At 40.3% G+C, this 62,073-nt stretch overlaps 7 protein-coding genes across 11 annotated transcripts in view; 4 read left to right on the top strand and 3 right to left on the bottom strand.

Moving 5' to 3' along the window:
• The first annotated feature begins 3,757 nt into the window (after positions 1 to 3,757).
• On the top strand, positions 3,758 to 7,741 carry syt18b (synaptotagmin XVIIIb). Of its 2 annotated transcripts, XR_002062923.2 has the most exons (4): positions 3,758 to 4,239; positions 4,711 to 5,731; positions 6,903 to 7,063; positions 7,194 to 7,741. XR_002062923.2 is itself a non-coding variant. In XM_005450893.4 (2 exons), the coding sequence occupies exons 1-2, from the start codon at positions 4,095 to 4,097 to the stop codon at positions 5,718 to 5,720; spliced, it is 1,155 nt and encodes a 384-aa protein (XP_005450950.1). In that variant the 5' UTR covers positions 3,758 to 4,094; the 3' UTR covers positions 5,721 to 6,041. The 2 variants fall into 2 exon arrangements, 1 of the variants encoding a protein (XP_005450950.1); XM_005450893.4 differs by lacking the exons at positions 6,903 to 7,063; positions 7,194 to 7,741 and having other exon boundaries at positions 4,711 to 6,041.
• Positions 7,742 to 7,840: 99 nt separating this feature from the next.
• LOC102079613 (girdin) lies at positions 7,841 to 16,913 on the bottom strand. Of its 2 annotated transcripts, none has more exons than XM_013270508.3 (25): positions 16,159 to 16,913; positions 15,949 to 16,084; positions 15,496 to 15,692; positions 15,342 to 15,406; positions 15,010 to 15,259; positions 14,742 to 14,837; positions 14,551 to 14,659; positions 14,292 to 14,417; positions 13,414 to 13,539; positions 12,994 to 13,098; positions 12,793 to 12,900; positions 12,482 to 12,699; positions 12,120 to 12,369; positions 11,443 to 11,542; positions 11,301 to 11,340; positions 11,137 to 11,194; positions 10,950 to 11,023; positions 10,772 to 10,856; positions 10,608 to 10,683; positions 10,464 to 10,531; positions 10,288 to 10,386; positions 9,685 to 9,789; positions 9,452 to 9,610; positions 8,783 to 8,843; positions 7,841 to 8,476 (listed from the first exon to the last, which is right to left on the bottom strand). In XM_013270508.3, the coding sequence occupies exons 6-25, from the start codon at positions 14,777 to 14,779 to the stop codon at positions 8,289 to 8,291; spliced, it is 2,193 nt and encodes a 730-aa protein (XP_013125962.2). In that variant the 5' UTR covers positions 14,780 to 14,837; positions 15,010 to 15,259; positions 15,342 to 15,406; positions 15,496 to 15,692; positions 15,949 to 16,084; positions 16,159 to 16,913; the 3' UTR covers positions 7,841 to 8,288. The 2 variants fall into 2 exon arrangements, with proteins under 2 accessions (XP_013125962.2, XP_013125958.2); XM_013270504.3 differs by having other exon boundaries at positions 15,496 to 15,635.
• Positions 16,914 to 17,344: 431 nt separating this feature from the next.
• On the top strand, positions 17,345 to 23,210 carry edc3 (enhancer of mRNA decapping 3 homolog (S. cerevisiae)). Its single transcript, XM_003443968.5, has 7 exons — positions 17,345 to 17,512; positions 17,743 to 17,908; positions 18,001 to 18,227; positions 18,317 to 18,655; positions 18,741 to 18,894; positions 19,385 to 19,602; positions 19,728 to 23,210. The coding sequence occupies exons 2-7, from the start codon at positions 17,745 to 17,747 to the stop codon at positions 20,060 to 20,062; spliced, it is 1,437 nt and encodes a 478-aa protein (XP_003444016.1). The 5' UTR covers positions 17,345 to 17,512; positions 17,743 to 17,744; the 3' UTR covers positions 20,063 to 23,210.
• A 133-nt stretch (positions 23,211 to 23,343) lies between these two features.
• On the top strand, positions 23,344 to 38,658 carry LOC100697411 (tyrosine-protein kinase CSK). The gene is made up of 13 exons (XM_003443872.5): positions 23,344 to 23,845; positions 31,922 to 32,025; positions 32,118 to 32,231; positions 32,326 to 32,438; positions 34,505 to 34,724; positions 35,516 to 35,609; positions 35,758 to 35,823; positions 36,249 to 36,348; positions 36,433 to 36,523; positions 36,605 to 36,678; positions 37,137 to 37,332; positions 37,444 to 37,530; positions 37,648 to 38,658. Exons 2-13 carry the CDS (start codon positions 32,011 to 32,013, stop codon positions 37,831 to 37,833), a joined length of 1,356 nt encoding a protein of 451 aa, XP_003443920.1. The 5' UTR covers positions 23,344 to 23,845; positions 31,922 to 32,010; the 3' UTR covers positions 37,834 to 38,658.
• Positions 38,659 to 39,278: 620 nt separating this feature from the next.
• mapda (N6-Methyl-AMP deaminase) lies at positions 39,279 to 45,308 on the top strand. The gene is made up of 10 exons (XM_003443873.5): positions 39,279 to 39,443; positions 39,583 to 39,713; positions 39,912 to 39,972; positions 40,062 to 40,149; positions 42,096 to 42,177; positions 42,282 to 42,408; positions 43,131 to 43,211; positions 43,335 to 43,473; positions 44,111 to 44,211; positions 44,959 to 45,308. Exons 1-10 carry the CDS (start codon positions 39,402 to 39,404, stop codon positions 45,148 to 45,150), a joined length of 1,044 nt encoding a protein of 347 aa, XP_003443921.1. The 5' UTR covers positions 39,279 to 39,401; the 3' UTR covers positions 45,151 to 45,308.
• On the bottom strand, positions 45,270 to 56,941 carry nat10 (N-acetyltransferase 10). Of its 2 annotated transcripts, none has more exons than XM_003443969.5 (29): positions 56,785 to 56,941; positions 56,442 to 56,568; positions 56,213 to 56,304; positions 55,927 to 56,098; positions 55,129 to 55,251; positions 54,960 to 55,021; positions 54,739 to 54,853; positions 54,155 to 54,262; positions 53,883 to 54,016; positions 53,692 to 53,785; positions 53,508 to 53,606; positions 53,277 to 53,413; positions 52,222 to 52,346; positions 51,984 to 52,134; positions 51,549 to 51,645; positions 51,299 to 51,415; positions 49,761 to 49,862; positions 49,591 to 49,665; positions 48,356 to 48,472; positions 48,132 to 48,265; positions 47,999 to 48,047; positions 47,808 to 47,904; positions 47,614 to 47,721; positions 47,356 to 47,528; positions 47,139 to 47,258; positions 46,917 to 47,015; positions 45,931 to 46,004; positions 45,773 to 45,853; positions 45,270 to 45,685 (listed from the first exon to the last, which is right to left on the bottom strand). In XM_003443969.5, the coding sequence occupies exons 2-29, from the start codon at positions 56,553 to 56,555 to the stop codon at positions 45,547 to 45,549; spliced, it is 3,108 nt and encodes a 1,035-aa protein (XP_003444017.1). In that variant the 5' UTR covers positions 56,556 to 56,568; positions 56,785 to 56,941; the 3' UTR covers positions 45,270 to 45,546. The 2 variants fall into 2 exon arrangements, with proteins under 2 accessions (XP_003444017.1, XP_013126034.1); XM_013270580.3 differs by having other exon boundaries at positions 56,442 to 56,584; positions 56,785 to 56,940.
• Positions 56,942 to 59,189: 2,248 nt separating this feature from the next.
• caprin1b (cell cycle associated protein 1b) overlaps positions 59,190 to 62,073 on the bottom strand; it is a 9,928-nt gene continuing 7,044 nt past the window's right edge. Inside the window, exons 11-18 of one of the 2 annotated variants that reach the window (XM_003443970.5) lie at positions 61,964 to 62,072; positions 61,819 to 61,880; positions 61,649 to 61,741; positions 61,347 to 61,490; positions 60,533 to 60,686; positions 60,166 to 60,345; positions 59,869 to 59,975; positions 59,190 to 59,772 (exon numbers count right to left, since the gene is read on the bottom strand). In XM_003443970.5, the coding sequence (XP_003444018.1) occupies positions 59,686 to 59,772; positions 59,869 to 59,975; positions 60,166 to 60,345; positions 60,533 to 60,686; positions 61,347 to 61,490; positions 61,649 to 61,741; positions 61,819 to 61,880; positions 61,964 to 62,072 (936 nt within the window). In that variant the 3' untranslated portion in view covers positions 59,190 to 59,685. The remainder of the gene's footprint in view (positions 59,773 to 59,868; positions 59,976 to 60,165; positions 60,346 to 60,532; positions 60,687 to 61,346; positions 61,491 to 61,648; positions 61,742 to 61,818; positions 61,881 to 61,963; position 62,073) is intronic. The other variant, XM_005450895.4, reaches the window with a different exon arrangement.

The raw sequence follows: 62,073 nt of genomic DNA, 5'->3' as shown, positions 1-62,073 counted from the left end.
TGCACAACAGGCAGCTAATCCGTCTCTCTAAAAGCTCTTAAAATCTGCAGCACACTACCTGCTCAGCAGCACACAGCAGAGATGCGATTGTGAGTAGCCGATGAGAACGGTGGAGCAATTACCAGCTTAAGAGCGGGACATATCCTCGATGGAAGCCAAAAACACAAACACAAACTAAAAATAATGTTGCTTTGTAATTGTTGGACATGCAAATAATCTGTCTGCTAACAGCTTCACTATATCAACTTCATATTAATAATATAAATAAAACTTAATATTGCTCATTGTACACACCTAAATGGTGAGTTGTTATTGTTTAGTGGGAACACATTTGTAGACTTAGTTATTATTCTATAGCTTTACATGATTCAAAATTCAAAATAATCCATATTTATCTTATCCAGATTGTCATAGCACCCCTCCCCTTGAAGGCCAATGTTCCTCTTAAGTTAGGTTGGGACCCTTATATGGGAGGTGGGTGGGACTTCTGTGCTCACAGACAGAGCCGTGTGCCTGACTTGGCCATATTACAGATGTCCCTTCCTCCCTCTGCCTCCTGACATCTGACCCACGTTAAACTCATGGACTGAACATACACACACCCACAACCACCTACACACACACAATGGACAACCGTACCCTCAAACACACACTAATAACATGGACTGAACCACCACTCACAACCACTAGCACTTTATATAGCCTCTGTAGAAATTATCCACATACCTCACTTATCTTAACTGCACTACTGTATAGTTCTGTGTAAATAATCATTCTGTACATACAATAATTTTTAATTCTACAACTGTTTATAACTTGTATAGTTCACATTTCTGTATAGCTGTATATCTCATATTTCTGTATAGTTTTTTTATTTCATATTTATATCCTGTTCATAGCCTGTACATAGCTTGTACTCACTACAGCCTGTACATACTTATAGTTATAGAATATTCATAACATACTTCATACCGTGTACATTATAACATACCATAATAGACCCATTTCTGTAATATACTTACATATCTATATTATTGCTAATATATATTGTAATATATCTATATCACGGCTAAAGCACTTCTGGATGGATGCAAACTGCATTTCGTTGCCCTGTACCTGTGCATGTGCAATGACAATAAAGTTGAATTCTATTCTATTCTATTCTATCATATGGAATGAGCATGAGGATCCAACTTTGTAACAGATATCACAGTAAATGGGTAAATGGAAAAATAGGCTTACTGTAAATTAGTGTAGTGTAGTGTCTCTGTTGAAGAAATGTAGTGTGAGTAGGTAAACTTTTTATTCATCTTTTACATTTAAAAAAAATTGTCTTACACTCTGGTTTTTAATTTGTACAAACTACAACAGCACTGATATTGAAGTAGTACATTTATGTATTTTCACTGAATTCCATGTTACACTTTTACTTTGATACAGATCAGACAAAAACACCCTTTATCCCATATCATGAGCTATTTAATTTATTAAATTAACATATTAATTTAACTTCATATAACAATATAACACCAAATTACAACAACAGCTGTCTCAAGGCACCTTATACTAAAGATGCTACAGTATTCTGGAAAAAAACAACAACAATCAAGTGTCCTTCTATGACCCCTTGTTATAGGGTCTTTACTGTAAAATTTAAAACGCCTTGAGACAGCTGTTGTTGTAATTTTGTGGTATATAAATAGAACTGAATTGAATGAGCAAGCATTTTGATGTGGTTGGAAAGAAAAATTCTCTTTTACTAAGAAGAAACCTCAAGTAGAACCAGGCTCAGGGAGGGGCAGCCTGCAGATGGCAAGCATATAATCAGTTTACAAATTATGCTGGAAAGATATATAATGTAACCGCTGCACACTCTCCCACTTACCAGAATTTGTTATTCAGTTTCAGTCTGTGTGACCTTTGTCAGGTACAAAGGAGCAGTGTTCATGCACATTTGCACAGATATACAAACTGAATAAGATTCAGCCAGTTAGGGATTCCTCATCTCACATGTGCATACTATCAATCAGGTAATGAGTCCACTCGAAACATCCATGCCATCATCAGAAAGCCAAACAACATTTAACATCACCAGCTGATCTGAAAAAAAGACTCTTGTATGTTAAAATCGGCGAAGAATAAGTTCTTGATTGGCCAGATGGGGGTAGTATTTCCTCGCCTACACATGACACACATACACTAATCCATGTTCAGGGGTGTTGTGCAGAAGCAAACATGCACATCTTTCAGTGTGCCAAGCTGTTTCTGATGTCTTTAACTTGGAACCTGAACTGTGTAGCAGAGGGGAAAAAACAAATTTAAGCATAAATTTAATTACTTTTTTCAGTCCCTACAGTTTGGCTTCTGTCATAGAAACATAAAAAAAACCCTTTTTTTTTTTTTTTTTTGCCTGCCCTGTCCCGTTTGGCTCTTTTGCCATCAGAATTATTGTCTAAAGGCGAAGACAGATGCCCAACAGATTTACTTTACCAGCCTTGCCGTAATGGTCCATTTGATTCACCTTTTATTGTTTATTTTATTTTCACTTGCTGAATATGGAACAGACTTGACTGGAGGAAAGAAAGGGCAGAAAGAAAGAGGGAAAGAAAAACAGCTGAGAAGAGGGAGGGGGAAAAGGGCAAAAAACCAAAAACCAACAGAATGAGCAGACAAAAAATACATATATCGATCACCTGGATCACCTGTTGAGAAAGAAAAAAGAAAACAAGCAGAAGAAAAGGAGAGTAATAGAATAAACAACATCACAATGATCTATGGGAATATGACAGTAAATACTAAATATTAAACATTATTGTGCAGCACGTAAGATCGACAGCGCACAGTGTGCTTTGAGGTAGGAGCCAAAAAGGGTGTAGTTTGTGTGTGTGATCACCCGTGTGTACACCTGTGAGCATGGACGCGCTTGTTTTTTTTAAAAGGTTCCTTCATGTAATGATCTGGTAGAGGGTGTGGGGGGCCACTGCCCCGTTCTCCAGGGCATGAAGCAGGTATGGAGGAGATCAAAACTCCACACATCCAGAGGCCCCAGAACACAAGAGACCAAGGAAGACCAGCAGAGGGGCAGCCGCGCCACTATCCCAGAAAGAGCTGAGGAGAGTCCCAGATGAGGGGTCACTCAGCAGCCGCGGAGCAGAAGCCAGGGGGGTTGCAGTGACGTGCCCGTGAGGGCAGCCAGCTGTGCCTGAGTGACCGAGCCCCAGGCCGAGAGGCCAAGGGCACCCCACCCCTGAAGTGGCCCGAGCGAGCCCCAGGCTCCAGGCCCCGATAAGCAGCCACCAAGGAGTGAGCCGGTGTGTGCCTGGGCGCCCATCCCCGCGCCTGGGCGCCCATCCCTACATCTACAGTTTGGCTTCTGTCATAGAAACATAAAAAAAGAAAAACCTTCTAAGCTTACTGTTATGTGTAAAAATCTACACATCACATTGTGAATATGGAAAAGAACAGAGTGAGCTTTAATCGCTTAACTCTGTAGCAGACCTGTCATGACAGTAATGGGAAAAAAAACAAAATTCATGGGTCAAAGGAGCACAGTGGTGGTGTGTGTGTGTGTGTGTGTGTGTGTTGGGGGGAGGGTTACAGGATTTACTGTTAGGATAGTTATGCTATAGTGAAAATGCTGGATTTATATCTGGAACACTGTAGAGGAAAGATGCTGCGGAGGTATTATGACGACTCTCTCCGCCCACAGTCCCCACCCACCAGGCAGGAATAATAGTGTGTAAGTCACTTTGCAAATGAGGTTATCACTATCCTGGGATGCAGGCTGGAATGCAGAGTTTGGACAGAAGGACGATTTTCTGACTCCCAACCGAGAAATAGACCTACAGGTGGGGAGAAGAAACTTTAAATTAAACCAATGAGCATTTTTTTTTTTTTTTAATTAACAGTAATGTTTTTACGAAGGCAAGTGGAAATGCTTTTGTGCCTTTTTTTCCTTTACTTGATAGTCTAAAATAACGTTGTCTGGCTAAAAATCTAAATGTGTTTTCATCAGTCGAGCAAAAGATCTTCTTTACTTGGACATTTGGGCTTCTGCTTGTGGATTTCTTAAAGTAGGCTCTACTGCTGGCACCATGCCTTATCATGATGAGGAGTACCCCGGTCAGCCTCTGTGGCAGTCTGTGCTGCTTTTCTGCTGCAAGGGCATGATCGAGGGCATCATGGTCATTCTGTTCTTCTGGCTTCTGGTTCAGGTCCTGTTCACCAAACAGTTAGAAGGTACGGTATCCGAGCCCAAAACAATAACCACATCGCCACATGCTATTACCATATACATGCTGATGAAAGATGGACCAGGGAGCAAACCTAGAATAACATCAAATGTTTCTTTCCACTGTTTGTGTTTTTGATACATTTTGTGTTGCGAAATCTCTTTGATAATTACATCATTTTTACTCATTTAGAAACCTACTTTAGTGATGCATATCTCCACAAATTAAGGGCTGTAAACTTGGCTACCCATTTGTTCCAATCATATTAGGAATGGCATATTTATTAATATATTGTTCAGTTTTTAAGTGTATATTTTAAGAAAGCTCTGACAAAATGAGAACCAGTCATTTAGTAATATGCTAATATTTTCCAGCACATGGGCCCAAATACTATGTTAACTGCATTATGTAATCCCAGAGTTGACTGAGATGAATTACCTCTGCCACCTGACCTTATTATCCTTTGTTGCTTCTACAGTTCATCTCCAGATTCTTCTTCTGGTCGGGCTGATCACCTTTTGTCTGTGTTTGGTCCTGGGATGCCTTCTGTGCTTGTGGAAAAGTAAAATTTGTCGAGTGAAAGAGAAAGCTCCTGCGACATCAGCACCGGCTCCTGCTGAACCTGTGTCCTTTGCTCAGACCACACCTCCTCCCTCAGCAGCAGGAACAGCATCAGCATCCAAGCAGCAGTTTGAGGAGCTGGATGAAGAAGTGCTGGAGTACCCTTCCACTTTCAGCAGCGCTGCTACTTCAGAGGGCGAATTTAGCTGTCTGGCATTTTCAAATCAAACTTCCAGTGAACAAAAGGAGCCTCCAAAGTCTTATTTTTCCCTGCGCCGCCTCAGCACGCCTCTGCTCTCATCACCCCTTTATAAACCATTAGACCAGAGTCATAGCTCGCTGCCTTCCTTTCCCAAACTGGGACTACTGGCCAAAACATGTAAGGCCCTGCAGCGACGCTGCACTGTGACCGGGGAACACATATCTTATAATGAGCACACTAGACTCACCAGACCCAGTGCTGACTCTCCTTCTACAAAAGAAAAACCTATCCCATTGGCCCCACTAAGCTATGGCTCCAGTGCAAGCTGCCAACATCCAATATCACCAAAACCCTGCCTCCACTTCACTATGGCCTTCTCTCCAGAGCAGCAAACCCTGACAGTCACTGTCCTCAACTTCAGTGGCACGCCTCACAGGCTGGAAGATGTGTCTGTGCAGGGCAGCCTGCCGCCTCTCTGCCCCTTTCCTATGCAAGCTGCTGTGCAGAGCAGCTCCAGCTCTGAAGCCCACAGCCTGGTGCTAATTTTCAAGGTGAGCTCTGTGGAGGAGCTCCAAAGGTGTGTACTGAAGGTAGCTGTGAATGCACGAGAACCAGCGAGCCCCAGACGCAGTTCTCTGGGTGAACTGGAAGCCAAGTGTGCAGGAAGAGACTGGACACCACAGACGCCACTTCACTTAACAAAAGAACTCAATCGAAGCAAGTAGAAAATAAAAAGGTAGTGAAGGTTATACATCTGTGAGTAGTTTAAATGTCCGTACTTGGAGGTAAAGCAACTTGAATGATTGATTAGGAACCTTTTGGGTACAAATTTATCACTACACCCACTTTGGCCACAATTTTAGACCTCTGAACTTAAATCCTGGAACAATAACAAGATGGAAGAAAATGTAATAGTTTCCAGATTTTTTCTGTAGTTTTATTTATTCATTGCTTTGTATGACAGAGCTAAATGTTCAAGCTGCAATTCCTGCCGATTAAGAATGCCCTCTTTGCTCTTTGAACTTTTGCCCTTTGACTGCAGAGTCTGACCTCTCAGGATGCACTGATGTGGAAGGGGCTTAGCTGTCCTCCACAGATCTGCATTTTGCTTCATTATCAGACTCTGTCGCACTGTGTTAAAGCCACGGTCCTCAGAGCTGATAATCTAGACAGCCTTGTTTCTACTTCAATGGCAGCAGGTAAAACCAGAGTTTGGTGTCACTTAAACTCAACAAAATGTGTATGTGATTTCAGAATGCTATAAGGGCATAATAGACAGATGTATTATCTAAGCGTGCGTGGGTAGAACTAACTTTTTTCTTTCAGGGGCAGAGGTAAAGTAATTCCCTATGTTTGCTTTTAATGTTTAAGGGATTAAATGATGTCTTACAGGACCAGAATGCATCAGGAGATCATCCCTTTTTTAATGACATTGTGGTTTAATCCTTCACTATTCACAATCCTCAGGAAACATTCCAATCTCCACTGGTACTCTTATCTGTCAGGTCTAATCTTTGCATTAGTCTGTCAACGCATTATTTATTTATTTTTCCATAGCATGCAAGCTCATCCTGTATATAGATCCAAGTGATTTCATGATATCAGTTTCCTGCACAATATGTCACATAAGCCTGACTCAGATAATCTCTTTATTTTATCTCAGAACCTGAAAGTACTTGTTCGTGAATAATTAGAGGCACTATAGGGAATGAACGTATATACTGTATATGCAAAGTTAAATGTGGTGCAAGTGCAGTGTAAATTCCAGCTAAAAATCTATATTAAAAAATGTATTTCACTCTTTTTGAACAATTTTACCCTATGCTTTATTTAAGATCTAAATCCTCTAAAAATCTGTTAGTACTTAATGAAAGCTATACTCATTGTGTTTGTGTATATGCATATAGACTACCAGGTGGTGATCAATCTGCACCACGAGGGAGTTTTGATGAGCAGCAGAGAGACTAAAGCAGGGTCCTGTACTGTGTGGAACACTTCTTTCCTGTTTGACCTGCCTCCAGGAGACATCAGTCACCTGCCCCTCATGCTTGAATTCATAATAACCCAGGTAAAGACTTCCACAGAGAGAATTTTCATTTCATCATTAATCATCATATACCACAGTATTAATAGTTCTATTTTTCCTGCATAATAAATGCAACATAATTCAGCGTCCCCTCTCTTGTCTAATGTGGCAGAATGCAGTCCTTTCAGAAGCCAGAGTTGTTGGCCGAGTCTTCGTTGGAGCAGAGGCTGCAGATGCAGGACGTGCTCATTGGAGAGACATGTGCAGCCGGCATGTGGAGCAGGCACGATGGCGCACTAGTCAACCCGAAACTGCAATAGAATAAGGCTGTTTGACGAGCAATGGAGCGGATTTACTGTTGAGCTCTTTGGGCAACAAAAATGGAAGTGCGTATGGATAGAGTCAACCTGTGATCTCGTTCACCACAGGGTTCACTGCTGTCTACATTCAAGATGATACACACCCTCCGAATCTGGCAGCTTACTTGGACCTCAAAGATTTCCATCCATGGCATACCAGTGGAGCACACTGCTGCTGTTTCAGGTCCTACACCACCCGACTGTCAAATGGAGACTTTAGGAGGTGTTATTAACTCATCAGTTCTGACAGATGTTTGAAAGGAATGATGAGCTTGGGGCCAAACTCTGTGTCCTGGAGTTGTCTGACTGAATTGTTGTTTAGGTATATGAAATGCCTGTGTTCAGTAAAACTCTGAGAAATCAGTTCTTTAAACATGGCCTTATTTCAGCATATCAGTCACTACATTCTTCTATGCAAGTGTACAAAGTTGCTTTTAGTGTACGTTTCTGCAAAGCAAAGCCCAGAATAAACTTTTTAATTGTGCAGTCTTGTATCCATTTGGTTTCTATACCCAAAACATTTTAACTGAACACTACGGTCTTTACAATACAGATGTATTTGGTCCATGTCACTAAAAATCTTTCTGCCATCTGGCATGATGTGTGAGTACATATTCACCGTCATTTCACAGTTCTTTAAATATTTCTTTTAAGTATCTTTCTGGATGTAAAAATAATATTAATGATGATGATGAATCATCTCATGTCATATAAATAAAAACACACACAGATTTGCCTAAAGAATCCTGGAGGGATTTTATCAGCTAAAAATGCTAAAATTATTGCTGTTGTGGTTCCGCTTAATGATTTTCTGTAACAACGATACAATAAAATATTACAATTTGAATGGAACAATCATTTTCTGTGAAGTGACAGGAATAAAGCTGGCTGGAGTCTTCACAAATACGTCATTTAACCTCTCCCTCCTCTTCATCAGGGCTACAGATGTGTACAAGCTCAGCCAGGAATACTCCATCAGGATAGAGGGGAAGTGTCCTCTTCCACTCTGGGCCATATTCATCTGAATACTGAGAAGACTTATCTGAGAGCTTTTGGGGGGGGCTACGGTCCCAGATTGACCTCTTCGACTTTAAGGCTTGATAAAACGAAAAGAAAGAGAAAATCAAATTTCCAAACTTGAAATCCAACAAACAGACTAGAAATACAGAATAAAGAACGCAAACATAGAATCAGAAGGTGAATTCATTTAAACTAGAGACTTCTCCACCAATGACTATTTTTAGTGTCTGTTTAAAAAAAAAACTCTGTGTAATTATTCATGGAAATTTGTGGACATATCCCTGTTTGGGATAAATACATCCGAAGGAAGACTTGAAACACAACACAGCCATGCAGACACATTTCTACACTACTCATTACACTGATCCTAGCACAGCTTCACCTTGCAGCAGGCTGTCATTTTTTGCCTTCAGACTGTTGATTTCTGCGGTCATAGCTGAGATCTGATGAAGAGAGAAACAGTTTCAGACCTCTGACTTCATGTTTCCTCTTGCAGGGGTGCACTGGCCATATTAATGCACTATTTTATTATTTTAATAATTTTTCTAAAAAAATGTTCAGAAAAGTAGGTCAAAGATCTTCACATGGAAACACACTGTAACTCATTCCTATCTTTTCATGGTTGACTTCACTGTCTTTCTACTGAATGGTTAACTCCTTTGCTTCATATCCAATTATTTACCAAGTACAAGGAGTCATATTTGAGATTATGGCGGAAATGTTTTTTTCCATGTACCATTTAAGCAGCTATGCAGTCAGAATGACAGCACTTCTCATGCGCTGGATGCTCTTTGATTAAAGTAGAAGCTGGGATTAGTGCTCTCTGCACATATGCGTGTGTATATGTAATGAAAGTGAGGGCGGTTCAGAATTTCACAGTATAATCTGCGTGCCACGATAATGCCACTAATTATATTAAGTCGAATCAGTTGCAGATGATATATATCCCAGTAATATATATATATATATGTTCTTTTTATTCTTTTAATTTGATTTTATAAATTTTTGAACTTTGTAATGCTTTCTGCAGTTGAACATTAAGTTTAATAACCTGCTGTTTCTGATCAAGGAGGTTTTCATCATGGGTCTCCTCTCCTGCCTCTCCCTCCTCCTCCTCCTCTGCAGGAGAGCTGTTAATCTCCTCCTCATCCTCCTCAAACACTGGCATCAAACCCGACGTTTGTTGCCAGTTTCTCCTGTCCACTGCAGCCTGAGAGAAAATCACAAACACTTTTTGGCCAGGATCATTGTGTTTTTCAGCTTTAAATGGCTGAGGCTTCTTACCCTAATAAGTTTAACTGTGGGTGTCCAGTCTTGAGGTGAAGAAGCTCCATTGCTGTTACCCTCCTGGGCCTCCTTTCCCTCTCGTTCTTTAAATAAACTCTTTAACTACAGATGTAATAGAAAATAGCAGTTACTCAGGCTTGTTGTAACCTACCGCGGGTGTAAAACAAAACTGGCCACACTATGAACTCCCTGAATGCTGGGACTCACAACAGACCAGTGCTATCAACATGCTAACATGCTAACACTACAAACTACAAACTTGTACAAACTTTGTAAAGCTTTGTTTAATGTTTTAACCTGCCGGCCATCATTATGTAGCTGAAGCTGCAGGGAATACTGTTGTTGTTTAATAAATTAAGTACTTGACATATTAAGCATATTAGCATCTGATTCAAAATTTATTGGGACGTTTCACTGACAACCACAAGTCCAAATTTGTTGCAGGCTTTATCCTGAAGTTCTGTGGAAAATCCTGAGGCTCCCCTACCAATTCATATCAATTAGATTGTATTTCAGTAAAAAGTTAATAAGTAGACTGATTAACAATGCCACTCTGGAGCCATAGTGCTAACCCGGATCAGGACCAGGATCATACACTACCTGCTCAGTGACCAGTCTCCTTTGCTGCTCTGTGTCTACATTAAGCGTACAGATCGTTTTGCCCCTTTGGCCTTGGACAGAAGGTTTCCCATCTTCAACCTGCGGGCAAGATTAGCCTCATTTGTTACATTTACAAAGAGAGGTGGCTTTTAATACATTCCATTTATGGACTTGACCTCAGAAAACTGCCTCCGGGTTTGAAGCTTCGAGCTTGGGAGGACTTGGTTCACCTTCCCTGGAATCTCTAAAAACATCAGGAAGTCGTTTCAGAACTCAGCAAGGAAAATCAGTGCATTGAATCCTGGCAGGCTGGCTCATACCCTCTGAGTCACGAGTGAAGATGTCTGTTAGAAGGCTTCCCTGAGCTTGGCCATCTTTGGGAACCTTTTTCATGAGCTAAGGGGAGGAGATAAGAACATACCCTTTGGGTTATGAGTGGTTAAATGTGTTGATTTATAGTATGATCAGGTTGTAGTGACACTACCTTGAGCTCCAGGGCAGAAATCTTGATTTTAGCCTCATTTTTTTCCATCTCTCTCAGCCTTTCTAGAGTCTTTAAAGCATGTTCTCTAAGATAGTGCACATGGTCATCTGTTACACAGTCATTTTTTAGAGTCTACAACAATATGTCACACATCAGTTTAAGAAGGAAGAAAGCCTACTTTTCACTCAGTTCTTTCTCTCTGTCTGCAAGTTTTTGCTTCAGTCTTTGAACCTCGCTGCTTTGGATGCTGACCTGTACGTAAACCACAAAAGACAAAAGACAACATCATCTTCTCGTCACAGATCCCCTCACCTTCCATTAAGGTGTCGAAAATGCACATAAGTGAGGCAGGAATATTTTGTTACCTGAAGGGATTTGTTTGGGTGGCTCTCGGAGTCCCATAACAAAGAGGATTCTGATAAGCTGATAAAAAAAAAAAAACAATTATGATGAAGCTCACAAAATTTCATTCCAAGCACTTTCCTGACATTGTGTTTTGAAAATGGAAATCTAATCAAAATCTACTTACCATGTCTCTGTCCCTTTGTCTGGAGTCTGGCCCCCTTCACCTGCAAATACAACGCCCCCTTGTGTCAGAGAATTCAATGACTCTTCTGTATTCTTGTCTGGAATATTTTCACTTGGCACAGATTACTCAGAAGTGAGCTCACCTTTACCTTTGTCCTTATCTCTGTGAAGACGTGCCTGGCTCTTGCTCCTTTCCAGCTCCAGCTTTTCAAGCTCATCCCTGAGCAGCGAGTCACATCCTCCCTGAATGTTACAGGTGTTCAGTTATATCATCTACAGCTACAGGTTTCTATTCAGAGGCACGCTGCCCTCTTTCTGTTGCTTCAGATTTAGATCTTTTTTCTCTAACTGGAAAAATATTATCAAAATGTTTGATGTTTGTTATACATGGCAATTCCTTTTTTAGCCTCAGCAGCTAAAATCCAGTATTTTATTTTAAACACTTGGATAAATGCACTGATTGAAAATGATCTCCCTTCACAAAAATAGTGCATTTTCTTTACTTATACTTCACTTGGATGTTCCACTGCACAGAATTAAGTGTGTTCTGACATCAGAAGGCGGTGTTTACACTCATCTGCCCAAGAGGAAAACTTTCTTTGCACTTATTCTAGACATGTGTGCTTGTGAGACATGACATATTAGCCTGGAAGTTAGTCATGGTCCAGGAACTTATCCAAGTGCCTATGAAAAATATCAAGGTCTCATACACTGGGAAAAGACTTAGTACACTAGGAGTGTCTGAAAATGATTATTTGGGAGAAGCAGTATATGAGATATACTTGATGTCTTTAAGAGCATGGTAAAAGGATGTTCTTACTTTATTTCTTGAGTTCTTCTTTAACTCCTCTAACTCCTCTTGTGTAGACTGCAGGGTCAAAGCCACCTTTTGCCATTTCTCTGTCCAATGTGAGGCCACAGCCTTTAGTTCCTCGATGGTCTGGACCTTTACCACATCTTGTTTGCGATACTCTTCCTCCCGCTTCTCCCTCTCAAACACCTCACCCTCCAAACGCAGACACTGATTCCTCAGTTTCTGGTTTTCTGATTCCAAGACTTCCACAGATTCCCTGAAGAAATAGTTTGAAGTTTATGTAAAGAGAATTGTACTGCACTGCATAGTCAATAACAAATAAAGAAGCATCTTCTCATATTGAATAATGTGTCTGATCTCCATCTTACCTGTGCTCACAGCACTTTTCCTGCATTTCTTCTAATCTGCCTTTAATTTCACTCTGCAGTTCCTCTTTTTCTCTGATCAGCTGAGAGCACCGCGCCTCCAGATCTGTGACCTGTTTGGTGTTTACGATTTTCTCATCTGTTAGCTCCTGTAGCTCATGGTGTGATATCTCCAGCCTCTTCTTGATCATTTCAAGCTCTCCTCTTATTTTTTCATTTTCCTGATGCAATTACAGGAAGGCAATACTTCAATTAAGAACCCTCCTCCCAACTAAAATGTATTAAAAGAGTAGCTCCTTAAAGGCTTTTCCAACCTCTCTGAGAGCCTTTGATTCTTCCTTCACCACAACATCTTTCTGCTCCTGTTTGTTGTGAGTCTGCATCTCCAGGACTTGAACCCTCTGGAGAAGATTTGTCTTCTCCTATAACGCACCCGAAAACCAAGTTGTAGTTATAAATCACAGTGCTTTGATCTATGCTGTGGATTACACTCACATCACAGTTGAAAACAATACCTGTATCAGGTGATCTTTGTCACACAGAGCCTCAGTCAGTTTGGCCTTTATTTCTTTTATATTGTCCTCCAACTTTAACACTTGAGTTGATAAGATGGCCTTTTCCTGAACAAAATTAGGAAGATAATGTTTTAAATTAATTTTGATCATCTGTGTTGTAAAAACTGGACTTATGGGACTTTGATTGAGCATTGACGGAAGTTAAAAAACAACAATTTGGTAACATCATGAAACATTTGTCATTTAAAATGGATCACATCTCTTTTCTCCGGAGGACAAACTGTACAATGTTAACTGTTCAAAAATGCTTTTGTTTATTGTCAGTTTTGTTCAGTTAATAATAAGTTAATAGGTGAATAAAGGCCAGCTTCTGGCTTATCAGTGTGGATGTGCAATGAAATACTGAATTCTGGCAACAACCAGGCATGCTTGGCTGATCTTGTTGTTGGCTTCGCTCAGCTCTTTCTGCAGTTCAGAATGATCCTGTGCAGTGTGGCTGAGCTTCTTGTCCGTCTCCTCTATTTGACTCAACAGCGTCCTCTGCATCTGGGTGTGCACAGAAACAGAGCGCACACTGAAGAGATGAAAATAGCAACACCACTGATGCATGACACACTTTGATGTCACTTATACAAAACTATCTGCGATAACACAAAACCATCAACCGCTGATGATTCTTATGGAAGGTATTTTCACACAGCACACTCATCTAAATATGACGGTGCAAACAAAGAACCTCCTTTACAGCAGCGAACTCCCCCGACAGGACAGTGTTAGTGCCACACCACAAAAACAAGTCAGAACAAGTTCATGTTCACTTAATGTAACAGAAAAGGGCCCGATGCACACAGCGTGGCCAGACAAGCGAACTTTTTCTGATTGTGCAGCTTTCCAGATACCTTGTTGCAGTGCAGCACAGCTCACTCTGTTCCGGCATCCTACTCAATTAGCAGAGGCCTCCCCTGATACCACACCCTGAACCCATTGCTCCAACCCATTCCTCCACCCTGAACCCATTGCTCCAACCATCCCCTGCAGCTGAGCCACAGACCACACCCTGCCACGCCTGGCTTCCAATCTTCCCCAATACCCATTGAAAGAAGCCCATCCAACAGAGGATGGACCGCACAATCCACAAGACCCAAAGGATCCCTTGCCAGTTTCTTGGAATCAAACCCCAAGAAAAACCCACAAAAGTTCCACACAGTCAGATATGATTTGGTGAAACAGAAGGGAGCGTAACAATATATGACATTTGATTGCCGCATTGTGTTAAATTGTAATATTTTTAAATTCACCTCAATAGACGCTTGAAGCTGTTGGAGTGCCTTGTTACGCTCTTCTTCTAGTGTCTTTGCCTTAGTCTCAGCCTCTTTCAGAGCCTCTCTCCACTCCAGCATCTCTGTGCCAACTTTCTGCTTCTCCTGGATTAAAACCATTTGTTAGAAAAAGTGACATTTAGCAAAAGGGAACAAGGAGTAGCAACTTGTTTAGCGTGAATCTTTTATAATAATCCAATGGCTTAAACATCAGTCTGTTAAAGCCTTCTTGACTCACTGGTAATGTTCTGTTGAACGAGCCTGGAGCTCTCTCAGTTGATTGATCGATGCTTCCTCTGTCCAGAGCAGACCTCATTTGTAACAAATCCTTCTCCAGATTTAAGACCCTTGTAAGCAAATATCATGTGAGAAATTTTTTCTTAAATTCTTAAATACTTTTTTTCTAGGACAATCTTTTCCTGGACTTACTTTTCACAGAGTTCTCTGCATTGTCTGCTTTTTTTCATTTTCAGGTGATACAGCAGCCTTCTTCTCGCCCTCGAGGCCCTTCATCATTTGTGGTAGCTGCTATGGGACACATTATTACATGGTGAGAGGATGCTGTGTGCAAGACAAACCAAATACTTACCCAGAGTAGCAATCAATCCAAAATAGCTAAGGAGAATGAAAAATTAAACACACTCAAAACAAATAAGGCATATTATGTATTTAGTCTTAGACATTTCAATCAACTTGCCCTGCCAGGCAGCTGTGCAATAGCTGCGTTGTAGCTCAACGTGTCTCTGGTCTTCAGCCAGTCCAGTTGAGACTCAAGTCGCTCGTGAGCCTCCTGCAGCCAGTGCACTACTTCTGTTTGTCTGAAGCTACTTCCATCCCGGGCAGCCCTTAACTCAGCCCCTAATGATCGTGTGGGACTCTCAGGCCCCAGATGGGACAATGATTGCCACCTCCTTAGACCTGGGTCATTTTGCCTGGAGCCACCAGCACTGCTCGATGTTCAGAAACACATAAATTAGCCATATACCAACCTCACTGAAAACTCATGTCTCTATATAATATTCCCCCAACCTTGTGCTGACTTTGGACAGAAAGCCTGATCCTGATACAGATGCCATACCACACCATGCTGATGTCTAAAAAGAGGGGGGGAAAGCATTTTCTTCTAAATAATTACCGTTTGATTATTCAAGTTCAGAAATATAAAATGATATCTTGATCTTACCTGGCCTGTAAAGCGAGATTTGGTGTCCCACATATTCAGGTCTGCGGGAGAAAATGGACTTGAACCCCTAAACATCCTGTAGCGTCTTCCTATCCAAGTTAATGCTCCTCTCTGTTTGGGAGATGTTACACTCCACACGTCTGCCCACGTGTTGAAGATAGATTTTCACACAAAGATGGCAGCTCAACCTGTTGTGGCTATTCATAGATCATGTGTCTTGATATTTGCATTGCTTATTTCATGATCATCATCTGGTTTTAGCACTTCAGGGTTGTTACAGTGTGTCTATGAAATTTAGATAACTCAGTGGTCTTCATGTGTTTTTCACACCAGTCTCCATATCTAAATGCATGTATGCCATTTCATCAACTGTATCATGAGTGATAAGAACAGATGTGCATGCTGAAATTTAGACTGACTTCTGCAGATGCACTAAATGACACTTTCTCTTACCTTGATGCAGAAACCCTCTCCTGTGCACTGAGGATGCCCATCTCATTTCATGTAGTATCACGCAGCTTTGATAACACCTTTTTCAGCATACAGCCTTTTAGCGCGTGTATCCATGACAGCCTCTGTACACAGGACTCTGTTGGGTGAGTGTATCACGGTTAACACTCCTGGGATAGCCTCTGCATGAGCTCACTTTGCCTGCTGACTTACTTGTTTGTTGACACGAGTTGTCAGGAGCATCTCCCAAACGACCAGCTTTTCCTTGATTAATTATGCGTAACAGTAAATGATTGACTGTGATTGCTCTAAGCACAAAAGAGAAAACAATGCTTGATATGATTGGGGGTTTTTTTCTTCAGGGAGCAACATGATGGATAATCTTTGGGCAGTTCCATAAATCAGTGTGAAATATTGCACACGAGTGGCAAAATCCAAATTTGTTTCTCTGCGTTAGCAAGTCAGACCATTATTCAGAAGCACTGCTCTGTTAATGAAAATTTTTCCACCAGCAACAAATATTTAATGACTCAATATTCTACTAACCAAATCTATTTGAATTAGCGATTTGCCATTTGCAAGTAGGTACTAGAACCCATGCTGAGATGGGATCACACCAGCTGAGACACTAATCACACCGTTTCTGACTCATGAGAAGTCAGACGTCATGACATCTGCATTTTGTACAAAGAAGTACTCGGTACAGGTTTGTTTAAAATTATGACCTTCATTTTCTCAGCTACACATTTTTTAAATTGCAGTTCTTCCATCAATACTACGACAGTTATGGGAACAAAATACACAAATTGATAAAAATGTATATACGTCTTTGTTTGCTTGTTTTAAAATATTTGTTTCAACTGAAAATCTAGAAGTGAGGTTATACTGAGGTTTATGTGGAAGCTTTGTTTCTGCCACTAAGAAAAAAAATAAATAAAAATGTCAAATGTCGACTTATTTGTTAAAATTGTGTATCTCAAAATTTTGACTTATGTTGAAGTCATTTCTGAGAAAGTCTGAATTTTTAGATACTATAGTCGAAATTTCAAGTTTAGTATCTTAGTTAATGATACTAAACTGAAATTTGGACGTATAGAAGACATGTTTCTATTTTTTTCAGTGCCTGAAACAAGTTCCCATAATATCCATAAGATGTAGCCACTAAAGGAAATTTGTTTTTGCCATCTGTAAGTCAAAACTACGCTGTTACGCTATAGTTACATGAAATAACTGGAAATTTCGAGATACTAAGTATGTCAACAATTCGAGATAATAACCAGAGATTTTGAGATAATGAGTTGAAATTTCGACTTAGCTCTGCTTGACACTTCTTTTTTGGCGAAAACAAGCTTCACCACAGATTTCCAGCTGTCTGGTAAAAGGCTCTTATTTCGAAAAGGTACCTCTTCCGGAAACAGGAAGTGGTATAAACCGTGAAAGCTTGCTCCATTCAAAAAGCTAAAAAGCTAATAGTTGAAGAAGAAACATTTTTCTTATGAGCACTTAATATTGCAGTTTATTGAGTTGTATTGTTCAGGGGGCTCTTCATCACCGTAACTCCAAAAAGGTAAACAATTTTTTTTTTTCAAGGCGATATTCCCTTCATATAAACTTAGCTAAGGTTGATAGCAGGCCGTGGCTAAGCTAGTCACGACTCTCTAGTAAAACCGAACGACTAGTATTTCTGATGTCCTGGTCACAAAGTTAGCTAACAGGATGATTCCTGTCTCTAGAAATCTTCTCTGACAAGAAATGCGATATAAATATTATTTTCTTTTTTGATAACACGTGCTGCAGAAATGGCCGCGGATTGGTTGGGTAGTTTGGTGTCAATTAACTGTGGACCAACGCTGGGAGTCTACCAGGGAGAAGTATCATCTGTGGACCAGTCCAGCCAAACCATCTCCTTAAGACAGCCTTTCCACAATGGAGTCAAGTGTCCCGTGCCAGAGGTCACATTCAGGTAAGTCTATGCTACTAAATGTTAGCTCATTGTCAACTTTTTAGCTCATCGTTTTGTTATTTAACGTCATTCTGACTCTTATTTTTTTCCAGTGCCATTGACATAAAAGACCTAAAGATTTTAGATTTTAGAAATGACAATAGTCGGACTACCTCTGCTGCACCTGCAAAGGTAACCAGCGCACCGGTTGCAGTCCCAAAGGCTGACCCTAGATCTGTGGAGAAACTGAACTCTCCACAGCACTGCTCTAAAAGTTATGGAGAGCGTCATCTGGATATACCTGGCCAGCCTAAAGGATTTCGTCGAAGACATAACTCCTGTAAGTGCAATGCTGTTAAATTCACTAAAAATGAGTTAAAATGTACATCTGTGGCAAAGTGGTTAACTATATATTTATCATCCCCTCAGGGTCAGCCAGTAATCGAGGGGTAAATCAAGTGACGCCGAAGAAGAATGGGGTGAAGAATGGCCAGATGAAGCAGAGAGATGATGAGTGTTTTGGCGACGGCGTAGATGATTTCCTGGACACAGACTTTGATTTTGAAGGAAACCTGGCTCTTTTTGACAAAGCAGCAGTTTTCTCGGAGATTGACATATCAGAGCGTCGTAATGGTGCGAGGTCACGCGGTACACCTCAAGAGCAGACTCCTACTCGGTACCGGCATGATGAGAACATCCTGGAGGCCAAACCTGTTGTGTACAGACAGATTACTGTACCGCAGCCTGGGGCCAAAGAATACTGCACCGGCAAGTGTTTTATATTGAAATGAATGAAGTGGCAATGCAGGTAAATAAATTTAAGCCTTATTGATGTTTGCTTTACTTTCCACAGACTCTGGACTTGTTGTACCGAGTATAACCTACGAACTGCACAAGCGTCTGTTGTCTGTTGCTGAGCGCCATGGTCTGTCACTGGAGAGGAGACTGGAAATGACTGGAGTGTGTGCCAGTCAGATGGCACTTACATTACTAGGGGGGCCAAACAGGTAAGCAATTATCTAAAATGTGCCTTTGTTGGTACTGGCAACATTTAGGAAATCATACTAATATATGGGGGTTCTAAATATCACATTATAGTTTGCATCCACATATGTCACATTTGACCTCTGAGGTCACTATTCAAAATGTGTGATGTTTTAAAGAAAGTATTGCTAAAAATCATCAGTTATATCAAGTATATTAAAAGTTTCAGTTTCACTTTGTTCTTCTTAAATATACTTTAAGAAGTGTATAGTGCAGTGAAAACAGCTGTAAAAACCCCAAAATGAATATATACAAAATTCAATACTATTCCCTCCAAAGTAAATACTCCTGTGAGCTGCTTTGGTGGAGGTTTGTGTTCTCAGAGTACTTCTTTTTTTCTAAGTTTCTCTCGTTTCTATTTATTTCATATTTGTCGCATCAACACTAATTAACCTAGTCATTTTGTTTTTCTAAAGTACAAAATAAAACCTTTGCTATGCCTGCTTCTTCCAGATTCACCCCGAAAAATTTGCACCAGCATCCCACAGTGGCACTGCTGTGTGGTCCTCATGTTCAGGGAGCTCAGGGCATCAGCTGCGGTCGCCACCTGGCCAATCATGAAGTGGAGGTCATCCTGTTTCTGCCAAACTTTGTTAAAATGCATGACGCTGTGACTAGCGAGGTCACCCTCTTCAACAAAACTGGTGGCAAACAGGTGTCCAGTATCAAAGGTAGGTTTGTTTTGTGGCTTTATTGATCTCTCTCCCTCCAAATACTGTTAGCTTCATTAAAAAAAAAGCGTACAGTTGGTTGCTGAATACCTTGACATGTTTCTTTTTTCTCTGTGACTCCACAGACCTCCCTGACACCCCTGTGGATCTAATCATTAACTGTCTGGACTGTCATGAGAACACATTCCTGATGGATCAACCTTGGTACTGGGCGGCTGCAGACTGGGCGAATCAGAACAGAGCACCAGTGCTAAGCTTAGATCCCCCTGCTAGTGGCCAGGGGCAGGCAGTTGAAGCCAAATGGTCCCTCTCACTTTGCCTCCCACTCCCCTTAGCTGAAGGGGCTGGCAGGGTTTACCTGTGTGACATAGGAATTCCTCGCCAGGTGTTCCAGGAAGTGGGGATCAAATACCATTCTCCCTTTGGCTGCAAATTTGTCATCCCCTTGCACTCGGCGTAACGGGTCAGATGGTCAACATCTCACGTCATGTTGACAGATTAAATCTTTTACCTTCCATGACCATTTGGGTTTTGGCGCCTTATATTCCAGAGTTAGATCTGTTTTTCCAGTTTATCTGTGAAATTTCTAACTTGGCGTGTGCAAACAGATCTTTTTCCTCATACTGAAGGACCAGTGGTGATGCATCTTACAATAGCGTAGTAGGATTAAGTGCATATAGATAGAGATAGGGGGAAAAAATGTAAGCATTTCTGAAAAAAACAGACTTTTGGAGGGTATAGCAAGCAATTTAGTAAGATTGCTAATAAGTCATGTTAATTCATAATGATAACCAAAGTGTCAAAGAATGCAACATTAGAGCCGTTTCAAAGAGGTAATACAGAAGAACAGTGCTGTTTTCTTCAACTTTTTATGTTAAAGTTTCTCATGCTGTTAGTTCAAACATAAATATGGTGTCATGCACACCATATCTGCAATATGCACACAGCACTTGTGGCAAAGATCATTGTCAGCGTTGTCTCAAACAAAGTCTAACCACATTTAGTTCTCCGTGCTGTAGTCATGAAGAACACGGCCTCTGGTTGTCTTTGTGTATGTGCTGCAGAGAAGAGCGTCTCCTCTAGCCCTCACACATACTCAGAGCTCCTGGTTCTGGATTGTGAAAATCTAAACGTGTACTATAGGGAAGAAAATGGCTTCATCGTATTGTACAATACATGCAGTGTCAGTGGCATAAAATGTTACATCATGTTTTTGCTGTTTAGGGCTATCTTTTTTGAGCTCTCAAAAGGCATGAGACGTGCAGTCATAATCCTCTTCACACTTGTCTGTTATAATGACTGCATGCATTCAGACTTGTGCCATGTTGAAAGTATGATATGTAAATGTTAGTCTGTTTTAGATTGCTGCAGGGACTTTTATCAGTATGTGACTGGTGTGCTTGTTCAGACATGAAGTTGACACATTAAGATGCTGACAGCTTAATGCCTGTAAAGGACTTTAATGTTCAGATTTAAAGTGAGTAGGACAATCACTGACTTAAAACAGGAAAGTTCTGAAAGTCATGGCAATCCAACTTTCTTTCAAAACACTCCAGTGATTAGACGCAGATCCATCTCGGTGTACACGCATGAACAGTTTTCACACGTATTGGGATCTGACGGTTTACAGTTGAGCTTACACTGGTCTTTCCATTGCTGTCTGCAGTACTTTGCCACATTCTGTCGCTGTTATGTAATGCTTTGGTGGGAATTAAGCTTGTAATATTTGTCCTAAATATAACAATGTGTTCAAATACAAGGGCAGCAGATTACAACATTTTTTTTTTTTTTGTCTGCGGCAAATTATATTGTAATGATAAGGGCTCTGGAAACAAGACATGGGATGTAAAATAGATGCAGTCTTACCTTTTCATGATAATTTAAGGGGAAATATGTTTATTAAACTTTGGTACAGTTATCGGGTGAAGGGCTTTACTGTTCTTTGAAAGGCCCAAAGTTCTATTTGTACAACTCATGCAAAATCTTTATTGCCTCATCAAATGCCAACTAGAGTTTAGATTTGTTAAATATATTTTTCATAGAGTGTCTGTTGTCTTTCAGCCATTACTGTATTATGGTAAAAATATTCTGTAGACTGCAGACTAAGTACTGATACCATATTCTCTCACAGTGAACAATCAAGTCTGCTAATTCTTGGCGATGTTGGGTTGCTGTTGCCTGTTTAGCTTAGTAGCACAGATTCGATTCAAAAGCCAACTTTGCTTTACACAATCAAAAATGGTGCAGACTTGATTATGTCAAAGCGATTGCACAACTTGGGCAAGTTTTTACAGTATCTGTTTCATATGCAGAAGTTAATAGAAGTCTGTCAAAGCGGGGCCCAAAGTGACACAATTATAAGTGACACTTTGGCTAAAAATAAGTCAAACCATACAAGTTGGGAGTGATATTTTTTTAACAAATATTACTTTCTGTGTGGTGGGATTCAAATGCATTTCAATTCATTTGTGCTGATGCAGCGTCCTGCACTTGAATACTTTCTAGGAACCAATAAAATTGGCTTAAAAAAAAACAACTCCAGGATTGAGCAATTGTGGAAATCACAAAATATTCTTGATTCTTCTGTTCACGCTTTTATTTCAGGACATTAACCTGATAATTAACAATACACTAAATCACAAACTGTGAAGTTCAAGTGCAGCTGCTTTTTTGTTTTGTTTTTTTTTCTTTGATGCCTTGATGGAGGCATGTCTCCTCAGATCTTTCAAGCAATGAATGTAACCATTTGCTGCTTGTGAAATACCACATTGATTTGAAATGTGTCCAGAAGTGTGTTACGTTGAGGTTACCAATCTGTGTCGAATCTGCATAGCTGTTCTCTAACATGCCCTTATTTGGAGTTGGATTGTGTATTCTTTGACGTTGGTGTAAGAAAGGCTAAATGTAAGCAGTCCACACCATCTGAGGATTTTTTTTTCAAAGTCATTGAAATTGTTTCTTTTGTGTAAATGAATCTTCAGACAGACTTCATGTACCGATTTGCCGAAAGTTACTTTCATACTTAAGGATTTTGTCCTTTCGCCAACATTCCTCTAGCTCCATGTGTTATGTCACATCTGTTGAGACAAGTCTGGCTTGGAAACGTCATCAGCCAGCTTTGCTGAATGTGAATAAAATGAGTTTAGTTCATCTTTGGCCACCAGGGGGCAGTAAATCAAAATTTTATGGTGGTTCCCTTTTGTTCTGCTGTAATAACAACTTTGTGTACTTAACACTATTTTCTCATCAACGGCAACAAAGTATTGTTTATCAATAAAATGTGAACAGTCGAAGAACTTGGATCAGTCTGACTTTTTACAGGAAATATGTTTGTGCAAGTTTTTTTTGTTTGTTTGTTTATTTTCTTATTACAGCAGATGGGGATTCCCCCCGCACCCCCATTTTTCTTTTGTTTTTAATCATTTATATGTCTTAAATGTTAAGAGCAGACAAGCATATTAACTCGAGAAATATATAGACACGTAACTTTGCAACACAGGATTTGTTTTTTTTTTGGTGAGTGCCCTGTGAAGCCTCATGTGCAAAATGCTGCTCAGTCTTAATATGTCACATCTGCAGGTTGAACCAATTAAATGAACACAACTGCACCCGCGCTGTCCCTGTATCTTTGTTTCTTGTTATTATTGCCTCATCGATGATCAAATTCCTTTACCGAATTGACTGAAACATCCTGTACGAGCTTATTTTTAGCTGTCCGCAATGCGCATGCGCAAAATCAAGGTGGGGCCAAAAAGAAAACTTGAATGTGACGGGAAAAAGGAGTAGCGCAGAGCGAACTTGACTCAAATTAAGTTTAATCCTTTTTAATTACTCACCGCGATTTTACTGAGTAATATTTATCGCCGTGGCGGGAGTTTTTATTTCTCCCTCTAAACGGAAGGGCGCCACAAAAAAGGCGATACATCCGTGGAAGTTTACTTTGTTTTGCTGCCTTTTTTCATTTATAGGTCTGTTTTGTAAATGGTCTTGACTGGAGACTCATCAGAACCGCTGTCTATTGTTTTTTTTTTAGTCGAGTTTCGTTTGGTGCCGTTCAAGTTTTCTGATCACCTGAGACAGTTTTCACTTCTTCCTCATCAGGACTGGATGTGTTTTGCGCTTCAGCATCGACTGTCGGTTATTTATTGCGTGAATGGCAAACTGTGCTCTCCCGTAGGAGGAAAAACAAACGAGCGGAATCACCTGTAAGTGCTTCAAATCGACTGCTTTTACCTGCAAACAGGTAAGATTTCAAGTTTGAGACAGAGCTGCCTTTAAATTTTAAAATGTGCTGTTTGTTTTAAAGTAGATGCAGTGACTGACAGCTCTGACGGAGATAAATGTTAGGATGTCGAGTGGGCATGGATAGTTTATTCAAACATCACAGTGAAGAAGTCTTTTTTAAGTGAGTTGATTATAGACGTGGCCCTACTAACATCCTCCTTCAAACTTCTACCACTTCCTCTGACTTCCTGGGGTGAAGAAGAAGCTGCAGCACGCAGCTGTCCACATTGCTGTGTTATAACATGTTGGGTGACTAGTAATAATCTGCTTTCTCGAGCTGGAGAGCAGCATTCATTCCCACTGTCACGGACTTTGGGATCTTTGACAGCTTTTTGAAGCTTTGTTAACTCTGGGCGCACTCTCACGTGCACGTGCATGCTACAAGTTGCAGAGCGGCGTTGTTAAATGTTCGTCGGGTAGACTGCACCCCTCAGAAAATGTCAAAAAGCGATTAATGCACGTCAGAAAACAACATTTCCGCTATCAGAGATCTAGCTGAGCAGAGCATCTCTCGGCTGTTTTTTTCTGGGTGATGCCCTTTTCGCTGAAACGGGACTTCCCTCGTTTTTCGGACAAAGTGTGAAGTGTGCGCTGGTGCAGCAACGGATCTCCTGACCAGCAAAGATTCTTCTTTTAGAGTACGATAAACTGTAAAGAAAGATTAAGCTGTTGAAACAGGATGGAGAGAAGTTCGTAAAACCGCAGCAAAGCTTTGCTGCTGCACTATAATGTGTCACGCCTGGCTGCATGAGCAGCAGCAGCCTTGCACTGCACTTCACTCTGCGCTGTGCACACAGCACCCATAAAACAGCCTGCATGTGATCGCGCCACAGCGAGGAAAGGTCCATCCGCTGTTCAGGCACGGCAGTTTCGACTTATATGGTGTTTTTGATGCTGTGTTTCCTTGGTGAAGTCAACATGACCAAACGTTTTCCAGCGTGAAGAGGTTTGGTACGTCATGCGAACTTTGGATGGCAATAAAATGCAAAGTTCACTAGAATGGCTGGCCGGCCAAAATGCAGGGGATTGCCCCTGATTAACAATCGCTTATCCTTCTTCCTGCTGCGCTGAAAACAACCTTGTTTCTCAGTTTAGCTTTTGTGTTTGTTTATGATAAACTGGGTACTATTTTAAGTTCATACCTAGTTTTTAATCCCCCCTCCTAAAGCGTCACAGGAAAAACTGTGAGCTATTAAAAGTGATACAATGATAGTCTGTGTTTCAGGTCCAACCACTGGACTAACACTTCCTCTCTCAGATCCTACAGACGTTTGTTTCAGTCAGCTGTGCCAAAGCACCACAGGCCAGCTGCTGCCCCTGAAGGCAGAGGTGACTTCCTTCTCAGGAACATCTGCTGGCTGTTGTTATAGACCCCCACCAGCCTTCTCTTCGTGCACATTACTGTTCACTTGATGTGTCTGTCTGTGTGCCAGCCAGGTGGAAGCTCAGTGGATGTTGACAAAAGTCAAGTGTTTATTTCTCTCTCTGCTGCCCTGCTGCTGTTACAGTGTTGCTAACAGGACAGTAGTATCAAAGCAACTGAAGAGCATCATGAGGCTGGAGGGCTGGCCCTCTGCTGCACTTAGAGAAAGGATGGGAGCCTTTAGTGACACTGACACAGTTCCCAGCAGTAAAAGAATCAATCAGATGATTTACTGAGATGAACCACTAGGTTAATGTTAACAACACATTTTTACAATCCTGCAAAATCTTAAGAATTAAACGCTGTATGATGTATCATTGTGGCATCAACAGGCTGTTAATGCTTTAAATAATTTCAATTTGAGCGGTGCTTTTCTACACTTTACATATAAGCCATGTTCATGTGTTTTTAATACTTTTTCCTACAGTGCATTTTCTATTATTACAGGGGGTTCAGGATCCATTCCATTTATACACGAAGACCCACTCTACCTGAGCCACAGTCTCATTTTATGATCTCATGGTCTTCGATGTGTGACTAAAAGAAGAGGGAGTCATTTCTGATAGCTTTGGGGAATGAACAATTAGCTAATCCAGCCTCCCACCGTGCACAATCGACATTTTCACCTCGGTTATTGTCTGTGAGTAAATGAGGGAGTGGCAGATTTTAGGTCAAAGAAGATGTTTTTACATTCTTGTCCTGTCTTGCTCTGTGCAGTCAGGCTGCCGCTGATTAGTTCAGTAAAGACTGCAACTGACTTGCACAAGAAGGCACAAAGACAAGTGCAGATCAATGGTTTGATTTGGACAACAGGATTGTTTTAAACTGCAAGAACATGCGATATTATACCATGTAAGAGCTATATGAGCTTATTTTGCAGTTATACAGTCCAACACTATTTATTAGTCACTCTTTATGATTAAACTAATCGATTGTGGTTTCCTTTTACTTTTAGGAATTAATGTTGTCCATCGCCTCCCTTCATTCAACTCATATCTGTGTATGTGCACAATTATGAGATTTATGTCTATAATTAATGTCGAGCAGTAAACACAAAACGGAACAGTGAACAAAATTTAAAGATCCAAGTCACATCGCTGCCCTTAAAGCTGCTCAGTGGACGCATTGATGATGATGATGTTGGACCTAATGAGACTGGGGTCAGCAGAAACTTGACTCACTCACAATGAGATCCTTTGCTGCTTCCTGAAAAAAAGCAAGCTGTGGCTTCATGCAGTGCTCTGTGGAAATGGCAGTGGGAGTCTGTGGCAGAATGAGCTCTGTCCCATTCACTCAGCTGCTGGTGGCCTGCTGCTGGGAAGCATTCAGTGTCCCAGAAGAGATTAATATAAAAAAAGGAAAAAAAAGCTGCTGACCCCGTTGATAGATACTTCTTTTGACGAGACTCTTTACAAAGGGTTTCCCTCACACATATTCTGTTGCGGTCCACAACTTCTGATGGTTTTCAGAGCATCGTCAGCATAATGGCCTGCTTCAAGGTAAAACTCAGATTGAGATGATTGTACTTTTGATGTGTTTCAATCACAAAAGAACCTTGTGGTTCTGGAAATGCTGATTTGGAGTCCACCATTTAAGTCTGTAGTGAAAAAAACTACTTTTAACAGCGCCCAAATATTCAGTGTTTAGGAATAACTGATACATATGAAGACGATGCATTAAAAATTTGGGGGGAAAATACTTTGACCCTTACAGGGTTCGTACGGGTGCTTGAAATCCTTGAAAATGCTTGAATTCTAATGTCGTCTTTTCAAGGTTTGAAAAGTGCTTGAATTTCAGATGTGGTGCTTAAAAGTGCTTGAAAATGTAACTGTATTTCATTCACAATAAATAGCTATCTGATTGAATTGTTTTCTTATCAGATAGAGAAATAAAATGAGACGCAAAAGCAAAATTTCCCCGCCTGGGCTACCTTGCGTCTGTTTCAATATGTGACCCCGCCCCTCCCTCGGACAGTCAGTTTCAGTTTTCAGTTTTATTTGTCATATGCAAGTTAGCACAGGGTCAACATCGCAATGAAATGTGTTTGACGAGCAGCGGTCTCTCAGCAGCATGATACAGTAGGAAAAAATATAATAAAATATAATATAATAAAATAAAATAACAAATAGAAAAATAGTAAAGAACAAAATATTAGAGAGACATGGTAAAAGAGAAAAGATGACTAAATATATATGTATCTATAAATATAAATATATGTACACTAGTGATTAAATAAGAAAATCTTGAAAAGAAATATGACGGGAGGGCAGATGGGATATTGCACAGGAATGAGCAGCAGAAAATTACAGTATTGCACTTTTTAAATATAAATATCAATAACAATAAAGTGAAGTGACCAGTGCAGATCGGGGATGAGTGCGCTAACATACCTGTAGGTTGCTGTTTTAATGAGTGTTTGATGGAAAACAACAATGGCGGAGTTTGCGTTCTCCAGTCGCATGATAGGTGAGTGCTAGTAAATAATTTTCCAGTACGCATACGTTACACATGCTATTTTTTTAAATTATGGTTATTATTTTGCTAGCTATCAAACTCGCTGGAGAAATGATTGAAATGCATTGAGTGTGATGCAGTATGGCAGCGCTATTACGGAATATGCTGTGAACTTAGCAGTAATATGAGTTAATTTACTCAAGTGAAAGCTTTAAACATTAGCCCGATACATAACTAGCTAACTTAAGGCTTTCTGATTAACCCTCTGGGGTCGACGGACCCAGAGTCTCCATTTCAACTTTGGTCGAACGTGGGGACTTCAAGCTATATACCAGTTTTTAAATTGTGTTGATAGGTCACGTAAAACCGATGGTTTTTTTGGGGGGGGGGGGGGGGGGCGGGGTTCTGAATAAAACAGTGGCGTTTACTCCGGGAAGAAACGGTAAAACCGGCGTTTTTTATGGAGAGCGCTAGCAAACGCCCTTTGCTTGTGAGTGAAAAAAGAAAAAACACTCCTTCCCTATTGGTGGAAGAATGTACCATGTCGACGAATCAAAAAATGATACGGCAATATGTGGTATTTGGTTGTTGGGAAGAGAGAGAGAGCGAGTGAGCGAAAAAGAGAGAGAGTTTTGATACGTGAGAGATTTGTGATGTTTATCATGTTTGGAGTCTCAAGTTAGTGTGTTTTCTTGTGTAGTTAGTGTGTAGTGTAGTCGTTTTGTTTTGTGTGTCAGTTCTACTAGTGAACATCACAGTTGCTGCAACTGTGTGCTGGAAAAGCTTAAAAAGGGACCTTGAAAGTGCTTAAAAAGTGCTTGAATTTGACCCTGAAAAAAGCGTACGAACCCTGCCCTTAGCGATAACATTCCAGCTACTTTCATCTCTTGTATGGTGTCTATCTGCCTTTAATCTGGTCTTCAACACTTAAAATGCAGTACAGTCAGCCTGAGATCAAGTGATCATCCTGGCCAATCAATCCTTTAGATAATCTGGTTTTATATTTAGGATCGTTACCTTGCTTGATGATGAAAAGTGGAAAAAATGTCCACCTCTTTCTGAACCCATGCAATTTGCATCCTGATTTGGAAGAGATAAAGTTATTTTTATGTTGCTCCGAATTAGCAGGTCCAATATTGGATTTAAAATCAAATGTGCTGAAGCACAGAGCCAAAATATGAAAAGTCTGTAACTGTCCACATACACTTGGTTTGGACTGTGTGTCATCAAGTGTTTGATGCATTGTCATAAAAGTTTATTCCAACATTCACAGCCTACAGTACACCAACACTGTCGACTTTGGCGAACACCCGACGTTCCCTGTATTACCGTCAGCGGCTTTTCATTTTTGGGTCGTAGTGAAATGGGGTGCAGCTGTACGGACAGATGTTCTACCACCAGACGTTTCTGAAAAAATAGCTTTATTAATCTAGGGAAGCTTATCCTTTAGTTAGAGAGGTCATGATAGTTATGATATGTACAATATTAATATATTATTCCCTTCTGCAAGTGGCTTTGAATTTATTCACAAAAAAACCCTATTTAATATTAAACGACAGCTCTGACTTTTACTAACATAAGTAAAAATGTCCCAGTGGCCTCAATGTGCAGACAGTTGCTCTATAAAAAACCATGTGACTCTAAAATTATGATTGTTTTACAGCTTACCTAAAAATAAAATGCATAGAAAGTACATTTCATAATAACTGAATCATAGTGAATGTACTGTTGGCTGTGAACAGAGTGCATGCAACTCCCTCACTTTTGGGATCCCCATATGGATCAAACTGAGCATCCTGACACAACAAACACACAACTTTACATTCTCTCTCTCTCTCTCTCTTTTTTTTTCCTTTGTTAAAATTGGATTAGGTTCCATTGTTTCATTTATAATCAGCAGCTAACACATGCTGTCTTTTGGACTCCCTGTGATGTCTCTTGGCCAGTGTTGGTGGTCTAAAATTTGGGAAATGCCTGATGTTCACACTTGGTCCTAAGATGAGATAACGTTTACTTTATTTATCCTAGAGATGGGGATTTCCTTTGTTATCACAGTTAAAATGTAATAATAGTAATGTAAAATAGGTGTATGGTTAGATTAAAAGATACTGAAGACTTATTATAGTATAAGACGAATTAAAACCTTTTCCAAAAAAGCGATGCAGAAACAATAGCTTACTAAATGTAGTTTTAGGTGCTAAAAAAGCCTGTTGCCTTTTATTTAATAAAGCAGGGACTCTGAGGTTTGTCCTTATTTGGCATGAGATTTGTTTGGGGAGCGTAGGATCATGCAACATAAGGTAAAAGCATGGGCCACTACCAGATTGCTCTAGTTGGGTTAAAGTTGTGTCATTGCTACAGTATCGATTTTATTTAATAATTAATAATTTAATAATGATTAATAAACCACATGAAGCCGTGGGTGATGGTACTGTCAATGGTTTATGTGGTGCTTTTGTCATTAACAGGTTGATGAATTTGTTTACCAGAAGGTTGCGCTCATGGGAAATTGATGAAATGCCCAAAAAGTATAAAGTCATCTCGAAGCCCCTGTGAATGCACACACAAATTTTCACAGCAACACTTGTAATAGTTAGTTCAAGCATTCAACTTAAGATCTGTGATGTGCTGACCCACAGACCAAAAGTGAGATCTTTATAGCCACACCAACAGCACAGCTAAAAATATCACACGTTTTTCTGACTTCTCTCTTTTTTTTTCCATATGAACAGACAGCATTTTTTTCTCACCACAGTTTAGCATTTTGTTGTGTGTCAATAATTTGTTTGTCTTTACAGTCTTTGTAAAGATAAAAAAGAAACACACACACACACACACACACCACAGCTGCACACAAACACATCTACACAAGAATAACTGGCCCACAGCAGCTCGGTTATCTTTGCCTTTCTTTGACTGTCTGCACATTGTAGAGATGGGCTGGGGTGAGCAGAGTGGGGGTGTTCTTAAGGGTGTGGGAAATGTGTCCAGATAGTTTTGTCCCTTGATACAGGAGACAGCTGCACTACTCCATAAGGGACCACATCCATCACATCCCCATGGTGCGGTGTGATGACAGTCTCATGATAGTTTTTAGACACACGCTTGTCGGAGAAATGGCGGGCTATTTATTTAAACAGAAAAACACACCAGATGGAAGAAGCATTATAGGAGAAGAGGATCTGTTTTATTTATCGTGTTTCTAAGCACCCCACCCTAAAGTTGGTGTATTCAGAATTTGGGATGTTGTACAGGAAGTTGACTGCACTGCAGTGGACATGTCAAAGGATGTGACCTCATGTAAAGTGACAGTTTATCAGAGCCAGGATTTTCCCTGAGCTCTGACCATTTGAGCCCTGCCACCTCTTCCTGGGAACTGATAGAGCAAGAGAGGAAGTGGGGTTTGGGGGGAAAGAGAGAGGGAGGATGTGGAGCATAACTTAATCTGTAGGTCATCATTTAACTATGATGTCTTTGCTCTGATTGGTTGTGTGTGTATGTGTGTGTGTATCATGGAAACACAGGCCCCAGGGTTACTCAGGCCTAAGGTTACTGTCATAGTGGCTGCTTTATTGACATAAAGTAATGCCGGGCTGGATGAGTCCCTGGGGCCTGGTCAGATCTCACCACAAGTTTGCATTCCAGGGTTGGAAGCGAGCTATCTTGATTCCTACAAGGCCCAGTCATTGAGTTTAAGATGGAGAAGTGTGTGCCTTATTTTAGGTCAGACCGAGCTAGGTTTTGACATGAAATACAAAGTAGGGAGTAGGTTGCATTTTGGTCTCTTTATCTCTTACTTTAGCATGTCAGAGTGGATTTCTTACTTTGTATGAAATATTCTACAGTGAAAGATCTTCTTTATGTTAGCACTGTTTTCCTGCGTCATGGAAACATTATGCACTAGTTGTGAAAGTGTGTTTAAAAAAAGAAGACCTGTTAGTTCTGCTTTCTGTCTGAGCAAGTTATTTTTACCGACACTGTCTGATCTGATGTTACTCCAGTGTGCTGTGATAATGGCCCATCTGCTTGCTTTGAATTACCATGTGCCCCCGTACAGCGAAACCACAAATTCATTATCTTCCTGAGAATTTGCTTGCGGTCGGGTCAGTATCAGTAAACAGGGGGACATCCTACTCACTCTTCTGCTCGCTTTCACAGGTACTGCGTGCGCGCACGCGTGTGTGTTTACCAGCTCTAATGGTAGGAGCTAGCAAACCTCACCTGTGAGAGGATCGAACCGCCTCACCATGACAGAGGTCCAGGTAAGGTCCAAGCGATGTATGACAAAAATTGCAAGCACAAATTAAAAAAGAAGGATTTTTACTGAAACAGTGACCATCCCTCACTTTTATAGAACCCATGGCCGCAGGGCACAGAGTGTGTGGCCAGGTACAACTTTAAAGGCACAACAGAGCAGGACCTGCCCTTTAACAAAGGAGACGTGTTGACTATCATTGTTGTCACAAAGGTAATATTTGTTTTTTGTTGTCTGTGTTTCTATGAAGACACAGCTCTGTGTTTGATGCCATACAGCGCCGCTCAGTAAGCTTTTTGCATTTCAGGATCCAAACTGGTACAAGGCTAAAAATTCTGCGGGCCGCGAGGGAACGATCCCAGCCAACTATGTCCAGAAAAGGGAAGGTGTGAAAAGTGGTGGGAAGCTGAGTCTAATGCCGTAAGTATATAGATTCTCATGAACATCAGTTATCTGTATCTCTTGTGCGGTGTTTTCAGCAGTGTTTAAAATAGCTTGACTTCGCCCTCTTCCTATGGCTGTGTGGTTGCAGAAGGCTGATGGCCTATTTGTCGTGGCAATTGCACAGTAGTTGTGTGAATGGAGACCACAGTTTGGTCGGGCTGTGTTGTAATTGCAGTGCACGTCTGTCTGCTTCCACCTCAGGTTTGCATGAACTCTGCACAGTTTCCTGTTGTTTCTTTTCTATTTCAGACTAAAGTAATCTAAAAAATCTCCCCACTTGTCCACGTCATGGATTTGCTGCTGCAGGCATGTGCATATGTATGAATGCCAGCTTTATTTAGAGCGCACTTGCTGATAAACTTCAAGGCAAATTGAACTGTACCAGAAACCAAACAAGATAATGGAAATGTTTCTTTAGCATAAGGTGCCTAGGATTGAGCATAAATCATCAGTTGCTATGTATATATGTATGCTTTCAGACATGTGATATCTCATTCATAGATGCTTTAAAAAAATGCTTTCTCTTGCTTCGAAATGAATGGAAATGGAAATGAGTAAAAGAAAACCAACTCTCACGTAATCTGCAGTTCTCAGTAAATATTACCAGTAATGAATATGAGCTTAAACTGATAAAAGGGGATCTTGACCTCAAAACGTTCTGTATTATGAGCTAAGATGAGATCCCGTAATACAGAACTGAAAGGAAAACTGTTTATAACGATACTTTCCTTTCAGCTCGTAGGGAAACTGCTTCTGTGTCTGTAAAGAAAAGCTTTCCAACAAGCTTTATTGTGTGATATTTAAATGTAACTTTCGTATGGAGCCAAGTGCAAATGCATACGCTGTACATTCCAAAAACCACATTTAAATATGTGACAGCCTCTGTTGTATAACTGGTTGCAGTGGATATGCAAATCCCTATCTATATATCTGGATGATGAAGGCAGTAGTTGTTTAATTTGCATTAAAGCCCTATTTAAGGTTTGTGATAACATTGTGAGGTTGATTAAACACGGAAAGATGAAAATTTTTCAAAGACTAAAGAAATAATCAGCCACAAATATCCCCTTATTTTGTGTTAGGAAGGCCGATTTAGCTTTTCCTGCCTTTGCACATGTTGTCTGATTAACAGCTCTAAGTATTATTTCTAATAGTGAGGAACGTGGGAAAATGGATAAATATGTACAGTAGCTATAAAAAAAATTACTTTCAACTTCAGTTGTTGAAATAAAAAATTCGCTTCAGCACTCTTAGAATGAATACTTTTGTTTTGACCTTCATCTGGCAAATGCATACATGCGTACACAGACCACAGAACACTCAGCCAGTACCAGGAAGCTACAAACCTATGAGCAAAACACACCTGTCAGCATGAGAGAAAGAAACTTTGATATTAAGGCCTGCTAGTATAACTTCCCTTTGATGAACCAGCCAAACTTTGAGGCAGTTTTTAGCGTGTAAGAACGCGCTGAGAGAACCAGTTAAATTACTGAATGTGGTTATTTATAATCCCGACTCTTAATATAGAGGCTACACTGAAAACCACGATACCCAAATTCAAAAAAAATGTTTAAATAATAAGTGTAATCTGTTCAGCAGACACTGGTGCCGTGGCTTTAAATGGAAAACAGAGCATATGAACAGTAATAGAACGTGGAACATCAAGGTTACGGTTGTTTTCTCCCAAATGCACAAAAATATATATATTTACTTACAATATATATGTTTGTAAAAAGAAGGAAAGTGACAGTGTAACAACTAAAAAAAAAGACAGGTGTAAAATGAAATGCACAATTGAACCATGTAAGGCTTTAAAAGACCCAGTTTAAGAATGACTGGATCCAAGTGGGTAAAATAGGAGGAAGTCATTTAAATAATAATGTTTTTTAATGATTGATGCAGACAGTAGAATGGATGCAGGCACAGTCTATATGTTGTTATCGGATATGTCACGTGTACATACAGCTGATGTGAATTTAAAGTTGCTGGGCTGATCTGTTGGTTTTGTTGGTGTACTGATTTCTGGCTACCTCTTCCACCAGATGGTTTCATGGCAAGATAACTCGGGATCAGGCGGAGCGGTTGCTGAACCCCCCTGAGACAGGCCTGTTCTTGGTGCGGGAGAGCACTAACTTCCCTGGCGACTACACTCTGTGCGTGAGCTGCGACGGTAAGGTGGAGCACTATCGCATCATCTACCACAACGGCAAGCTCACCATCGATGAAGAGGTCTATTTTGAAAACCTCATGCAGCTTGTAGAGGTAAGGCGGAAATTGGGCTTTGATTCATAAATAAAACAAAGTGTTTCTGATATTTTCTAGGGGGCTATATTGAGCATCAGTCTACTGTAAGCATGTTTTAGCCTCCCCATGTTACCGTGCTACTTCAGAGAGTCTGTGCAGTTCCTGGAACATATAATGAACAGGAAGTATCAAAGAGGAAGTGAACAGTATGCTGAGGTTCAGAGTTCTAACCTCAAACAGATACTAGGCCTTTACTCTCAAAATGACTGCTTTTCCTGTGTGAAATGCTTATTTTGAACAGCAACATACTATTTATTCTGCACAGTAAAGTAGATGTGTATGTATAAGTTCTGGCCAACTGAAGTATTTCAGTCCCCTATTGCATGTGGTTTTGACCTTATTTGACCAGGCAGCCCTCTATTGGTCACAGGGATACACTACTCATTGAGTTTTACTCATGTTTTTTTTACAGAAGTTCACAAAGGTTTGAACTTCAAGCTTCAGTTTCTTTTAAAATACAGCTACAGCACCCACAAGCAATATAAGAAGGACAAAGACAAGTAGCGAAACCCATAGCTGTACTCATTAGATGCTCTAAACCAATCCTCTAAAAGATGATGCAGAGTGAAAGTTGTTATTCAAATTGGTTTGAGCTTTTTTCTGCAAATAAATGAAGGGGGAATTTTTTTTCCAAAATACTAAAGCTGCTTTGAAGCTCGGAATGTGGTTCTGATAGTTTCTGTCATGGTAAAAGTTCCTTTGCTCTTACGAGGCCACGTGCACTGTATTTTATCTCTTATTCTATGTAGCACTACACCAAAGATGCTGATGGCCTCTGCACCAAACTAATCAAGCCAAAGCTGGAGGAAGGGACGGTGGCTGCGCAGGATGAATTTTCCAGGAGTAAGCTTGCCAGTTCTTTGTAACTCGTGCAGCAGGGACATTGTGGATTTTTATTATTATTTTCATTTTCTTTTATTTATTGTTATTGATGATCAAAAGCTTGTTTGCGTCTCAGCTGAATTCTGTTTCTACTTTCAATGATGAACAGGCGGCTGGTCATTGAGCAGAAAAGACCTCAAGCTGCAGCAGGTTATTGGAAAAGGAGAATTTGGAGGTAAGTAGATTAGGGTTCATGTTTACTTAAGATGAGCTTAAACTCCATGGTGGGTTTAAGCCCAGTCTTAATTTCTTGCATGAAAGAGAAATCAGAGCAACATAAAGCTGTGATGCATCATTGCACGCATTATATGCTGCATTTGGGTGTAAAGGATTTGGCCTAAAAAGACATTTAAGCCCCAAATATTGAATCTTCCTCATCACAGAACCACTAAATTTCATTTCATTACTGTAAAAACCATCAGATGGTGCCATGAGGTTCATATATGGACTGTTCTTCTCCTTGTAATCGACATAAAAGTTAGAAAACTGTTCCATTTTAACTGCTGTGAACATCTCATGTGCCGCATTGCCGTCTTACTGTTGGTTTGGGGTCGTATAAGGGCGGCTTCACTGATCAGTTCATTGCTTGTGATTATTCAGATGTGATGGTGGGAGACTACAGAGGGACCAAAGTAGCTGTGAAGTGCATCAAAAACGACGCCACTGCACAGGCCTTTATTGCAGAGGCTTCTGTCATGACGTAAGGAAATTAAACATTTGTTCTGGCGCGTTTTAGAAACCTAAATGGACATGTACTGACTGCTCTGCTTGTCCCCTTCATCAGGCAACTACGGCACGATAACCTGGTACAGCTGCTTGGAGTGATTGTGGAGGAGAATGGAAGTCTTTTTATAGTTACTGAGTATATGGCAAAGGTAGGTGGCTGACTGTCTGATAATCTCCCGACCTGGTGAATACTCTGTATAAAACATATAACATGCTTTTGTTGTTGTTAGGGCTGTTTGGTTGACTATTTACGTTCCAGAGGCCGGACAGTACTTGGTGGAGAAGCTCTCCTACATTTTGCATTGTGAGTATTTCTGCAGCGAACCACAATTTCGGCAGTTATTCTGTTGTGTTTTATGCTATATTATTATTAGAAGAGCGGTGTTGCAATAGCTAGTGATAAGAGAGGGAGGAAATTTAGCTGTGAAGAGGGGCATATTTTGCAGCACAAAGAGCAGATTGTATCTCATGAATCTATAGATAAGAGGTTAAAGTTGTGGTTGATGTTTATTCGAATTTAAATCTTTATCAGGTATTCTTTAAAGGACCACCCATATATTTAAAGACAACACAGTTAGCAGATAAAAGGGTTATTTTATTATCTTAAAAGGCCCTTTTATCTTCCCACTGAATGGTAGAAATCTGTTATAGTAGTTTCATTTATTTAATTTTTTTAATTTTTTTATTTTTGTGCCGTGACAAAAGTTTGATTCGGCACACGCCTGAGCCCGGCGTTTGTTACTTTTTCTTTTACTTTCACAGAGACGTCTGTGAAGCCATGGCGTATCTGGAGACCAATAACTTTGTTCACCGAGACTTAGCCGCACGAAACGTTCTCGTGTCAGAGGACAACATGGCTAAAGTCAGTGATTTTGGCTTGACCAAGGAGGCCTCTTCCACTCAGGATACCGCTAAGCTCCCCGTGAAGTGGACAGCACCTGAAGCACTGAGAGAAAAGGTGCGCTGCTTTAGAGCTGTTCTGAGCTGTGTGCTTTGCTGTGCATAGTTTGTGTATCCAAAACACAGTGAAATAAACTCTTAATATCCTTTTTTTCCGATTTGTCATTAGAAATTTTCCACCAAATCAGATGTTTGGAGCTACGGTATTTTGCTGTGGGAGATTTACTCTTTTGGCCGAGTTCCTTATCCGAGAATTGTAAGTATACTGATAGTACTTTGTGATCGCTCTCGAACATCCATATATGTGTTATGAGTATAGCCTTAGGTTTAAAGGACCAAAATGTTCAACAAACAAATCTGGTCTTTTCCGTAGCCATTAAAGGATGTAGTGCCTCGAGTGGAGAAAGGCTACAAAATGGACTGTCCTGACGGCTGTCCTGAAGTCGTGTATAACATCATGAAACAGTGCTGGAACCTGGATCCTGCCGCCCGACCAAGTTTTCAGATGTTGAAAGAGTGGCTTCAGCATATCACCCAAGGGATGGGAAAAAGACAATGAGGGATCTGACAAAACAGACACAACATAGATCCTCTTTTTGACCACTGAGACCATAACTCTGGAATTTAAAAAAAAAAAAAAAATCTCACAAGGACTGTACAATTTGGCAAAATTCACAACAAATACTGTTTTCATTGTGCTTTTTTAGCAAACATCAGGTTGTTCAGACTGCAGTGACTTTCCCATTCGAGTGGCGCCATCAGGTTTGTCTCGTCTCGCCTTCTTGCACTTTGTTATCCAGAGTGAATAATTAACTGTCATCAACAAGTCTGTCCTTAGAACACAGTGCTGCCTCAGAACCAGTGCCTTGACGTGCTTCCACGTCGTTTTTTGTCCTTTACATCAATATCCTTAACGTAACGGTAGTGTCCTTTTAATTTCACGAACCTGTAAAAAACTAACTTAATTTGACTCAGCCGACTGAATCTGTTTAAAACTGAAAGATGCTTCAATAGTAGAATTGCAATTTTGATACGTCGTTGTCTTTTTGGGGGGGGGGAGTTTCTCCTAATGATATCAGGTACACCATTTTTGCATGAATGTTGGATTCTTTTGCTTAAAGGACAAAATTTCAAAGAAAGAATAATAATTATCCAACTTTATCTTTTTTCTCTTGTATGATATTAAATGTTTTATGACTACGTTTTCATCCTCCCGTGAGTCGAAAAGGAAAAGGTTTTTCATCTGACATCCTAAAATGTTTTATCAGACAAATTTTTTGGATTTGAGCAAACTATCAGGATTTTGTGAGAAAGAGAAACAGAGAATGTTAATACTTGTACTGTACTGTCGTTTTCAACAATAAAAAAACAAAAAACAAAAACCTTTTTGAAAATATTTTCTGAAGAATTTGTTTTGAAACATTCTTTTGAAATTATATTAAAAGTTTAACAGTTTTTAAATTGTAAATTGCCATTTTCTATTTCACTGGATGTATTTGAAGACTTTTTGAAGATACTCATTATCTATGCAGCAATAATAAACTACTATCCATTACTTTTGAAAAAAAAATCTACATCCCATACAAAAAAGAAATTTGCTCCACAGAAGCTACACGTTTTAAATGCATATATACAGCACCGGTTATGTCTTCAATTTCTCATTCAGAAATGGGTACGTGATCCTCTGAGTATATTTTAATGACCATAAATTTGTTTGATATTGCCACTTTTTTGAATAATGAAACATTGCCATCAAGTGATGAAAGAGAATACAATTAGCTATAACAATGTACTGACAACTGATACACTTAAGGAGGGCAAGATAATGGTTAAAATCATTTGAAAATCCTCTTAAATTAGAAAACAATGTTTTGCTGTCAGATTGACGTTTGCGACTCTAAATTTTTACCATAAAAGGAAATAAAGAAAGGAGGAAATACAAGTCATTTATCTGATGTAGAAACGAAGTCTTTAGCGGAACCCTGACCGCTGCAGCAGCAGCCGGGGAATTATTTCTTGGTTGCACTGATGGTGTTCCGGGCAAATGTAGACTGAAAACAAAGGTTTGTAAAAGCGGCAAACAGTTCGGTGCTCAGAGACTTGCTCGCGGATTGTCTTTACTTTGTGATGGACAATGATGCTGTCTTTTATCGGGAGCTGCCAAAAGTGGTAAGTCAACCGCCTAATGTGAATAACAGGCGTATAAAGTGAGCAATTTGAAGGTGTTTATAGAGAGTAAGTACGGTTAATGTATGGAGAAACGTGTTAGCTAACTAAATGCTAACGTCAGCGTTTTGACTGTTACCAGGAGCTTCACGCTCACCTCAATGGTTCTGTCAGCGCGCAAACCATCGAGAAGCTCATCAGCCGAAAGCCACATCTCAACATTGAACACAGCATGACTGCCATCGGCAAAGGACAGCGGAGGACTCTGGATGAGTGCGTCTGTAATTCATTGACAATTTCATATGAAACCCAGCAGGGTTTAAACCCTACTTTTTATTTGATTAAAAAAAAAAAAAAAGACAAGACAAGAAAAACATGTGTTGAGCTAAATTTAAGTGGACAGAATGAGCTGTCTGGGAGACGTTGATAAACGGGTTAGGATTAAAACACCATGTCCTTGGGTTTCTGCAGGTGCTTTGAAGTCTTTAGGGTCATCCACAAGTTGGTGGACACTGAGGAGGATATCCTGATGGTAAGGACTCAAAACAGTGTCGAGCTTCTTTTAGTCAAAGTGTTTCTGAGGATATTTATAAGTAACTGATGTTTTTGTTTTCCTGCCAGGTGGCTACAGATGTTATCAAAGAGTTTGCAGCTGATGGTGTCAAATATTTAGAGTTAAGAAGCACACCACGTGAAGAGAGAGATACAGGTAAGGCGAAGGTGAATGACACACAGTACAGGGGGCAGTGAGTTCTCCTGTCCTTTTCAGCCTCTATGATTATAGAGGCAAGAAGACTAATGATTTGGTTATTAAATTCAATAATAAATTCATTTTAATTATTCAAACTGTAATATAACAGTCATTGTCTTATTTTCAGTACTGATAAAACTAAAGAAATTATATTCAATCCTAGGGGTATATGTGCATAGGAACCAGTTGTAGTCGATGGATGCACAATACAACAGGTTAATACATATAAGTGTTTGGGCATCTGTATGGAGAAATTCTTTAAATGGGAAGAACATTTTGACTTCTTATGTGAAAAATTAGCCAGACTGTTTGGGAGTGACTTCCAGGGTTCGTACGGGTAATGGATATTATCTGTCCACAGATTCATGGTGATGTAACTGCTCTTTTAACTGTTTGGTGTCTTTGCTTTGTTTGGTGTTTGTAGAAATGGTTTATATGAGATTTTAGCTGAAATTCAGAGGTTTCTGTGGACACTACTCATGTCGGCACTTGTATTTCTGACCTCGTGTTATAACCGATTAAACGTGATCTCCTCCCTTTTGCCCTCATTTTTGGGGGCGTGGGTGCTTAACTAGTTAAAAAAAACAAACATCTGTCCCCTATTGTTTTGTGTCACATAGGAAGAAGCATCAATATCTGATGAGAAGACTTATTAATTTGGCCTTGCTTTGTATTATTGTGGTGTTTGGTGCAGTTTCTTGTTTTGTGGGGTTGTTGTTTTTTTTCCAAGTGGAGATGAATATCTCTAACAAGTTGATTTGTTCACATTTGCAAATCTTAATTTTTAAGAGAAATGTGTTTTTTGAGTTTGTACACCATATGCATATTGCACCATTTCCTTTTTCAATATTTGTCTGTGGTTTTCTATGTTTTAACAAAAGGGGAACAAAGGACATTTAAGGGTTAGGTGATGCAAAGTGAAACATGCATTCTTTTTTTTTTTTTTTTGGTAATGTGCTGGAAAAGCTTGAAAATGGACCTTGAAAGTGCTTGATTTTGACCCTGAAAAATGTGTATGAACCCTAGACTTCTAAAATCATGTGTACTTTTTATAATGTAGTGCTTGAAAATTCCAGGTGAATAGGAAAACCGATAATCTATTTACTGTTATTAGTTTTCTAATAATATTACTTTTTATGATGAAGTTGAGCGCATTTTCAAACCTTCTCTGAGCGGCGTTTCTCTCTGGGACATTTTCAGATAGCTACATGTAGAGAATCACTTAAGAATTGCTCCATTTTTATTTTTTTTAATAAAAATTGAGCATTGTGAGTTCAGGAATATAGAATTTCTAAAAGTTCAACATCAAATTCTGAGAAGTTAAATTCACTGAAACTGAAACAAATCAGATGAATAGTTTAGGAAAACAAAAAACAATACAAAAACTGAAAAAACCAAAACAAAAAACAGTGCAGTGCTGTAAACACAAAGGTATAATAGGCAGAAAACTAATCTAAAGTACTGAGTTCAGACAGTTCTGATTGGGACCATTCCAGAAACACTAACCTGGGTTTGCTGTTAAGGTCTGACTGTGCTGAATCCAGCAATCTATGAAAAAATATATAGTGAGTGTTCTGGATTAAAAAGTGTTACTTAAAATATATTTTACTCAACTAATATATAACTGAAAAAATAGTAATACAGAAAAATAATGCAATTAAGTCCATAGGTTTTTGGAAAATAACACAAATTCTGTAAATGTGCTTCTGTACACCACCACCTTCTCATATTGGGCGATTCAGTGAACTGCTACCAAGTGTGAGTTCAGCACTTCACCTCCAGATCTTTTATTTGCTTTTTTGTATTGGGGTTTTTTGCAGTGGAAGAGCGAGGGAACAAACTGAACATGAAATTACTTGGGATTTTTTTCACCATGCACTGATTTGGTATGTTTGTGTTGGTAGGGCTGACAAAGAGGAGTTACATTGAAACGGTCATCAAAGCCATCCAGAAGTGTAAGGAGGAGGGGGTGGACATTGATGTCAGGTAGGTTTACCCAGCTGTGTGCAAGTCCACACATTTGTCTTATGAGTTGTGGCTGTGTCACTGACCACAGCGGTGCATGATTCTCAATATTATTCATCTTGAAGGTTTCTGGTAGCCATTGACCGCAGGAATGGGACCGAAGTTGCCTTGGAGACGGTGAATTTGGCTGAGGAGTTCATGCTGTCATCTGATGGTTTAGTGGTGGGAATTGACCTCAGTGGAGATCCAACGGTTTGTCAGACAGTTTGGTACTATGGTGGCTTTGTACTAATAACTACAGATCCAGTTACTCTCTGTGTTTTACTGGCATTGTTTGGGTCTATTTGACCCACAATAGGAATGGTCACCATCTAGTTTTGTGATGAAATATGTCTGTTCTGGTGGGAGTGGACTTTTCCAGGGTGACAAAGAAAAGTTGTTAAACTGGTCATCTCAAATAACTTCTGCTGAGCACAAGAGTTTGATTTTTGAAAATTATGTAAACTGTATGTCATTAAATCTCATCCTTAATTCCCCATTTTTATTCTTGGACTCGACTAGAGCAGCTTTGCATGATTCACAGTTTTAAAGTAATCCTTATTTATCTTAAACTGGGCCTTGATGAAGCTCTTCAATTCATCCTTTATCTGAAACAAACCATTCTAAATAATCTTCCTTCAAGGCCAGTATTGCTTTTACCAGACTTTCTTCCAGTTGGCAGCTTCTTGCAAACTGAAGATGTTAATACTGAGCTTTTGGCTCACAGGGATTAATTGCACATATGCTGATCTCATTATTAAAAACTTTTAAAACCTGTTAAATACCAGAATCCACGCTGTAACAGTATTTATATGAAAGAAAATAAGAGGTAGCTTGTTAAATTGACTTTAAACTATGTTGGGAAACTGTATTGTAATGTTATTTATAGGACCACGTCTCATCATTTCACATGCTAATGTAGCTTTCATTTTAAGGTGGGCCATGGCAAAGATCTGCTTCCTGCCCTACAGAAGGCCAAAAACTCTGGACTGAAGTTGTCACTGCACCTCTCAGAAGTATGAATAGCACGCTTAAAAAAAATTTTTAAAAAAAAATGTATATATATATATATATATGGAGGTATAATTTGACTTTAGTGATATTTTGTATAAGAGTGATGTCATCAAATATTGTTGCAGATTCCATCACAGCTGGATGAATCAGATTTGCTGTTGAGTCTTCCTCCTGACAGAATCGGTCACGGCACCTTCTTGCATCCTGAAGTGGGTGGATCTCAAAGCCTCGTTGACAAAGTGGTTCAGAAAAAGATACCAATAGGTGACACAGCATCCACGCTAAGATGTTTTCATTTTAAAATGTGTGAACTTTTAATCGCATTTATGCCTCACATGCACACTGGTCCTGTGCTGCAGGATCACAGTGACTGAGGCTTTTCGCTACCGATGCAGTTTCAGTCTGAAAAGCCAAAATTTAAAGTTTGGGGGTGAAAATAAGTGATGCAGACACATCCACATCTGTCCACATCTTATCAGTGATACTGACAAAATAAAAATATAGCAAGTATGTTGTATTGACAACATATAGGCCTACGAGGATTCTAAATATTACATTATAGTCTGAATCCAAATATCATGTCACATTTGACCTCTGACCTCATGTTTATGTTTCACCCTTTCAAGTTATTCATGTTCAGTTATTTACAAATCAATATATATTATTCATTACCTGCTCCTGCGTGTTTGTGTAATCAAAGTGAACATCTGTCATGCTTTGCGATCTTTACTGCACTTCCAAATTAAAGAAAACAAAGTGAATGTTAACAACATATAATACTCAGTATTTAAAAGTAAATTGTCCCCTGATCGTGAGCTGCGTTGTGGTGGTTTGAGCTTGCAGTGCGTCTTGTTTGACGTACGATCAGAACTTTTCATGTTGATTTTTTTTTTCTCTGTAGAGCTGTGCCTGACATCAAATGTGAAAGGCAACACTGTGCCGTGTTACGCCAAACATCATTTCAAGTACTGGTACGAGCTGGGACACCCAACTGTACTTTGCGTAAGTTTCCACTCTATACTTCTTTTTAATGTGTGTGTGGGGGGTTTTTTTGTGTTTTTTTTTAACCTCATTAGGCTAAATTCTTGCATACGGTGATATACAAAATAGTCTTTATCTTACACTGAGCCTTCAGCAACAGCTGAATTAATCGACTGAAACAAGCAGTTTTAGCTCGTCTCCTTTTTAAGCCATCTTTTAAGCCATCTTTTATTCTGATTGGCTGCTCCTCTCAAAGACAGGGTTTAGACAGCAGGTGGGTGGAGCTTCTGTGGTAGCCAGCTAGGGGAAAAAAAAACTGTGAACCGTACTTTTCAGAGCAGCCTGAAGTCTGAGCTTAGAGGCGTTGCCTGCACATATTATTTTTGCCATGTTTAAAATAACCAGCCACCTTTTATAGCAGTGTGTATACACATAACAGAGAAGGAGGAAACACATAGGTCCTATTTGAATTGGGGCTGTGTAGGCTTTAAAATATTGGCATTTTAAAGCAAGTAACATACTGATGCTGAAGTTATTATCATTTCTTTTCTACTGTCTGTTGCCACAACCGCAAAATGGTGGGGCACAGCATTAATATCTTGTCACAGGTGTGGGTAGATGTAGTTTTGTTTTGTTTGTTTTTTAGACTTAACACAGTAGAAAGAACTTTCTACTTGAACAAAAAAAGATCAGAGACCTGTGAGAGGAAAGGAAAAAAAAAATCACAACTAAACGATGAATGGGTGGTGTTCCTTTTTTACATTACAGACCGACGATAAAGGAGTCTTCTGTACGGACTTGTCTCAGGAATATCAGCTGGCAGCTTCCACATTCGGTCTCAGTCATGAAGCCGTGTGGAAGCTCTCTCAGCAGGCCATAGACAGTATCTTTGGACCAGAGACTGTGAAGCAGCAGCTTAAAGAGAAGTGGAATGACTTACATCCTCAGCTTTTCAAGTGATCGGTTCATCGGAGCCAAAAGCCAACTACATACCTCAAGTTTTAATTTTTTTAAAAAGTGACTATTTAACAAGGATTTACAGAAACCCTTACATCAAATCGAAAAATACTGTAAAATGGTTAATGTAAGTGGAAAGTAAATCATAACTTTTTATTTAATCAGGCTGAAGTGTGATGCTTTGTTCTGTTGACAGTATCTGTGCAGTGTTACACAGTCGAGGAGCAAAATTGTTCTTACAGCGAGTGACAGCATTCAAAGAGCAGAATTCAAAACAAAACAATAAAAAGAGACTATCCAGTCTTACAGTTACACTCATAGGCTTACAATTCAGCCCAAGATATCCCAAATTCTCTAGATCACACATATAGTCTTGTCAATACTGTGTCCACTTCACTGTCACGCCTTCTTTCCAAATTTTCCATGCTTGTTCTTCTTGAATTTTCCGTGTTGCGTTTCCTTCTTTTTTAATTTTCCGTGTTGGGGAGCTCCATTGCTCGCTATGGGGGTTCCTCCTTCCCATTTCCTCTTCTTGTCACTGTTGGAAGAAGGTCTTCATTACAAACAAGCTTTCCCGACAACTGAAGACTAGATTTCTCACCTAACATCGTAACTAACACTCTACCTTTTTATGCTGACGATAGCTGTGCTCCCTGCTTTCTTCAGCACCTGGTCCCACTCCTCATCGTCTCCACGAATCTTGTACCTAAAAATACAAAAAGACAGTAAATATTGGTCTAAAAGATTTAATGGCCAAGGCTGCCCTTCAAACCCGATACTCACTGTTCCAGGTCCATTTCCTTGACTTTTTCCATATCTTGTTTGTGTCTCTCCTCAAACTCCGTTGCTGCTTCATTCTATGAACAGAAAGGGAAAAAAATGTGTTTGAATCTGATACAGTATTAGGTGTAAAGCTCCAACATAATTCCTTCTTGTATCTATAAAATGTAGGGGTGTAACACTCCTGAAACCGAGACCAAAGTTGACATATAAACACTGTGGGGTTTTTTGTGGTTCCATCTTTGTGTTTTGTAATACAGAGAAACAGCTTTACAGGCACAGCAGCCCCATCCACCTGCTCTTCAAACTCTCAGCCAATCAGAAGTGAGCTGCCATACAGCGGAGGAAGGGCGCTAAAGCTGCAGAGCATGCAAAGCTGCTTCTAGAAGAGTCCATGAATAAAAACGTGAAGCCATAAATGAGCATAAAAGGCCAACGAGAACTGAAAGCTAATTAGAAATGCATGAGAATAATGAGTTTACTCTCAGTTCATGATCAGGTCATGTTTATGGCTGTGGTTTAGGAAAAAACCCCAAAACTTTTACTTTTTTCTTTTTCGTTTCTCCTCGAGTAAATGAAAAAATAAAATATTGTGGCAAAAACTGTTGCCCGAAATTTGAAACATGACATGACCGTGGATGTGGCGAGTCATTAAACCCTTAAACAAAAGCATAAAATGAAGGAGGAACTTTCTGCTGCTCCCTTGTGATGGATTAGCACCGATTTATGACCCCTGAAGCTGGATTAGTCTCTCCTGCTGTCAAACCAATGATATTTTGCATGTAATGCAAATGTGTTAACCACTACACCCACAAATAATGCTATAAAATAGCCATGACAGCATCATATTACCTGTTTATGTAATAACCAAAATATTAATATAAACCTTTTTTTCATTTTAATAAGAATTTAAATCTTTATTTTAATGGTAATCACCTGTAAATTATTCCAGCATTAGCTAATCATCAGAAATAATTTAGCACACATACCAGATCTTCACTGAGGCTTCTGACAGTTGGCTCCATTGCAATGTCTTTAGTGGCTGCCATCTGTGCTTCAACTGCTTTTTCTTGGATGCCGGTGAAGATCTAGTGCAGTAATAATGAAACAATATGATGTGACAGCCTTACTGCAGCTGCTTTAATTAACAGCGAGTTGTACATCATCCATAAGTGAGGTTTTTCTGTATGACTTAATAATTGGCAACTCACTTGCACAAATTTACGGATGAGGCGGTTGAAGAGGCCCATGAGCTGTGAGCTTGGAAGCTCAATTTCCTTTTCCAGCTGATCCACAGACTTATGCTGCAGTCCGATTCCCAGCAGCAACGCCTAGAGCACAGCGGACATCAGCCAGTTAACGTCTTAAACAGAGGAGTCGGCTGCATTGGAAGGATACCTGTCATACAAAATGTTGATGGAAACGTACACACTGCGCTGCTGAGAGAGACATATCACCGAGCTGCTTGAGGAAGAACACGCGTGCCACCGTTGGGACCAGGTCCATAATGAGGTGGTAATCCACCATGCTCCTCGAATACAGCTCCAGACGTTTGAGGTCGTAAGGGCTGAAGTGAGCCGCCAACTCTGAGCTGCTGAGAACTGTTATGATGAGAGACAAGTCAGATCGGGGTGAGGTCTTCGCTGGAGAAATCAGATCAGGGTGTTTTAAACAGAGGACTCTTACTGCTGGTATTCTCCTTGGACTTCTTATTCTGCAAAATGCTCAGTGCTAGACTCGGATGAAAGTTGCTGAACTGGTAGGAGAGCAGAGACAGGAAGCGCCGACGAAAATCTGAGAAAGGGGAAGAAGAATTGTTCTTAAGGAGCTTGACAAGCTTGAGCACACCAGTTCTCCTGAGGCAGTGTAAGCATGTTCACCTTTCGAGAAGGCAGAAAGCCACTGGCTCTGCTCCGGGTTTTCATCTGTATTTAGCTCCTTCAGCATCACGCAGGAGTGCTCTCCTGTAAGGTCATTCTAGACACAACCGCACATGCCAATAATTACAGCAGTGCAACAGACAGAAAGCAACAACAACAAAAACATGAAAAAGTGACTGAGTGGTACTTACTGGGGTTTGTCTCAAGTAAACTGGAATATATCCTGCCTTCTTCCAGAATCTGTTGTGGTTGAAAACAGATTTATTTTTAAATACTTCCAAAAGATTCAACCCTACCCCTTTACTTCATGTTAAGCCAACTCACTTAAGCAGTTGTGCAGTAAGGCCATAGGAAACTCCTAAGTAGTCCAGTTTCTCTGCCCTCCTCTCACTCAACTTCAGCAGAAGAGGAGGGAGCTCCTTGCGTGGAGTGATCACCTCCTCCAGCAAACTCACAGCCTGCACAACAAACCGTAGCAAGGTTCACTCCGGTTACACTTCAAGTGCGCAAATAATGTCTATCAGATGTTGCTGAAAACACCGTCTTACCTCACTGCTGACGGAGGTGATTTCATTGTGGTTTGATTGTGTGCTCTCATCCATCATGGGAAACTTGCCCTCGTAGTACATCTGCAGCAGCTGGAGAGCTCTGGAGCCGTAGCCCATCTGGTGGACAGGTCGATTATTCAAATTAATTGTGTTACTATGCCAACAAAAGCTCCGGGAACTTTAATTTCCCAAAGTTCACAAATCTCCCGAGGGCAAGCATTCCTCTGTCATGTTGAGATTTCTTTTGTTTACACAGTAAGGCCGAAGCCTTAAAAAAATACTAAAGAAAACAATAAACTGCTTTTCCCTCTGAATCATGTCATTCATGCACTGATAGGTTAAAAAAAAAAATGCTGCAACCAAGCACTGAAGTCTGTACTCACCTGAGGGGTGTAATATTATCTCCCCTAAACTTAATTAGATGCATGGTCTAGTGGACAGACGTTTCTTTATTTTTGTTTGTTTTTAACTACTAAAACCTTTTCAGGGAGCTAAAAGATTCTTTCAGGACATTGTTTGTCTGAGTTTCACATGCAGAGAAGACCCTCTGAGATTAAGCTAATTGGTCAGCTGCATCTACATTTGAGACAAAAACAAAAAAAACCCCCCAAAACATAGGGACCAGGTTACATCTTTCTCAGTCTCTCTTCTATCATAGTCGCACTCCTGCATCACCTCATCCGTCAACCTGTCCAAGCAGTTCCAGTTCTGTTTTGAATAAATTAATGCCGCTGCCATTCGTTATTTTATAGCGTTGCACTTATCTCTCAGAAATCTCTCTGGACATGTCAGTGATGTAACAGGCACCACCCCACAGATCAATTTCTAACATGTATTCTTCATCACATCATCTCTTCTTATTTATTCTACTGTTCTTCACATAACTGCTGATGGGTTTCACGGTTTTTAAAAATTGCATTTTTGGCTGTTATTGTTTTCTCTGAGTAACCTAGGAGTAATTCAGGGCCGCTCTGACGTACCCCAGAATAGGCGCTTCTTGCTTTCCAAAAACAGCCCTGAAAGAATTTCATCATGGGGAGTTTGCTTCATGCTTTAGTGGGAATGCACATGAAGCTTTGGGCCACCCAAAACAAAATGAAAAAAATATAAATGCATGATAGTTCCTGCAGAGAAAAATGCCCTTTAGAAAATTCCTCACTACTATTACTCCCTGAGGAAAGCAACTGCAGTATTTCAGTACAGTGTATATCAAGAAAAGCATGACAGATTCTTACCCCTTGGTAGTCTGGATTAACAGCAATGCGCACCACTCTACCTCCTGAGAGGGTGCCAAACTCTGGGTCTTGAAACTGTGACAACAGTAGAGGATTCAGTATTAGTTTAAAAATGTCTTCACTGGACTGTAGAAGAATGATCTGTAGTGGTTTTGTTGAAGGTTTTGTACCTGCTCTGAGACAGTCCAGGGAATGAGGTCGCCTGAGGCCTTTTTCCCTCTGGACAGGCCGTTGAGGATGGACTGTCTTGATATTTCCCCCTCCAGACATACCTGGGGGACACAAGGGTGCAAATGCATGTGTGAGTGGAATCAAAAAGGTCGCCTATCAGTGATGTTCATAGAACTCATGCATACTAGCGACAATAAATCACTATTAAAAAACCCTAAGCCAGGGATATCAAAATCATTTTATATCACGGGCCACACAGAGTTCACTGTTGACCTTATTTGGGCCAGAAATGAAAGAAATGTGCCGGAACAACTCTTTGTTAAACGTGTAAAATAAATATTAAATTATACATATATATATATATATATATTAACAGGGGTGCACATAAGTGGTCCGCAGGTGCACATTCGCTGTCAAAATAAAAGACGCGCACCAGATAAGAAGTTGCAACGCGTGTTTGCGTACATATAAAAGGCACTGTTTTTGTCCGCTAGAGTGGGAGTTTCACGGCATATTCTGCACCACATCTCTGTGCGTTCCTCATTTGTTTGAAGCCAGCTCACCTCCTGCAACCACTTTTCCGAGAATACGCGCTTCTTTTGCGGTTCGGACTCCTTCTGACATTTCTTTGGAGGTGGAGGAACACCAAAGTAATTGCTTACAGGAGGTTGCTTCTTCGACAGCTTTAAGAGTTCTAAACAAATGTCTGTCCTCCTCCAGAAAATCTTATGTACGCAAACGCGCGTTGCAACTTCTTATCTGGTGCGCGTCTTTTATTTTGACAGCGAGTGCGCACCTGCGGACCACTTATGTGCACCCCTGTATATTAATAACTTTGGTGCAGATTGAATGGCTGGAGAAAGGCTCTTTATCATTAGGAAAAGCTGTAAAAAATGTATGAAAATACAATTAAAAGTCCAAATTTCTGTTCTTCACATTTTCCAAAGCCATCCAGTGGGCCGGACTGGAATCTTTGCCAGGCCGATTCTGGACCCCCAGCCCTCAGTGTCTGACACCCCTGCCCTATGGCTGTAGTAGTCCTCTGAGGCCATGTGCAGCAGCAATAGTGTGGGCAGTCTCAGTCCCAGCTCAAAATAGCTTAACCTAAACCACAATCTATTTCCTAACCTACACAAGAAGTTATGGTTCATAAAAACCAAAACCAAACCACGAAAGAAAGTGACAAAAAAAAAGTGAGTTACAAAGAAAACTAAACAGAGTGAAGCAAGATCCAAAATATGGACTAAAGGTTCACAGTCTTACTTTATACCAGTGCCACCCGACCTGCCCAGCTATACACTCTTTAAAATAGAGTCTACACAAATCAATTACAACACCTACATAATGTTTATAGAGGTGTTACACACTCTTTACCACTTACAAAGATTTGAGATGCCCATATAAGCAGTTATGAATCTTTTTGCAAATATCATAATTTTGTTGGTTTGTAATAAATAACTAATAAGTAGAATTTCATTAACTACTCATTTCCCACCCTATGATTTAAAACAGTGGGTCTGTGAGTGTTTTACAGTACCTGCACCACAGCAAGGACCTCGGGTAGTGAGTTTTGCGTGGGAGGAACAGGTGGCAGGAGGCAGAAGAGGTGATGAGCCGGAGCGTCAGACAACATCTGCAGGTCGTTTGGGGAATTCTGGAGACAAAGAAAAATATGAGTCACAAAAATGACAACACTGTGCAAGGCGCTGCACTGCTGGTAGATTTAATGAAAAAAAAAATGAAATAAATAAATAAATAAAAGTCAAGGGACTGCAATCTACAATCACCTTGTAATGCGATGCCACATAGAGAGCCATCAACCTCTGCAGGAAAGCTTCAGATGCTTTGTGGTAACAGAACAGTGTGTCTCTGTTCACATAGTATCTGCACAGCATTAGATAAGGACAAATGCAAACTTGCATAGTGAATGTAGGTGAGATGTCAGACAGATGTACACCACAGATTATAAATCTGGCGATATTTTTTTTCCGTTTCTATTGCACAGAGTTCAATACTGAGATCAAATTCAGTATTTTAAATAATACATCAATCCCACCAATAACTGTCAAGGGCATTTTCTGCAGCCTGACTTTAAATGTTTGATCTATGCACAAAATGCCACACTGTGCCTACTTAATGCTCACCCAGCCCAAAAAAAAAAAAAAAAAATCACACATGTAAATTTGCCTCAGGCGGAATTATTAGGGAAACATAAAGGATACAGTTCACATGTTTGTGGAAGCGGGCAGCCGGAAATGAGCCTGGGAATGTTGAGGCAGTCTAGACAGAGCAGCTCATTCAGCCACTTCTCTACAGGATCTCCCGGAGAGTACCGAATGGACTCGTGCAGAGAAACCTCGTGGAGAGAACGAGCTGTGGACGGAAACGGGTAAACAGCAGTGAGTCACACGGTACAGATGCACTGAGCATATAAACACGGTGAGCGACGGAGATCCTCACCTGCTGCTAGTCTGGCTGTGTTGGTGGTTCTGTTCTCTGCAGACATGCTCTGCTGGCTGTCTGCGCTCTGCTGCCTCAGCTGCTGAATCAGCTTGAGGGAAAGAGAGCGCCCGGTGCCTTCATAGCTGCAGAAATACAAATAATTAGCACGGAAATGGAGATTTGAAAATTCACTGGTTGCAGCTTCTCATGCCCGAGTAGCTCAGGTGTGTGCACTTCTCAATTGGTCTTCAACTAATTCAGCAAAATTTTTGTTCTGATTTTTAAAAAAGAAAAAAAACAAACAACTGAAAACAGTGACTTGTCTGCTTATTTTAGCCCTTCATTCAATATTCCTACAGCTTAAAGCTGAAATGTACAATTGCATAAACTTATTTACAGCAATCAAAATTAAATTTTAAACAAACTTAATAACTAGTACTGAAGATAAAGACAGGAGGACATTAAGTCCCAGGATCTCATGCCTGTGCTGCTGGAACTGTGAACATTATGATGGATTTCACTCCCTTAATTCCAAATATGATCAGTTTTAAACACTGACTACACAAAAACACACTGTGTGCTGCATAAGTTGCTTGGTTTTGGATTCAGTGATGTTGAAAAGGCTTAGCTCAACAGCCAATTTGCATTTCCTTGTGTCAGTGCTGGGCAGCAGACTGTGCAACTGCTCTGAGCATCCCAGCCACAAAACTTGATCTGTGTGATGATTTGAAAGGCAGTGCCTTAAAACTTAAGGTGCAGTGTGCAACATCGCATCACTAGATGTCAGTAGACTGCACATAGCTATGGTGGCACACTTGAACCTAACGTTAGCCAGGAAAGTCGCCTGTCTAATGTGCTGACAGTGGGTAAGTGTGACTAAATTGGGACTAAATAAGCATGTTAATGCACATTTTTGTGTGTTAAAGCCCTGACTTCTGTTCAGGAGTTCCATATTTAAGTGCCTCATTTCTCTCATTGATCATTTTACTCAAAAAAGTCTTCACGGTAATATATTCAGACAAAACTAACCAACATCTTGTGGTGTATAAATATGACTCAGGTTTTAAACTGACCCGTTGATGGTGGAGGCCATGAAAACCAGATAAGGCCCGAGCAGCTTCTTAACAAGAGGAAGAGGGATTGCTGCGGCCTCGTCGATGACGAGCAGTTCAGCCTGGCCCAGCTTCACCGCATCACCTGGGTGGATATACTGTTGGGCCACAGTAATGGTGCGATCAGGTCAGGTGTAAATTTCACTTTTTATTGTAAAAGAAGACACTTTTTTTTAAATTAGTCTTGTTTACCTGAATTGTCTGCCGATGCTCTTTGAAGATGTTCACCCGCACCACTGCTTTATTGAACTCTGGATTCAAAGACTGGATGATTTCATAGTCGAGATGCTCCTGCAAATTAAAATGGGAGTAAGAAGCAGTACGCGCTCACCATGTGGACATTACATCAGTGGTGCAGAGAAGAGTCAGAGCCTACCTGATACTGCAGTGCATCGAAGCCTTTGAAGATGAATTCAAACATGGTGTGAAGGTTGTCCGGGCTCGGCGACGTTACAAAGATATTAGAGTAGCTTTAAAAAAAAAGTTACAATAACAGGTGACGAGCGAGAAGAATAAAAACAGACAAAACTGATATTTTAAAATGGCATTGATAAAAGTCATTTATACCCAAAAGCCACAGCTCCAGCAACAGCCAGCCCCAAAGCTGCAGACTTGCCTCGACCACGGGCAGCAGTCAGAGCCACAGTGCTCCTCAGCGTCTTCTCTGATATTGCTTCAATAAACTTCAACACCGCCTTTGCCTATAGAAGAGCACAAACCTTCAAAATAACAACTGGGACACCTGCACATCTGCCACTTACTGTTTAACTATAACACTGCAGTCAACTTGAAATCAGTTATAGAAGTTGAATGTGTCTGTAGCATTTAAAAGGCCTGACCTGGTCCATAGTCCTGCATGCATCCACCAATACACCGACTGGCTGAGTGTCCTGAAGGGACTCCTTCAGATCCTTCAGCTCCTGTTCTCGAGGAGGCAACCCATCCTCCTGAAGGGGAATGAGAGAGCCAGTCAGAAGGGAGCATACTGTGTCTTTTTTTCTCCCTAAATGTGCACTTATTGGTTTTTCAAAGACTTTCAGCACAGTATCCTGAGCAACAGCAGGAAAAACATTATCATTGCTTCTTCTCAGAGCAGCCAGAAATGCCTGTCCTTAAAACCCTCCAACTCTTTCTTAAAGAGGCCCGACTGGTTTTTATAATGTATGAAACATTTTTAAACTTATTTAAAAAGGGAAAGAACGCAGTGCAACCTACATATTGTACAGACAATAAATCCTGGGTGCCTGTTTTATGCAAGTTAATAGTCTGAAATCATAAACACACAAAAGCAGAACAACGTCTAAACCATTAAATAATCCTCCCATGTGCAGGATAACCACTGTAAAGCTTGCTGTCAGCAAACTGTCTGCTGAATAACTAACCGATTAAAAAACCTTTTATACTATATAATTAAAAAAGGTACCTGAGTCTTTGGCGGGACTGGCTTAATGTTTGCCATGTGGGTGGAGACTGGCAGGATGTTAAGTTGGTCATCAATGACGACACAGTTTTTGCAGGACGCCAAAGATAGAATGAACCTTAAAAAACACAAAAATAAAACCACATTTTTAATATGACGGTTCAATTTTCATTCCTCTGAGCAAATACACTTCAAACTCCATGAACTCTTGGCAAAGCGCCTACCTCTCATTAAACCTTCCAACCACATCCTGATGAGCCTCGGTCCTGTATCGAGAGTGCACGTCCTGGAGGAAGAAGAAGGGGTGGTGGGGTGGGTGGGGGGGAGTCGGTCACAGTGGGTTCCACGTCATCAGAAGAGCAAACTGAATCTGATAATAAATGAAATCCTTACCATAGTCATTGTATACAGCTGTTTCAGAGACTTCATGGTCCTGAGCAGTATGACCACTATACCGCCACCTTCTACAGTCTCGACAGTTCTTGCTAAGAGGTTAGGAGTGAGAGCTTCAAAGTCCTGTGTGACAAGAGAAACAATAGAAATCAAACAGCTGATGCACCTCCCCACCCTACCCGTCCTCAAATGTGATCTGATCAAATGCACTTATGTTCTTGTTTGTAGGGAACAAGAACATAAGTTCATCAACAGGAAAAAAACAAACAAAACAAAAACAAGGTCAAATTTAAAGAGCATTTAGAAAAATGAACAGGGATGTTTAGAAGATGCTCAAAATGATGCTTAATGTCATGCTGGGCCTCTGGTAACCTCTCAGTTCATCCAGTGTGAGAAAGAAGGCATCTAGAAGCCCTTCTCTTTAAACCAACCTTTTTCTAATTGGCTGTACTTTCCAAACAGAAGGTTCGAACAGCAGGTGAGTGGAGCTTCATTGTCAGAAACAACCATATTAAGCATATTTAGTCTCACTGACGTTCATTGTATTGATCCATGAGCACACGAAACTGTGTTTAGAGCAGTGTGCAGCTTTTCGCTCAGCTAACTTCATTTGAAGCTTTGGCCAAGCTTAGTATGAGCAATATGACAAGTAACAGGTAAAAGCAAATAAAGATTGACTTAAAGTTCATTTCAAAACCTGTAACTATTCATTTGCAGGCAGATGTCCCACTATTGTACCAGAAGCCTAGTGGTTTATTTTACTCTAAAATCATTTTTTAAACCAAAGCAGAGACTCACCTGTAAGACGCACATGCCGTAGGTGTTTCCCAGGATCTTGTGCGTCTCGTTGTAGTAACAGTAGCGGATGTTGGTTGCGGCAACAAAGAGTTCAAATGGGTCGTCCTGATTCAGGTTCAACGTGCCAGTTTTAATCTTCTTCTGCAGCTGTTTCATGCGCTTCTTCCTATTGCTGTTTCGCAAATGAGATGATGCGTGATGAGAAACATTTTTTTTAATCCCAGATTTGGGAAACTCTTTAAATATTTGACAGATTACACACTCTCTCCTGTGAGCTCACACACACCTGCTGAATCCCAAGTCTTTTTTATAGCACCAGAGCACTGAGGGTCGGGCTCTCACAGCAGCTTTAGACAGCATGTGATGTAGGATGACAACCTGGAAAACAGAGAGGGGCAACTGTGTTTTAATGCTCAGTTACACACATGTAAATTCACAACCCTGCAGGTAAAATAAGCCCACTGCTCCTGATGCAGGCTAATGTGTCTTGAATGCGCGGGGAGTGATGGGATTACCTGATCTCTGCCACGATCCCCCACCACAACAAACAAGGTCCTGTGCTGCAAAGCGACCCCATTCTCTATCTGGACCCGGATCCGGTTGTCTACCTTCTTACGGACGGTTGCCATCGTCTAATTGTTCCTGAGAGAGAGAATAACTGTCCGATAGCAAAATCACACAGAAGCAGATACTAGTTAAACAGTGTGACAAAAGCGGTGGAGCCAGAGCCGCAAAGAGCTGGCAACTGAAACAGGAGGAAGAACTCAGTGGAGCTAAATTACAGCTAAAACAAAAATATTTAAGGATCAAACTAGCAAAACACACGAAACACTGTAGGATGGACCCGTTTCCGGTTACCTGATGTTACAGATGAACTGTCAGGCCTTTAGCTTTTGTAAAAACACAGCAAGTTGCAGGCTAAGTTTACACGCCAGCCATCACGCTGTTGATACACTCACGTGGAGACTGCGCTTCATGGAGGACCCCTGCGTGACGTCAAAATTGTGCGACTTTGTTTGAAAAGTTTCCTGTGTTGAGCGTACAACTTTTACAACTGGAGCAAAGTTCAACAAAGTGTGTGTGTCAGCATTCATAAAAAGCCTCACACATTTTAGTCTATTCTGAAAGCAATGGTAAAGACAAGGATATTGGATATTTAATACTTATTTGTTCATTATTATTTTTTATTTTTGCTAATTTCTGTTACCTTTAAATCCCTGTCAACTTTTTTTTTTAGCAAAATGCTTTGTATTATATTTAAAAAGACAAATAAATGTAAATTAAATAAAAACGAAAAGATGGCCTCTTATATTTTCTATTGAATAGCTTCGCCTTCTAGTAATAATTTTGGTTAAATCTCTACATGTACTTGCAAGTGAGGCTTTGTTTTTGTTTTTTTGACATATTTATTGAATACACAAAGAAAAGCATATCATACGGGGAGAGAATCAATGAAATTAAAAATAAATTTAAAAATTAAGATTAAAAAATTATCTACAGCTACTGTTATAACACGTTAAAGTAAAGTGTTTGGGGAGTTTTTCCTTTCAATAGTTTGAGAAAATATTTGACTGATGGCTATCACACAGCGCCTTTTTTCCAAGTCTATTACAAAGTCACCAATTGAACTCAGTATGGACAAAACGGGTTTTAAAATAGCTTGGTGAGACATTAGAGCAGCAATTTATAGTGTAAAATTAGTTTTGCTTTGCCCCATGTCAGGACGGCACTACAGTGCGTCTACTCTCTGGCCACAGGGTGATGCTGCATCCCACACTGAGCAACCAGCTAGATGTTTTCAGTTTTTCCTTTTAGGGAGAGATGCTTAGACTGATAACAGTACAGACAAGATATTTGGTAGCAATAAAAAGTGAAGTTAAGAGTCACGGGAGCCAATGAAACTGAATTTTCACTACAGTCATCTTTAAAATAAGAAGTCTGTACTGAGAAAAAGATGTCTTGACGCATGCTCAATCATCCAGGTAAGTAAATCCCAAAAGGTTGATTCTGTTCATCTGGACGTAGCGTTTTCAATGGGAGAAACGTTTCATCACTCATCCAAGTGACTTCTTCAGTTTCAGCTGACTGCAGGTTTCCCCAATCTTATAAACACTACATATTTGCAGAATAACTGAAACCAGGCCACCGAATGAACAATGAGCTGTGAGGTCATTTCCTTGATCATTAATATGCAAATTGTCATGACCATTGATCAACAACCACTGATCAAGGCCCATAAGTACCATTCACAGAGAGTTGGGGAATGGCTGCAATCACAGCATTGTAAGATGGCAAAAGATGCAACCTTAGGCTCCCTCCTCGATTCAGAGATGGTCTTTCCCTTTTCACCTAACTGGCCTCCTTGACTCCCCATCCAGGATGTGCACATCCTCATCATTGAAAGAGTGTCCATTGGCCTCTAGGTGTAAATAGACTGCGGAGTCTTGCCCTGACAAGTTAGCTCTTCTGTTGTGTTGCCCCATCCACTTCGCCAGAGGTTTTTTGGTTTCCCCGATGTGTGTATATGTGTGTGTGTGTGTGTGTATGTGTGTGTGTGTGTGTGTGTGTGTGTGTGTGTGTGTGTGTGTGTGTGTGTGTGTGTGTGTGTGTGTGTGTGTGTGTGTATATATCTCATTGCAATCCTACACCACAGATTAAGACCAAAAATGTAATCTGAACTTTCCAGCATTGCAATTACTTCACTGACTCGACAACTTCTTTCTTGTCAGGCAGACCGAGTCATGGGATATCCTCAGTTAAAAACAAAACCCTGTGTGTTGCACACTTGTCACAAGCATTCATACCATCTCAGGGTGGTGCTCAAACATGGATGAGACAACCTTTAAGTAGACAAAGCCAGAGTATCTATATAGAAATAGCTCGGATGTGAAAAGATTTTCTGCTCCCTGAGGGATTTTTTCCCCCTTACTAATCGGTTATCGTTTCGTTTTCAGATGAATATAGAGAAACTGTCCCAGTTCAGAACCAGTTCTTAGAAAGTTTTGTCAGCAGGTGCCAATGAATGCCAATACACTGAGCAGGACTTGCACTTAACACCGTACACTATATTACTCCGTGTCGGGGGACATGATCCTTGGGGTGGACCAATTATTGGTGCAGTGTTTTTTGGGTTAAAACAATTTCTACTGAGAAAGATGCCTGCAACTACATTAGTGTTACCTTTGGAAACAACCTCTTTGGAGTAATAACATAAGTAAAATGAGATTTACCCTACAGCAAGAAACTCAAGGCTGAAGCACAGGTATGCAACACAACTTTATTGAAACTCTTGAAGCAACATCCATTTACAAACAAGGAAATGGGAGCTTGTTGAACGTAAGTGCCTTTTTTTGGAGCCAAAATTACAGAAAAGAACAGGGAAAGAAAAAAAAAAAAAAAAAAAAAAAAAAAAAAAAACCTCCCAGGGATTGGACCAGTGGCAGGTGTATTTTTAAATACAAAAAAAAAATTAATATAATTAAAAAAAAACCCATAACTTATGAAATCGTTCAAGTTTACAGGAAGATTGAGACACAGGGCATATGTAAATCATCGATTTACAGTTTAGCTTGCGTTTGAAACTTTAAATGACTTCCAAATATCAAAGCAGGCATTACTTTGATTTAAGAGATGGACGAGAGGGGAAGAAGAAAAAACAAAAACAATGGGCATGAGTGAGATGGGGCAAATGCATTCTCGAATTCTGGATTTTCAGTGTGGTGCAAGTTAATCAGTCACAGTCATTATGAAAAGGCCTTTTCAGGATCGCATTGCTTGAGTGCTGCCTCTTGACACTCCTCTGGGTCCCTGGCCAGCTCCACGTTTGTAGTTCTGCTGGTAACCGTCCTAACAAAGAAAAAACAAAAAGGAGAGGGATGTTTTAGAAATGTAACAACAAAACAGCAACAAAGATCACGTACAGTTTGAACACCTCTTTCATACCCTCTGATAATTCCCATTTGAGTAATCCCGAGGTGTGCTGTACTGAGTTTGTCCATATCCCGAGTTTGGAGTGTTGGCGAAAGGAGCACGATAACCATCGTAGCCACCTGGAAACACAAAGACAAATTAGAATTCATGCATGAGAAACTCATGCTACCAAATACACATTCTATAGACAGATGTGTAATAAAAGAGACCTGTATTGTTAAACTTTAAAAAAAAATAAAAAAAATAATTAAATATTTAGTCTTGTTTCAAAGTGAAACAACTAACTTACAGCTGAGAGTGTTATCATACCTCGGAAACCATTTGATGAGCCTCTGTATCCATTGATCATGCCCCGGGCGTTGCGAGGTCCACCACGAGACATGCCTCTGCTGTTATAGAAGGACTGAGCCTGCCTGCCAAAGCCTGGACCCTGCTGGGAAGGCTGTTGATGGCCTCCAGGTTGGTCCTGGGAATGGAAGGCACCAACTACTAAAAAAAAAAATTAAAAATAAATCAAGATAGCAAGGGGTCAAAAACATAATAAGCCAGTCTGTAGTTGAACAAGAACATGCATTTAAAAAGTTTAACTGCAATGAAGCCTCTAGGAGGCAAAAAAAAAAAAAAAAAAAAAAAAAAAAAAAAGGACTGGAAAACTCAAAATTTAAAGTCTGCCCACCCGATTGCAGTTGTTCTGGCTGCATCTCCGTCTGCTCCACTGGATGCTGTGGCTGGCTGCTGAAGGCCTGGTTATTGTAGTTTTGATACTGGCTGGCCTGGTTCAAAGCCTCAGCCTCATTAGCTGGTGGGACTGGGGCATTAAGGTTGAACACCTGAGGGACGAACAAAAGCCCACATTGTTATGAAGCCAAAATCAGAGGAAAGGTCACATGGTTATTAGGAGTAAAGTCCACTCCTACCCATTTGTTGATTCCAACTGTTCTGCTATAAACTTATTTTAAACGCAATGTGATAAGGTCACTTCAGGACTCAACCCGAGTAAGTCATTACTGAACTTCTGTTGTGACTCCAGTGGTGAAGAGCACTTTGTGCTCCAAACAGCTGCTTTTCCCACATGATGGGCTTGATGCTCCAGATTTCAGTAAAATGTAGCTTTAATCACACTCCAAGCATGGAAGGGGAACAGCTGCATGATGCACGAGAACTGCGAATACTACAACACCACAACTGAGGGTATCCAACCACGTTCCACACATGCATGCTAAAAAGCAGCTTGTTTGTTGTATTTGGCTGAACAGCATGAAAAAGTTGACAAATGTGTGAATGTTTAACAAAACTAGTGGACCAAACACATGGAAAAATAGCACATGTGTAGAATACATGAAACAAAGCAGAACCCCACATGGAGTAAACCATGAAATTGCCATAAAGAACAACATTGTTTTAACACAGGCTATTTTATGACATGAGGAGCAGTTCATATTTATACCTCCAAAAACACAAAAAACAATCAAAAGGAAGCAAAGCCTTACTGTCTGCATGGACTGGAATGGTGCTGCGTTGACATTGATGCCACTGCTGTGAGGAGCTTTGGAAACAGGCTGGAACACCGGCGTCTGTGAGGCCTGAGGGAGAACTGTGGAGGGTGGAGGCTGCTCCGACAAGGACATGGAGGGCTGTTGAGGAAGGGAGGCATAATACACATCACATTAAAAACGGTCAGAAAAATTTCACCTGACTGCAATGAGCACTTCCCCACCTTTCAATGGAAAAACTACTCCATATATCAAGAGTTTAAAAATTAAAGTTTTACTGAAGTCCCACCACGATTTACCTGGATGGGGTCAATGGATTCTGCTGAGGGTCGAGGATCTGGTGTGTGTGAGGTCTGATACATAGGTGGTGGTGTTGGAGATACGATTGGAACCTGTAAACAGGAGTAGAAATTAAGCCCATTCTCCATACAGTTTCTTACAGGATGTTTGCTTGTATTCAAATACTTACTTGTGTGGGCTCAGGTTGAACAGGAACAGAGTTGGGTTGTGATAGCCGGGTCTCAGGATGAACTAAGACAATTTAAACATTGTCAGACCCGTCATAACTTAAAACAAATAAAATAAAGACCGTGTTTCTCTTTGGTACAACATACCTGGAGGACACCCCATCTGTGGCACCTCCATGTTTTGGGCAGGTTTCATGGGCTGCGCCGATACAATGGCTGGGTCGATGGGCTGTCCATCGAACTCCAACATGGAGTCC

This window comes from Oreochromis niloticus, linkage group LG7 (genome assembly GCF_001858045.2).
Source record: "Oreochromis niloticus isolate F11D_XX linkage group LG7, O_niloticus_UMD_NMBU, whole genome shotgun sequence".
NCBI classification, from domain to species: Eukaryota; Metazoa; Chordata; class Actinopteri; order Cichliformes; family Cichlidae; genus Oreochromis; species Oreochromis niloticus.
Note: the sequence above shows the minus strand (reverse complement) of the source record. Positions and strands in the feature narration are given on the sequence as shown.

Excerpts from the sequence above, each read along its gene's own strand:
- edc3 (XM_003443968.5), top strand. The coding sequence starts at position 17,745 with ATGGCCGCGGATTGGTTGGGTAGTTTGGTGTCAATTAACTGTGGACCA. Across the intron at positions 17,909-18,000 it reads GTGCCAGAGGTCACATTCAG|TGCCATTGACATAAAAGACC; the intron begins GTAAGTCTATGC and ends ATTTTTTTCCAG. Across the intron at positions 18,895-19,384 it reads TTACTAGGGGGGCCAAACAG|ATTCACCCCGAAAAATTTGC; the intron begins GTAAGCAATTAT and ends TGCTTCTTCCAG.
- LOC100697411 (XM_003443872.5), top strand. Across the intron at positions 32,232-32,325 it reads CTATCATTGTTGTCACAAAG|GATCCAAACTGGTACAAGGC; the intron begins GTAATATTTGTT and ends TTTGCATTTCAG. Across the intron at positions 36,349-36,432 it reads GCAGAGGCTTCTGTCATGAC|GCAACTACGGCACGATAACC; the intron begins GTAAGGAAATTA and ends CCCCTTCATCAG.
- mapda (XM_003443873.5), top strand. The coding sequence starts at position 39,402 with ATGGACAATGATGCTGTCTTTTATCGGGAGCTGCCAAAAGTG. Across the intron at positions 39,444-39,582 it reads ATCGGGAGCTGCCAAAAGTG|GAGCTTCACGCTCACCTCAA; the intron begins GTAAGTCAACCG and ends GACTGTTACCAG. Across the intron at positions 44,212-44,958 it reads GACACCCAACTGTACTTTGC|ACCGACGATAAAGGAGTCTT; the intron begins GTAAGTTTCCAC and ends TTTACATTACAG.
- syt18b (XM_005450893.4), top strand. The coding sequence starts at position 4,095 with ATGCCTTATCATGATGAGGAGTACCCCGGTCAGCCTCTGTGGCAGTCT. Across the intron at positions 4,240-4,710 it reads GTTCACCAAACAGTTAGAAG|TTCATCTCCAGATTCTTCTT; the intron begins GTACGGTATCCG and ends TTGCTTCTACAG.
- LOC102079613 (XM_013270508.3), bottom strand. The coding sequence starts at position 14,779 with ATGAAAAAAAGCAGACAATGCAGAGAACTCTGTGAAAA. Across the intron at positions 14,660-14,741 it reads TGCAGAGAACTCTGTGAAAA|GGTCTTAAATCTGGAGAAGG; the intron begins GTAAGTCCAGGA and ends TTTGCTTACAAG. Across the intron at positions 12,700-12,792 it reads AATCAAAGGCTCTCAGAGAG|GAAAATGAAAAAATAAGAGG; the intron begins GTTGGAAAAGCC and ends TAATTGCATCAG.
- nat10 (XM_003443969.5), bottom strand. The coding sequence starts at position 56,555 with ATGGCAACCGTCCGTAAGAAGGTAGACAACCGGATCCGGGTCCAGATA. Across the intron at positions 55,022-55,128 it reads AGCTGTATACAATGACTATG|GACGTGCACTCTCGATACAG; the intron begins GTAAGGATTTCA and ends TTCTTCCTCCAG. Across the intron at positions 45,686-45,772 it reads GCTATCGTCAGCATAAAAAG|TGACAAGAAGAGGAAATGGG; the intron begins GTAGAGTGTTAG and ends TTCTTCCAACAG.